Below are 72,089 nucleotides of genomic sequence, written 5' to 3'. Positions count from 1 at the left end.
GAGTAACTCGTTCTTATATAATTAACTTGTATAATTTTGTAATTTAACTTAAACACTATTATACGCATTCAACGTACTGAATTGTCAAAAAGAACTTAGGATTTTAAGTATGATTATAATATTTAATATAAATAAGCAGGTACTTTTATATTTTTTTTATATTACATAAAACTAACTTAATTTTCAATTATTAATATAACTATTGATTTTTCATTAAATTGTATCATATATTGGTAAAACGTTTAAAAAATTTTTATTTTTATTTTCAAACCAATGAAATTGTACACTTTAGATATTGCTTTGTTAATAATAAACTGTAAGTCATGCTTATCTTTTATTTATTCCACGCATTGATTTCAAAAATTGATATTGACATTAATTTAGGTAATATTGTACATATTATAACTAGTATAAGCGACCTAATGTTTTTTGCAATTCAATTAAATACAAACAACATACGTTTAATAAGCACAAATAAAATTTTTAATGTATATTATCGTGTTATGATATTTTAAAATATATATTAATATCAATATAATATGAGTTGCTTAGACATACACACTAGAAGTAACTCGATTTGCGTATCGATTATAAATCGAAAATCGATGTGGTCGATGAATTATTATTACCTATAAGATTTAAAATTTTTAGTAAGAAAATTTAAGCACGTATTATGTATACTAGGAAATTAGGTAATAGGTATAGCTATCTATATCGTGTATTATTATTTTTTGTATTTGCAGAAGAAAGAAAATAGTATTTTACATATTATACGAGACGAACGAAGTGATATCTGTCGGCGATAAACGATAATGTATTGTATGCGTAAAAACGCATATATTATGATCTCCACTGTGGCATATAAAGAATTTCACAGTTGAATTCGATTTTACGACCCGCGCCATCGCGGCCGGTCACCACTGTCCAATTATGAATCAAAAACGGGCTCGCGTGCACATACACACACGCATATATGTCTATGTATAGTATAGACCATATTATTATTATTATCATCATCCGCCTCACATAACATAAATGTTCACATATTTATATTACGCATAATATGCATGTGTTTATCTCTCCGCGTTAAGTGTAATAACTTTTAATGTACGACGAAAATACAAAGAATGAATGAACGCACATTTCGACGACGGTTGGATCGACCGACAACCGGTTCGACCACCTTTTCTCGTTCAAAATATGTTTCAGATATTACAATTAACACTCTTCTAAAGCGTCTTCGGCAGCCGTTTAAATTCGATATCGAATGTCGCGCTGCGCTATAAATGATAATATATATGTACTTTGTCTCGTTGCAAAATGCGACGAACCGCACGTACTTGTGGTGTGATTTGTCGTTAAAAAATGTGTCTAAGAGAGTCAAAGGGGGAAGAATGCTCGAGCGGGATTTATTCTCACCAAAAGTTTTTTATTTGGCCGCCAAAAATATAATTTCACAATACCTACAATAACAGCACAGATCAATACCGATAACGGCTGTATTGGAGCTCATGAAAACGCAAAATGTCATAACTATAACGTCTATATAAACTGGATCGGTGCTATCTCTCCTATCCCACTTATTTTGGTACACTTCAACGATTGCCTACTCAATACTAAAAAAATTATAGAATATATTTTATTCGAATGTTAAGACTGATATAAGTTTTATACTATTATATTTACACTATAAGTATATACCTCATAGGTCCCGTGCAGAGATTAGCATCTTATATTATAGGTATTGGTATACCTAATGAATGGAACGAAACACGTTAATGCGGTAGATTACGCGCTACTGTTTTGTAGCAGTCGTGTCCGAGTTGAACATTTATTGTGGTTGTGGATTTTTATTTTCTATTTTTATAGTAGCCGATATTAATGACGTTAAAAAACTGTTTTAGATTGGTGCATAGATATTGACATTTTCATACACTTTACTCCGATGTCTGCACGAAACGCGTATATATTATTATATAGCTTTCTCTGTATGGGCCCATTAAACCATTTTATCGTCGAGTGTATTCATGTTAGACCTATAGCTATATATGATAAAAGTATTTGTGCTTAAACTTTAAAGACCAAAAAAATATAAACTTATTAGTTTTATTTACCTATTCATTCTAAGATTTATTTAGTAATGAAAACTATAGTAAATTTATATACATTTAGGTACCCATATGTATGTCTGTTTTAAATAAATTATACCTATTAAATAATAACGTTATTTTTCTCTACATATTTATCAATCTATCAATATTTTATTTATATATTATTATTTACATTATATTATATTTTATGAGATTTTGGTGATCTGCGGTGGTATGGCCATCACCGTGTAGGTCCTATATGTTTGACAAAATTTAAATTGAACTTGTTCAAAATTCGATTTTTGAAAATAGTTTTCTGATCTATGTAACATGAACCTCGTGACTATTAGTCGGTCTTGACGGCACTTAATCTATTTAAATTTAGTGAAAAGAAAGATATGATTATAATATCATGCTTTTAAAATGGCTTAATTTCTGGTTTGACTGATTTATCTAAGCGATGGTTCACTGTATAGGATTTCGGAAATAACCCGATTACTGAAAATCTACTCAACTTAGTTTTTTTTATCTAAAAGACCATCCGTCAATAAGAGGTATGTACCAAATAGTCCACAAATAAGTAATAAGCCTCTGTTATAGATTTGTTCGTATTAATCACAGTAGTATTAGTCTATTTTAAATTTATAATTTTTTTTTTAAATTCATCTCGTATGTTTTTTTTAAAAAACGTGAGTGAGAGAGAGAGATTATAAATACAAGTCGATTTGCGTTTCTACAATAGCGACCGCACAAAATATAGCGCGGTACATACCTGCCACGATACAATGTAACGTGTTAATATTGTTTTATACACAGAATCCGCGGGGGTCCGGTGTGCAATGGTATATTATATTATTATGTTTATTTTGTCCGTTTGTTTTACATTACGGAGTCACTAAACTGAATGCTAATACACTTATTAATGTAACGTAACTACGTGCACCTATACGGTAATGGTGTCTGAACGGAAAAATAATACAACGGCAAGTCGTACCTATACCACCGTATATATATATATATATATATACACATCTATTATTACCTATAATAAATTATTTAAACGTATACACGCGCGGACTCTGCGGCAATTTGTTTTCGTTTTTATGGACACGCGCGCGCGTTATCCCGCGGCCGATCAAAATGTAGCGCCGCTCGTGATATGTATACGACAGACGTGAGTACACTTGCTTGGTAAACCCCGCGAGTAAATAATTGATACGCCCCGCAGCTGGACTGTCGAAAAAACTCGGACGGATATATAATAGTATTACGAGTCCCGGCGAATATATACGTATATGCGTATATAATGTATATCGTGTAATATATTATAATATACACGTCTCGTGACTACGGGACGTCGTCGTGCCACCCCACCACCCGCCCCTGCGCCATTTGCGGGTTTTATGCCCCTCGCGCTATCGTCGTTTATTGTGTGTTATTAGGTTTTTCACTTTTTTTATTTTCGTGTATTTCTTCGTATCAAAAATTCGTCTGTCCAACATCCAATACGCCAGTCGTTACATCATAGTCCATAATAGCGCATTCGTATACGCGATTAACGTCGACCGCATGCGCACATACTGACCATATACATATATTATCATAATATGTGTAAAACAAAGATGTTTTCAACCGTATTGTACAGTTGTTGTAATATACGACGTAGAAATACCCGTACACGTATATATCATACGAATAGGTAGGTACACGTTTAGTTTTAAAATATCCGATAAAATTCAATATTTATCTGTGCGCGTTGAACGTCTGAGTTATTGTTAACATTTTTTTTTCACGTGATACTGTTTGGATGCAAACGAACAGAATATTTTTTATGTTTTATTTTTTCATAAAACAACTAAAGGCTAATACCGTGTTTTCACGTTTTATGTTTTAATCGTCATGTAGTAACTATATAAATATTATTCGTAAATTGAATATACACCGCTAACAACATGATATCCAATTCGTTTTTTATCGATCACTGACAAATATTGAATAACATTACGATTTATATGTTTCATTATAAAATGTAAGTGCACACGATAATTGCCGTTATTCGATCGTTTCGTTTCAATTATACCAACGTAATTTGGCAATGACTTTAAAAGTTCAATTTATTCGAATTATTAAGTAATAACTTTGAATAATTCAAAATTATAGTCATTCAATTTTTGTGTTTATTTAGTTTTTATTTATAAACGTGATAACAACAGCAGTGATAAATCACCGCAACCGTCGTTAATATCCGATGAGTGCTTAACCATGAATAGATATATTTTTTTTTATGGTTAACTTGTGGTAAAAGGAGTGAATCGTCCAAAATTAAAAACAATTGTTTTTCTTTAAATGTTTTAATTCTAATAAAAATCAATAAATTACGTGAATAAATTCATAAATTTTTCTCAAAAAAGAAAATCCTGCAAATTCTTTCTATTATTTAATAGTTTATTAAATTGTTTTGTAAAAATAATTGTATTGTAATAGAATAATTAAGTTTTATTAAGTTTAATGATTTGTATTTTTATTATACAAATCAACACGACGAAGTTCCAAAACAGCTCTTTTGCAAGAAAAAATATCAAGAATTTAATAACAATGTTAATAAATGATATCATATTAAACAAAAGTGCCAAAGTGAGATGATAAAAAATGATAAATTACGCAAATTACAATTTGAGCATTTATCTTGTGAAAAGGTATTCCCTTGATGAATATATTTTTCATATTTTTCCTAGTGTAAGGTATACATTTCATAAAAGACTTTAAAATGTTCACGGTAATTTACTTAAGTGTGCTACGGTACACAAAATCCCGAATTTACTTATACAGCTGCTAAATAAATAGACGTGTGATAGTATGCGTTGTGCTATACGATAATACTCTATAGGAACACATCTGATTTGTATAGGCACTATTATTATAATCGACGTGAGTCTGTCGATTTATTATCGGACAAACGCGAAATCGTAAATAATCCGTGTGGCTATATACATAATACACGAGTATAGGTAGATACGCTCGCCGATGAGATGTATTGCGCGGTAGTTACGAATAGTTTAACCACCCGCCGATTTATATATTGATATATACATAATATGCATAATAATATAATAAAATTACGCGCGTATAATATACGTACATATTTTTAAAAAAGCTATTCATATTATTATTATACGAAACGTCCAATACCAATAATAACTATATACTGTAACATCACAATTTGTACTAAAAAACACCAGGGGGTGGAACATATATAATTATTATATTATTCAGCGTCCACGTTATATATATATATATTCGATATCGGTAATCTGAGTATCCGACACTAACCTAATACCGTAAACGCGTATATTTTACTATAATATATTTCTTATTATATTATAATATTATTATGGTCAACAGTTTTTCTCGATTATCATAGTTAGACTGGATATTATTGCTATATGTATAGGATTTTTTAATCGACTGTACGACTACGTCACAGTAACACGATCATTATATTTTACTCTGTTAATTTAAGATATCTTATTATAATACAATTACCAGGCTACATTATAAGTATGTACCTAATGTAGGTATATAATTACGCGAGTATAGCATGATCGATACGAAGAAGTTTGTTTTCTTTTTAGTATTCAAACTCAGTTAATCGATATAAATAAATTATCGTTTGGATGAAATACCTATATTTCAATAAAAATGCTTATTGAAAATTTATTTGTATCAATAGTATACATTAGTTTCCAATGGACTTATTTTGAGATCCAAGTATAATATGAGTTCATTAATCAGATGAGTTCTTAAGGCGAAAGGTCCAAGAACAAAAATGTATATATATGCAATGCAATAAAAAAAAATTAACTTGGCTATGAATTAATAAATATTAATTATAAAGTGTTTAATTTATTTATGTATTTTAAGTATATTGTAATATATAAAGAAAAAATTATGAAAATGGATAGTAATAAAAATAGAATACTTATAGATATTTATTTTTCATACGTTTTGTTTTATATCAACTTAAAATTAATTATATGAAAAAATATTTTCAAAATCAATACTTTATGAAGTGAAGGGTTGACGAATAGTTGGAATTATAAAAATTTTGAAAATTGATTAAAAAATATGGAAATATATCATCAAAAATACACACCAACTCCTTTAACCAGTAAAGTGGGTATAATAGACGAATTTCTCCTGTGTTAGTATTTGTGTAAATCGAGACCATCTTGTTTAAATTCAAAAGACAAATAAAGTAATTATTAATACTAATATATTAAACAGTGATAGTCGATAATGAGTGAAACCAACAATTATAATATAATATTATATTCTTTATCTAATTTGATTTGATATTGTAAAAAGAACAAAACTATATTATTACTTATAATTTGTAATATATCGTTGATAATATGTTTGTAAACAGTCAAAGCATTATTTAATAGAAACGTAGTTTGAAATATATTACTTTGTGATGATTAAAATACGTTGTTTGCAACGTAAAACAAAATTAATAAATATTAATGGATTGTATATAATGAATTATTGTAAAATTATACGATTTAGATAATAAGAAATAATGATGCAGTCGTGGTGTTAATATATTAAAGAGTACTAATAAAATAATATCTGTTTAGTGCATTGGTATTTTATCACAGTATTGGAATTCAATATAATATTCCATACGAATAAATCATATGTTGTGTTTGTTTGTTTTAGACTGAATCGTTGCAGTGTCGAGGATGCTCAGATCCAATTACGGATAGGTTTTTATTGAAGGTTTCTGACAAAATTTGGCACGTGTCCTGTTTAAGATGCTGTGTGTGCAATTTGGTATTAGAAGATGAACCGTCATGTTTTATCAAAGATGATTCAATTTATTGCCGACAGGACTATGCCAGGTAAATCATTTTAAAGAGTTTTACACAATTTAATAAGTACCTATACGAAACAAAGGATTTTGAAATATAATGTAAAAATAATATTATGGGTTCTATGTTTGATCACTGTTGAGAGTATATAATATAATAATAATAAATCATATTGTTTGATAAATACCGTACATTTGTACTTACGTCCTATAGATATATGTGTCCTTCAAATTAGGATTAAGTTGAAAAAAGTCAAATTGATTTAACGTTTACGTAAATTCATTTTAAACTTTAAACATTTAGAAGAAGAAATTAGACATTTTTGTAAATGTAGGCATTTAATATTTAGTGCTATACCTGCGTATGCGCTACAATATCGAGTAGTTCAGTAGGTTAGGTAAAGTACAGTGAATATAATTTATTATTAAAATACAACTATCGAGGTATTGTATTTTTTTCAAGAATAATATATTAAAATATCACTTACTGCAGTTCCTAATACATTAGCACGTGAATCGCATATTTTTTTTCACAATCATCTGAGCTATACGTATAAATTAACATTTTAAACTTCATTTGAAAAACTGTACTTGCACACAGTAAACACTGAACACACATATTTTACCGCATATAAGCGAAATTATATGTTATTATTTTCCTATGCTCATTTACTGTTCATATTTAACAAAGAGTGTAACTCCTCCTCTGCCGGGAACCGAATGCATAATTTCCCTAATGCAATGTAAACCCGGCCATAATTCATTAATGAGCACAATTAGAGGTCTGAAACTGGTGAACAATTCAAATAATAATAATAATATAAAAAAAAAAAAAACTTCTGCAATTATTTATTTATTGAAATCAACACCGGTGTGGCCAAACGATCGGTCACACTACGCCTTATTGTCACTCGGAGACATGACGAAAAAAAAGGTACAAAAAATATATTATATTAAATAAAAGTGTTTATTGGTGTGTTTTGATGTACCTATTGTAAAGCGATTTCGAGAGGTCGTGGCGCGAGAATATTATATGGGAGCCGCGTGTTTATCATTAACGCCTCTTTACAAACAATTATTATTGGCCAAAGTGTGAAGAAGGTGTCCAATATACGTCTCTTGTACACACCGTTGACATTATTGTTTATTTAAAAATTTATGACCCCCGTAGAAGTGCCCGAATTTTCAACCTGACTCGGGTAAATATACCTGTATGCGTACTGTGCATACTGGTTTAAAATAAAAAAATAAAAAATGTTTTTATTTTATTTTCTCTGCCCGCCCGGTGATTTATAGAGGGCCCCGCGAGAAGACAGAAGCGGCCGGTCGTATAAATCATAAAATTAGACGTGTTTCGAAGATACCCGTTGAAGACACCGTGGCACAATGCCTCGCACCTGTTAATGTGACACTGTGACTTCTGTAGGCCAAGATGATTTTTTTTTTTTTTACATTCCGCCGCCACCCCCACGCGTAGTTGTGTGGCATGTATATAGTCTTGTAGGTATATTATTTAACCGAAACTAATATCGCAAGGGCTTTATACATGGTGTCGCCTATTTGTCTCTAGATTTTGTATGGTGTTTTATTATTATTTTATATTTTCTTTTTTCGAGGGGCAGAGAAGGATGAGTATTTTTCATTAAAAAAGAAAAACATAAAACAAACAAAACAATAACCTTATAGTACAAAATCCTGACTCGAAATACGAATAGTAAAATATTATTTAAAGATTCTCAATGATTATTAATGGTACACTTACGTGTAACACAATTTATAATTAATTATATATAATTTTAAACGTGCGTGTGCGTTAATATACAGACAAATTTATACTTTATGCGGAGGAATATTATAAAAGACTTTTATGGTCTTAAAACACTGCAGTGACAATATTAAAAGTTAAAATTACGTTTATATCTCGTGAGTATAATAATATGTATTTTTTGTGTATTGTATTATATCGTGCGCTCGTAATATGATTAGTATGTCTCATAAAATATCGTTAAAGAATGGCTTGAAAATGTCCGTCCTATCCATTAAAACGGCTTACGATGATTTTCTATAGCCTATAATATCCTATATTACCATTGTACAGTATAATATAATATAATAATATGTTGTATAAGTTATTAACAAATTAACTATTTACAACGTCTTCCGCTACCTACATGAAACTTAAGCTGACTGCCAATATTGTCACAATATCGGCGTCTACCCACGCGCTCGGATTTTAAAACTGATATTTAAAAAAAAAACAAACAAAACAAAAACATTAAAAAAAAAAAAAAAAAACCCAGAAGAACTTGAAAACTCGCTCGTTATATACGCGTATATATATAAAAAAAAACTACACGGGGCCCAATTAAACGGCACGTACCGTCCAATAAATCTGCCAGTCGATATGGCGTACGACAACGGAATTAATTTCTACCTACGCCAGTGGTGGTCTTCTGCAGTAGGTTTGTCTTTTACTTTATTATTATTACACGGTTGTTATAGTGTTTTAACGAAAAATCGAGAATAAGGTAATCTAATATATAATATAATAAAGCGTCAGTGTATCGTCAAACGTTATCTACACATACAATTGGGCATAACTTATAAGGTATGATATATCATATAATATTCATATAAGCTATTAAAAACGCTATAAATTATTATATTTAAAATAGGTATTAAAATACTATTAATATTGATTTGTCTACAATAGCTTTTGAGAATCGAGATTTATTTAGGTTATTTGTATACAAAAATTGTTATTTAGTGATTATACATATATATAGATTTAATATTATATTCATAATTAACAGATCTAAAATATAAGTTAGTAAGTATATGTAAAAATAGTTGCACCGTATTTTTCAAAATTTAATATATATTTAATAATTATAAAATAAGAAGATAAGAATTCAATATTTTCTTTGAATACTTTTTATTAAACGTACTTGGAATACAAAAACAAATTTAAATACTTAACAGTTCATAAGTATATGGACAGTATAGGTATCTATATAGTGTATACTAACCGTGGACAATTTGGGTTGAAATATATTCAAACCGGGACTGTAAAAAATCCAAAAAGACCAATTTATATATTTAAAATATACAGCATAAATATCGTTATTGTACGTAGATTTATGTATGTGATAATAATATCGTAGCTATATTAATAATTTCAATAAGCTAAAATTATTACATAATATGTTATTGTTGTTGGTAAATTCTTATTCGAACGTTCATCATTGTCGTACACTCGACGAAAAGCTTGTAATTCGTTTTGTTGTACATATATTGTATTTGTATTTATCTTATCGCGGTTGGTTAGCCAAGATAAAAAAAATATTAATACATAATAAATTCCTTTCTGTTATTTTAACCAATGTTAAAAAAAATGTATATATATTATATATACATTATAATAATATATTTAAAAATATATAATTAACTTGGATCTTTTAATAATATTTAAAATATAGAATTTGTTCTGGAATGGTATTTAGAATAATAATCGCATTAGCATATATGATTTATAGTATTTATACACGCGTTTTAAAAATTATTCAATAATTTTAATATCACCAGTCATTGCTGACATACTTAGTACATACGACGTGCGTGTAATTGTATAGTTATTGATTTTTAAGCATAATATTATAAGAAATATATTAGTAATAACAGCTAGTATTGCTCTGGATATGGGGATAATTTCGATTTTTTTTTACGAAGCGCTAGCTAGACATCACGATATTGTAACTTACGTAGCGAAAAAGTCATTTTTCTGGGGGGTAGTCTTGGTCGCGGATAAAAAATCGGTTTCGATAATTCTTCGGTGTTGATGACCTCAAACAAGTAACGTTCCGGGGTCAAACCTCCGCGTGTTTCGATCAATACGAATTATTACATTAATAATAATAATGATGGTGAAAAAAAAAATAAAAATAAAAAAAAATTGATCGTAATATTGGTCGATGGCCGCAAGGTCGAGTGGTTCACACTTGTACAGTACGTAAAAAACACATCGCGGTCGGTGTCCCTGGAGAGGAGAGGAGATGACAAATGATTCCTCAAACGTCCGATCGTACAATAAAGAAAACAAAATAGAAAAAAAAAAAAAAAACAAAATAAAATAAAAAATATACCGAGAACATGCCTACTCATCCGGAGTGTTTATATTATTTGTACAAAGGTTACACACACGCGAGGCATATATATTTTATTGTGATACGCGCGAGAGAAATCAAAACCCACTACGCACACACGCGCGCGCGCACACGCACGCACGCACCCCACCGCCGCATAAGATACACATTATTATTGTTATGTGGAAGGGTTATATTATTATTATTATTATTATTATGTGCGTATAGGTATAGCGCAATGTGTCGGTAGTTGGTGATATATACCGGGCGCGCGACTATTAAGATTGATTTATCCGGACCGTTTTTTTACTGTCACTATTGTACGTATGGGTACGTTTGCCCGCTGCAAACGCGTAAACGTTTCTTTACATATATTATAATATTATACGCACGTATTGTTGAAACGTTTTCTGTATTTATTATCGACCCGATAAAGTCTCTAAACTCAAAGTCGCCCGTGTCGATGACATCACATCATCGCACGTTACCGCCACACGATGATATTCCTATAAGGTACCACATAACACGGTCATCCGAGGTACTGTCGAGTAGATAACCGCGGTACTCACGCCAACTTCGCGATCTCGTCGAATGGAGTACGTCAACATATCTTATTTGTTAGGTTAGGCTAGATAAACTACGTTAATATTATACGCCTAATACAAAATATTGTTTTAATGTCAAATATTCGTATAGTATAATATACGTACAGCGTGTCTTGTCGATTAAAACCAACAGCGTAGAATTTTTATTGAAAACGTATAAAAAAATCATAGGTGCAACAAACTATTTTGTTCGAAAACGTTTTGCTCTAAATACACGATATTTTTTTTCATTAATAGTATGTCACAAGAACCTTGTTCGAGTTACATCGGTGATGTCTAACCTCCAACATAAAGAGTAAACCTTATCGAATTCTTAAAACGTGCATGATACATACACAGTATATTTACTCTAAAACTTATTCAATGGCACAACATATTAATTAAAAAAATACCCATAGTTGTACTGGTATAATCAATAAAGCTTACACGCTCACTACGGTTAGGAATTCGCTTTATAAATAAAAAGTTCTGTAACGCTTACCCAGAACAAGACTATTCAATTATTAATGATTGATTCTAACGTGTGAAAATTAAAAAAATAAATTACTCATTTTGTTTTAAATAAATTATATAGTCTTCACACAGTGAACATAATATAATAATCCAGTTTAAAACCGGTTTAACAGCTATATTATGGTAAATTGCTATCCAAATTTTTATTTGAAAATGTTAATCTATTATATTATATATAAATAATATATATTTATCTAAACTTTTTATATTATACACAAGTGATACTTGGTAGCTGTAACGTACATATATTTATTTTTAAACGGCACATTATCATTTATTTTATTTATTATTTTTTAAATACACTGTAATGATTACAATTTATTTCTAATATTAAACTGTAATAGATGACTTTTATTTCAAATTTTCCATTTTATTTTATTTATTTTTTTCATTTAATTTTCAAGTTTTATTCACATATATTTAAATTACTTTATAATGAATAATTATTTCAATGTACAAAATCAAGTTTTTTTTATTATTGTTCTTTAACTTGGGCGACATGGGCCATTAGCTTTATACTTAATAATACATGACATTTTTTTTTTTTTGATTAATTGACGGAGAAATGGAATTGGAATTCATGTGATAAGAATTACCTATATGTATTTAATGTTGTTATCAAAAAATTTAAGTCAAAAATGATTAATTGCATAAAATTATTTTTAACAAGATTTTTATGATACAAATGATAATGTGCATACATAAATTTAATTTTATATTATTGATTTTCATAGACATATATGCAGATAAATGTATTACATACAATTAATAGCATTAAAAAATAACTCGAAAGTATTCTTATACATTTTAAACTAAAATAACATATGAAATTGTTTTCATTTATTTTTAAACATTTCTAATGGTTAAAATATTTACTATTTTTCCAACTGGAGAAAAAGTCAAAATGGATCAGCCGTCAGTTATTTCGATTATTTGTAATTATTAACTTATTATTTTATGTAAAGATTGTTTTATATAAAATTACTTATTATTATAGAATGATAATTTATTATGTACATTAGTCCATTGTAATGGTTTTTTATAGTTTTCATTTATAGTAATATTTTTTTCTTAGTTTTAATCACGTTGTCGTCGTACTGTATATCATTCTCGGACTGTCGTTTTATTATTTCCGTAAACCCGAAACCAACACGAACAGGTGTTATGTGGAACGTTATTTGTATCTACTATGGCACACTCAACTGCGGTCGCGGTACATACATATAATATCTACATATTACCTATGTTTATCGGTGAAAATCGGGAAACATTTGATCTAAATAATATAATTATAATAATATATATTCACTTTATTTTATTTTTTTCGTAACGTTCGTACAACGCGTTTTGTAATCGTTATATTATGTTCAGTCGAGCAACTACCGAACCAATGGAATACTCAATTCGTATGCCGTTGTATATGACAAATATAAACATAATAATATATACATTTTATACACATATATATATCGCCCCTGAGCGAGCAGCGAACTTTGAATACATTCGTTCCGGGCAAAACGTCGCAAGCCGACGACGGACGGACGGTGGACGTGTGACAAATCATTATGTTAAGTCCGGTTGTATTTTTTTATTTTTTTTTTTGAATTTTTCATAAGTCTCCGGAGCACGCGTGTTGTATAGACTTGACCTTCTTACACGGTGTTTTTTTCTTCGTATTTTTAATATTCCTTTAAAATAATAATAATGATAATAATAATAGTAATAGTAATAATAATAATCGTATGTATGACGGTGTGCGTGATTTTTTACAAAATGTACATTACCATGCGCCGACCGGCAAACACACAAAACAAAACTTCTCATTTATTCCGCCGGTCCCCGTTACTAATGGGCCTAAAACTATAATCTGTCCACAACAAAACAAAAAAAATAAAATAAAAAAAGTACGTTCTTTATATTTCGTCTTGAATAATGTATATACGCGTGTCTTTTGAAAAACGTTTATATTATGCCGCTCGCCCGTACTGCTGCACGCTTGCAGGCAAATGCCGGATACCGCTCGTTGGCGTTCGTGTGATAAAACAATAATATATAATATAATAACACGTAGGTTATAGGTACCTACATACCTAATAATATTAACGTTTTAATATGTATGTGTGTGTGTATGTGTGTATGCAATGTTTGATGTTTACATCGGGTGACCAGTGACCACGCTTGGTATATAATTTATATATATATATATTTTTTTTTTTTTGAAAGAGTAGCACACCGCCTATAATTATGGATAAAATTTTAAAAAAACTTTTAATTTTTTTTTAACATGTTCACGAGGCTATGCCATATTTTATTTCGAATATCAAAAATCGCGTCTTGAAGGTGACGTTCGTTTTCTAATCGGCCGTCAAATAAGTCATTGCAGCATATCCTCGTCTATTTTATGCACTTTCGTAAGAATGTTCTCTTTTAACTTGATTTCTTGTCTTTTAGGCGAGATTTTCGATAGATGCCTAAAATAAATAACATAATATGTTTACACGTTGTTTACACAAAATGGTTTTCAAAATGACCCTTATTACTCATGTGTATTACTTATTAAAAATGTAAACATCTAATGTGATAAAAATGTTCATAATAACGCCGTGGAAACTTCTGTTTCAAATAATTATACAGTGAGAAACTTATGAGGAACTGACATAAAAATTAATGATAGATATACAATATTTAAAATTACAAACAATTTGTTTGTAAAGATTAAATAATAACAATAAGTATTATAAAGAAACCATAAGTACTTAAAACACTTTTCATTATTTTTTTTTATCGAAAACAACGCCAATATAACGTTTTACTATTATAATATTATTATTACCTATAATATTATATAGGAAGTCACTGAGGTCACGGCGATAGTAATTATCAAATAATCAAATATTATATATGTTAAATATAATATATTATATATTATTTATATTATTGGCAATTTGTTGCACTTGGACAAAACAACGGTCTTATATATTATTAGTTAAATATAATGAATAATGATAGTTAATTCATACCTAATATGTACTACAAACATTTCCTTTAATTATTCTGTCATTTTTTAAATATATTAGATTTTTTGTGTATTCCCGTGTAGTTTAAATGACGAAAATTCTATTTTTATTTATAGAATATAAAATTGACTTTATATTATAAATATATCTTTATTATCGTTCATAATAAATCATAAAATATCCAATTGTGCGGCATCGAAAAATAATCAAACTATGATTATTGACGGTGAACACGTAATGTAAGTTTTAACAATAAAAATATAATAAATTAACAGAAAATTATGCTACAAAAAATAATTACAACAGCTACAGGTTACGTTTTTAGATACAATGACCTATATGCATATGTTATTAAATACTCAGTTTTCATTAATATTCTAGCACGTACTGCGAGTTTCTAAGTCTTTTTTGTTATTACTTGAACGATGTTTTGATTTTTTCCGGACAGCTCACCAAATCCGTTGACAATTTCATGAAGGTGAATTTACTGAAACATAATATACGAATTATACGAACCTCAATTGTTTAACCTTTATTATGATTTGTACGCGACATTTAGAATTTGATGTAGAATCAATGATAAATAATATAACTTGCATTCTATTGTATTGTAAACGAGTTAAGACAATAAAGCCAATAAAGGTGTAGTGAATTAAAATAATAATTATATTATTAAAAGAAAAAATTATTATTATTGTTAATAGATTTTATTACTACTGACGAAAATCGTAATGTAATTTATTTTGAACAGGCGCAAATCGTATTTGATCTGAGTCGTAATATTATACAATAAAAACAATACGTTCAAAGTATTTAGAAAACGTACACCTATTGTATAATGTATACCCGATAAAGACGTTAAATAAATAATTTTAATAGTGAAATAATAATTTAATCTAATCTACCCATTGGAATCAATAATGAATTTATTATTCTTCAAATCCGTGTGAATGTATATTATAATATGATCATTGATCATAATAATATTATGTTATTGTAATAAGATAGAATAATACCTCTATTTTTTAGTGACATGTGTATGTCGTTTACACTCTACACATGGAGTTTGTAAACACAAATATAATAATGACGTTATTATAATAAGCACGGCGTGATTCATGATCGAACTATGTTTGGCGTTTGCATTGAATTAATGGAGAAAGATTTAAATGTCTATAGGTACACGTTTAAGTACCCCCGACGAGCATACTCGTACATATTATATGCAGCACCGGCTGACACGGTCGCGCGTAAGGATGGCCGTTTATTTTTTTCTCTTTCGTGTTATTATTACGTATCTAAACAAACAGGGGGGTTTATTTTGATAAAATTTTCCCACAGCCACTATGTTATGATTATTATTATCACCGTCAAACTTTTTTGAATAAATAATAAAACGCGTCTCTTGAAAATATCAATCCGGACAGTCCTGCCTAGAGCGTTTCTCCACAACTCATTCAGTCATTTTATTAGATCACATATGCATATAGGTACATATATAATTATTTATTATAATATGCTGGTACATATTGTGCACAATCATAAATTTTGTTATCATACGTGCGTTATCAAAATATTTGAACTGGACTGAATGATAATAATAATAATACAATATATACTGTTAAATCGTATATAAAATTGACATTAAGTCGTTTAGGATTAGAAATATATTTAATATATATGTATTATGAAAAAGGATTTATGTTAAAAAAAAAAAAACATTAGTTATACATGTTATTACATTGTAATCTCGTATCTAATAAAATACAATTTTAAACATTTGCTTTTTAAGCCTTTGAAGGGGAAAATTTTTAAATAAAATGAAAACAACCTCTGCATTTAGGTTTATTAAAATTAAATTAACTTCCTGTATAGTGATAAAGTATACAGAGATTACATTTTTATTTATATTTTTTTATGCATACACGTCGCGTGTTCATTATAACGTAGTATAATATATATTATACATTTAATATTTTAATGATATTATTACTATGGCGATAAGGGGTGACGGAACTTACTCATTTTGAACACTACTAAACAATCGAGTTGTCATTATAAATAAAAGTATTGTTGCATAGGTACTATGTAGTATTTATTTAATTTTATTTGATAGCAGACGTTTAAATTTAAAACATCACATAATAGACACCGAGTTTAATTTGCGTTGCGCAGGGAGTATAGGGGTTGTGAAATTGAGTGCCTCTTCTTTTTTTTTTTAAATTAATTTCATATAATTTCGTGTACCCTTTTAGTATGATTCGTACATAATATTATGTTATATATATATATAAACATTCTTTGACTGCGTTTTAAACGTTGTGTAAAAATAGTTAAAGAATGGTGTGTCATTCAACTATTCATTCAATATATTAGATAAAACGAATTTTTTTCACAAAAATATTTTGTTACAGATCGCGTGATCAAAAGTAGACACCTAAATAGCAATTGTAGAATATATTGAAAAGTCAAAAGTTTATTTAATACAACGTATATTATCACGTGTGAATGTAAAGGGTAAAAACGACAACGTCGATGTGAAATGTTAGCAGATTGCGTGCAGCACATTAAACTGTCTAAGAAGACAATAATCGAACAATAATGAGGAGAGTTTGCGAAATCCCTCTCAATACATACGCGCGTATATATTTTGTGATTGAATTTGCAGACTCGTCGCGGAACACGATTCTCGTGCACTCCCGTCTCTCCGCAGTGTATACGGTCGCAAAGTTTCGATAAAATAATAATAATAATAATAATAATAATATCCTAACAATAATATAACAAGACGTATATACTCGTACACTGTCAATCAATACACAGGCCACGTCCCGCCGAGGTATGGAATAATATTATATTATTATAATATGTGTCTCGTCCGCGCGAGCGTTATACACACAAAAGCTCCCGTCAACGGAAAAGTTTCGATATTATTATTTATGTTTTGTTGTTGTTTTAAAGAACGGACCTGTTCGAGACGACGAGATGAAAAGAATAATTCCGGTCACGATTCTACAGTTCTCTCTCAGTCTCTCATTCTCTCTTTCTCCTTCTCTCGTTCGGCGTTTGTCGTTTATATATTTGTTATTCGCACGTCGTAATGCCATTATATACGCAGATCCGCGGCGGACGAGCGACGGCCTCGGAGCGTGGATCGCGTAATATAATAATCTGCAGCAGTGTATATATACGCGGGTACACCCGGCGACGACTTTTTCGTTTGTCGTCGATACGAATATTATATTAAGTTTTAAAGGAGGACGGCGGGGTCGGGATATACATGCGTAAGCATAATAATAATATATTTTATATAGTTTGGGTATTATTCAGCCGGTACATCGCGTATTATATCAACGTGTGCGCTTGTATATATAAAGTAATAATAATATAATGCACAGAGAACTTGCGTTGGTAATGACATTATCCACCACCGTCGTAGAGTTGTACTTGCACACGTGTGTAATATTATATTAAGTATAATCAACCATGGTTCCGGTGCAATATAATAATACTTGCCAACGTGTATGGCAAAATTTGGTTAAATTAAACTACTATAGATAGAACATTTCAATTTTTTCTTTGTCGAGACACTGATCAAAATATGTTTGTATAATATTTACATTTGAAATTTTTCTAATTATTTTTACACTTTAAAACCTTCTTAAAAACGTGTAATAGATATACCCGCATTAACAAAATATAGTTTTGAGAAATTTTTACAATGAATTTTTTTCAATAATTTTTAGTATTTGTAAATCCTTTTTTTTTTAATTTTTAGTGTAAAAATAACCTTACCTGTTATTTGTATTATAATGTTATATATTTTAGAATTTTTCTGTATGGCTGAGTTATATACCAACTATTGAGATAAGTCAATGCTTATCGGTTAATCTGATTATGCTACATAAATAATACAATGGCTCCAAACGCTTCAGTAATTCGCTACAGAAGAAACGATAAAAAATTATTTTTTTCACTTTATGATCGATTTTGTACTTTGTTTTCGGTAATTCGAGTTGTGTATACAAATGTTTAAAATTGAAATTAGGGATTTGATACAGTTTGTTAATAAATTATGCTGAACTTGGAAATAATAATAAAAAAAATACATTTTATGCGATTAGGTTACGTGAAAGTTATGCAGAAAAACGAATGGAGAATTTTACAATTTTACGATTTTGATAAAAAAGGAACTTTTACCACAATAATTTCTTCGACCTAACAAGTTAACCGAGAAATTCGGCGAATATGTTATAACTTAAATAGTTTAAAATTATAATTTTTTGGAAAATCCTAACTGAATCATGTATAAGTACACATCATTATGTATTATTTGAATCATAACGTTTATATTAAGTAACCCGAAAAAATATGATCTACGTTTTCATAATATAAATTCACACATAGTTGTACACACATACAAACGAGCTCTGTGCGTTTTTACGTCGTCTTATATTATTTATCCCTTGTAAATCGGGTGGTTTTTGTTGAGGTGGTTGAAGGGGAGGACGAAGGGATGAAGGACGACCAAGTCAGGGGGGGGGGGGTAGTCTTTGCCAGAGCTGATTGGACGGCCAATTGGATTAACCGCCTTTGCACGCCCGCACACGCGCTCAACCGGATGAAACTTTCCTACTACGGTTCTATACCCTCATATACACGCCCGGTCTTTTTTTTCATCCGTACCAAATTCTCCCCCCTCTCGCTTTCCGTCGATCTCTCTCATTTTTTTTCTTTGCAATCGCAAGGTTTGTTTCCTTCTGTTATTTGCATAATACAAGAATAATATAAACATTCCCAGAACCTAAAAAAAAATAAATAAAACTCTTATTTTTTTCCTCTAAAAAACTTTACTCAAAAAGATTTCTTCTTTAACTATATACATAATATAAGCGTCATACTACGACTACTTTATTGTTTCTATTTATCGAGATTATGCATTGTATTTATTGCATTTAATTAGTAATATGTACTACAATAATATATTTGGTATAAAATATAATGTTTTAATTTTCCAGGTGGAAAAATGAAATAAATATTGGTTTCAGATATTATATAATATAACGTGATAGTTTAAAAATCAACAAACTTTAGACTGTTATAAAAAAAAAAACCAAAACTATAGATAGGTTTTAGTAGGACTAGGACATACTCAGTTTAAAAAAATGTTTTTAATGGGTTCTAAACACTGCATTATTCACGAATGTCGATCCTGAATTTACAATTTTTGTTAATCGCACAAATTAATACATTAATAAATTATTATTTATGATTGAATTCATTTTTATGAATTACTTAATTACTATCTTAGTATATCATCACTAGCCACGACGATCTCAATATTACACAGTATGACAAACAAATTGTTGTTACTTTTTATTTTCCATATTATATATGTGTGATAAAAACTATTATTATAATAACGTATACTCTTAATAGGAATAATATTTTAAAAACGATGAAAAAATATACAACTTGTTTTTCAGCCGAATAAGTTTTTTTTCATTTAAATCCTAGTATAATATAACGTTTATTGTCACTCACCTTTTCCGGTCACGCCCAACGCTAAACTCCAAGGATGACATTTTTGTCAAATACAATTCGGAATAGTTAAAAAAAAAATACATTTTATACAAGATATAATAATATTATGGCTTGAAAAATAATTGATTGATTGACAAAAGGTATACTTAACTCTAGTAATTACCATTTATGACACATGATATCCTAGACTATCCTAGAATATGATACATTACAAATACAATAGTAAATTGGGCATGGGTTCATATAATATTCGATCTAGAAAACCACAACCCGATAACCACGGTAACATCCTATATATTATGGCTATATAATATACTATCTGTTATTATTAATTTATTATGACTGGGATTTAAATACACTTTGCATATTATTTTATGAAAGTTAGATTAAGTTATGAGATACTCGTGTTTATAACTAACATATACGTTTCATGTAGTTTTTAATAAATTCGATTTTTTTAATATTAGATTTTTATTCGAAAAAATAACTTTGTAACGTGCTAACAAGGGTTTTTATCCGATTAAAAATTATTGTTTTATAATCATAATTTATCAAACGCATTTATATGATATAAAAATCTAGAGCACCAGTGGCAACAAAAATTAAACAAGCATAATTCTTTATTTGAAAATATGCAGTCCTGCGAAACTTTTTTTTAGATTTCATAAAATATATTTCTTGATTCAAAACTTGTTCAAAATAAAAAAACTTTAAAGAGCGTTTTATAGGTGCATTACTTTGAGTTTTTAGAGCGTAAAAGGATTTTTTTTTTTAGGTTATTACATTCTCACCCCTAATTATTGATATGCGACGCATTTGATGCATTCACACCAGGACCGTAGCTGTGGCCTTTATGACATTTGCGAAATGTTTGTTCGGTTAAATAGGTAAATTCAACGAATAATATAGACGTGTATACTGTATATATATTTAACGAACGGATTATGGCCTTTGTGCAATTAACTACATCGGTACAGTTGACGCGGAAACATCAAATTATGTATATATATATATACATGTATTGGCACGTATTGTGTGCATATAATATTATGTATGTATACGGTTCAAAGCGCGGCACGTCGACGTTGGCCATAGATGGATGTCGATTTATGCGATTAATGATTACGCGTATATTATATTATGTGTTCTGCGGGAAACTACGAGTACAACGCGATTGTCCGTGCTGGGGTGAACATTTGAAGGGCTGCGATGAAAATGTAGCGTGTCCGTGATGAGTTAGGTTATAAGTCTAGTCTGTACATATTATATTACAAATACGAGCATAATATAATCACAATATCGTGCTTTAATCGATTTTCAACTAGGTCTTGATATAATATTATATCATAAATGTATTACAAATTACAATAATAGTGCGGGCGAGCGTGTAATCTCTGAGAAGCGAATCGATACAAGGTTTCAAACTTGACTCGCTTCTATTGCCTGACTTGCATATTTTGCGCAGTGTTGGGAACTTAACCTAGGTCAAAATATACTGTAACAAAATACATTTTGAAGTAATTTGATGATAAATTAAGTAATTACATTTTATTGTAAGCAATTTAGTTATACGTCATTTAAGTTACTTTTTTTTGTAGTAAAATTATTAAATTAAGAACCAATCGATATTATGTCGTAAATATATCATGTAAGTACGATTTTTTTACGGTAAAATAAAGCTATTTGATAAAATATATTTATTTTTAGTAAGTGATTTGGTCATTTAAAAAATAAATTGTTGTTTAAAATAAATTTAAAAAATATATAACACAATGTATTAAGCATAATTATTGTGTTTACATATACTTACGTTTTATATAATTTTATTTTTGATTATAATTATTTGATTAATGTATCGATATCATAATAATTAAGCTCCAGTGATAATTTGAAAGTAAAAAATAAAAAGTAACTTACATTGTATAACTGCGATATTTTGTTAGTTCGAAATTAATGTAACAACCAAATAAAAAGAGGTAACCTAATTAAAAATTTTAAAAGGTAATTCGTAATGTAGTTTAAATATCAAAAACGAAAATAAATAAAGTTGCCGACACTATGTTATGATTGTAATACAAGTGCAGCGAATATTGCAGCAGATATGCACTGTTGCTAATTCAAATTGCAGTAAACAATAAAATACATAATTATTATATTTAAACGAAAATTACGTTCCTATATAGTGCAACTTCAGGTTATAATTTTTTCGTCTTTGTGTACCAGGAGTTTCGGCACTGTGTGTTCAAAGTGTTCGAAAGGCATTTCCGCTTCGCATTGGGTGCGAAAGGCTAGGGATCACGTTTACCATTTGGCGTGTTTCCGGTGCGACGCCTGCGACCGTCAATTGAACACAGGAGAAGAGTTTGCTCTGCACGAAGGTCGTGTTCTATGCAAACCTCATTATTTGGACATCGTGGACGGCGGTACTACAAGCTCGTCAGGTACGCACCTACTCTATTATATTGTCATATTATTGTTAAAACGAAAACAACAAATATGCTTTACAGTGATTTTTTTCACCGTTTTGCTTCTATTAGACTCATAATAATACAATACATACTCGTATATTATATATTACCTATATGACCAAATCGTTATAGTGATGGATAAAATCAAATCCGTTGTGATCTTTTCGGTATCCGGATCAATTTCCATTTAATATTACGTTGAATTAATAACAAGAGTAACGGACTTTATACACATGAAATGTTTTTGTACAATATATTAATTATACATAATTAAAGGCAGATTCGATCAAAAGCTATAAATTTCAAACACAAGCATTCGTTTTGGGTACTATACTTATTAGCATCCTATTTTCAAAATTGAATCTAGGTTTAAATTGAGTCGATTTGAGTGTATAATATAGGAAATTATAGTTGGTATACCAAATTTGATTTTATTAGTTAAGTAACTATTCTCGTAAACTTGAAACTCTGTGGTTTAGTTTTAAGGATAATGAATTTAAGAAGAAAATCACATTATAAAATGTCATGATACATTTGTATGATAATATTATTATTGCTAAGTAAATAATACAATTTTTATTTTTCTATGTTTTTTTTTAATGTCAATTTATTTCTATTTTTATTTAAATTATAAAACAAATACGCACCATAATATTGATTTCATATTGTTATAAATAATAAATAATAAGTAATAATTATTATTTTTATTTGTTAAAATATTTACATCAATAAGCATGCATAATAATAAATAATGATGATTAAGTAATATAATATGTTTATCGCATATGGACGTATCATAACATTTCCTGAAAAGATATTTTAAAAAGTATTTTAAATGGCTAAAAAATGTCGTTATTGACTTAGAAAAATAATCATTGTCATTATTGATTAGTAATTCACTGAAATGACTAAATATCAAAATTGCCGCTAACATATACATTAAACATAATATTACACATACGAATACGTCTATTTGCCCTTTGATTTCGGTCCAATTAAAGATGTCCTGATGACGGTTGTGTTCTCTCGAGATCCGACCGACCCCTCAGTGACCCCGAATGTGCATTTAATTAGGTCAATCTCGTAGTTGTATGTGTATGTGTGCGTGTATCTGCGTAAGGGTTCGCGAGCGGATGGGGTGGCCCCATTGTTTATCCGTCAACCGTGAAATCGCCGCGCCAAATCGAATTTACCCGCGATAATCAAATATTATATAGTTCCGACGATAAAAAAAAAAGGTATATATATGTATACAGCCATACGGGAGGAAAAACACCACCCCGTGCGTTTACTCACGCCTCGGCCGCCCACAATGATGTCATCGCCGCTTTTGCAAAAGAAGTCTATGTACGGCGTTTTTCTGATTCAATTCGCACCGAACACCGCTTCCGTCTTTATAAATACAGTGCTGAAATCACTAAGAGATCTATATAAAAATATAGAGCACGCGCAACGTATAATACGTATACCGTGCAGCCATCCCCGAAATTACGATAATATTATAGTAAACGCGTTAACATTCGCCAATGTCGATTGGCTGCACAACATACTATATCGTTCTCGTTGCACTGCGGCGTATGTAAAGGTTGCAATTCCACGACGTGTTCCTGTCATGTATACATTTTGAAATATACTTACCTAGGTATTAAGCGATTCTCTTAAAAATAAACACGTATTTTTTGGAAAAATATTAATGTTTTTTTATTAAAATATTTTTTTTAAGATGAATAATCTTAAGTGTTTCTCAAAAATGGACTATTTTTCGTGTACATATTTTAAAAGTACGATGTATGTTAATATTTTCTTTTAAGTTGTAAAGCTATGGAGGTATACAAGTCCAAGCTACCGGATCACGCACTCTCTGTCTCTATATATATATTATTATACATAATATCGACCAGCAATCACGAGTGTAAAATACCAGCACTCGCGTGATAACTATTAACGTATAAATCTGCTTTTACTCTATCTCCTTTATAATATAATATGATAGTCTAATCGCGGTAATTATAGCTGTTTTTTTATTTAAATTATTTGTACCGGTATTTTATACGCGCATATATTCGGTACTTGAATACGAATATACCTCACCACAAAAACATTGAAAATCCGCAATTATTATTACTCCTCAAGTTCAATCTAAATGTTTGATTTGAAAAAAAAACTATATAATCTTACAATTCACAATTTATTATATTTTTAATTTTTACGTGGACATTGGACATAATGAAATATATTAGAAATAGTTATATATACACTTCTATAATATAAATATACTATATTATCCATATTTATGTGTTAGTTCCAAAATATATAAATCGATTATATCGACATGTTTTAGTTGAAATTTCAATAATATCTGCAATTCACGACCGAGTGCGTGTCTGTTTTATTAAATAAATTGTATAGACATATAATTTTGCGCACGTTTGGCTATTCAAATCACAGTCACGAAGGTTGAATATAATGACTGTATAAAGCACCTCGAACATCCGGCTGAATCGCGTTCATAAGGGTCAAGTCCTCCTCTGTAATTACGATACATATATCCTTCAATCACAGGGGCAAATACTGGCAATGGTTGAAATGATCTTCTGCCTTTGGTCCCGAACAACCAAAATTCGAGCATTACATTAAATATATGCGGTGTAATATTGTCGTAAAATTAATTATATATATCAAATACCAATACCATTTTTAAATATAGTGCAACAGATATTTAATATATGTAACAGAATTATAATTAAAATAGTTTATGGCCGAGTTGAGCTCAAAGAGACGTGAGCTAGTTAAATTACCCCGCAAATTTGACGGTAAATGTAAATTTACCTAAATTGTATAAATTGTTTTTTATCGATTAATCTGTTTACCATTGTTAGAATCGGGTAATTTCATTTGAAATGTTCTTACAAGATTAATTAGTATAATAAATTTATATACCTATACTAATGTATTATTCTGGTAGTCTTTAAGTTTGAATAATAAACACACTTACATATGTACCGGTTGTATTTAGTCTTTTATACATTTTGAAAAGATAAACGTCACTGTATTAAAAATAAAAACAAATAATATAGTTATTTATTTACACGATTTAAATTTTAGAATATATTTTATTATTACACATTTATATTATTTTATATTGTTACCATTAATGGTGTGGATTATAAATTATAATGATGACATGAACCATTTCTGGAATAAATTGAATAGGTAAAATTACACAAAAAATTATTAAAAATGTATCAGTTTACCGCCAAATTTTACGTAAATTTACTAACGATTTGTTACTGGTAAATTCCATATATCTAAACTAGTAGATATATATACTTTGAGTAGTGTCTGTGGCGGAGTAACTGGAGTGTTAGTTGTCTGATGTTTTTTTAATAAGTAATTGTTAGAAATTTAAATAAATACGACTGATAGTCTATATACTTGATATGCATAATACGTCAAAAATAATATTAATCATTTTTTTCCAGAGGGTGGAGATTCTGAAAGTTATCACAGCAAGAATAAAGCGAAACGAGTGCGAACAACATTTACCGAAGAACAACTGCAGGTGTTACAAGCTAATTTTCAGTTGGATTCTAATCCCGATGGGCAAGATCTGGAAAGGATAGCGCAAATTACTGGATTGAGCAAAAGAGTTACTCAAGTGTGGTTTCAAAATTCTAGAGCGAGACAGAAAAAGCATTTGCACACCGGAAAAGTGAAAAGCGCTCCATCCGGATTACGTATGTATTTCAGAATAAGCATTTTAAAATTCAAATATTTATCATACTTAACGGTTATTGATGACATTATAATACTCGACTAGTTCAAAATAATCCATTGAATCAAAAGGCCCCACTTTAATATAAAATAATAATTCTCAAAAATCAAATGTAAACAATAATATATTATAATATATATGTTTATTCAGTAGTAATCACATTTAATATTTTTTAAACGTATACGTCCGTATCTAGAAGTGAATACTTCGACTTTTATGACAGCGTCAGTACGTTTTAGCTATCTTGATATAAGAAAGGGAGCCAATTTTATTTTATATTTTCGATCCTACAATTGTTTCTTTGAAAACCAGAATAACCAATAAATATTATTTTCCTTAAAACGTCCAAATATTTATATTGTTTATTGTACACATAAATTTTATAATTATTAATAATTATACTCATTAAACGTATGGCAACGTATTTTTTTTGCAACTACTTTGGGTGAATTCCACTGGAGCTAAAAGGTAAAAACGATAATGTTTTAGGGCCAACTCCACTAGCTATCGCCCTCATGGTTACATCAATTCGGATTAGGCTATTTAATTAAGATGTACATATGTACTCGTACAATGCGTTTAGACCACGATGAAAAAACATTGTTGTTTTCGTTTTACAGTTCACCATCAACAAAACGGTTCCGAAAATCATTTCAACCGGCACATAAATCTACACCTCACGTATTCGTTTCAACAGCCTCCGTCGTCGAACCATTCGCACCAGAGAGGATCTCCTATTTACATACCCCAAAATCCAGGTAAACAAAAAACAGTCGATTTTCAACCGGATCGCTGTAACAAAAATTTAATACTGGTGCGTTCAATATTTTTTGTAATTTTGTATTAATTGTCGTGTTCGTTTTAGCCTCAGAAACATCGTCCCTAGATGATCTGTCTCAAGACTCTATAATGATGTGTTCAGTGGGCAGGAATAGTGATCCGGTATGAGACGAAGACCGTGGTGGGACCAACAACCATCCACCACGTTGACGGTGTCCAAAATAATAGTTATTATTATGAGAAATGATAAAAAATAAATTGTCTTAAATTATTTTTACTGTGATAAAACCATAATTAATTAATTAATTAATTAATTCATGTTTAATAATTATTGGATGGAAGCCCGTTGCATTTTTATCCGTTTGCGTTTCATATTAAAATCTCTAAATGGACAACTTAATAAATCTCGTCCCATGTACAAACATTTAATTATCATATACTATTATACAGCACAATGTAGTGTTCCGCTTCTATCGGCCCACGACTTATGTTAATAATTCCCATAGTTACCATTAGTTAAGTTCGTCAATATAGGGAATAACGCTATTTAGCGCCTTCTAGCACTGTACTTCACAGCCATATTCGCATTTCTTCGCCGGTTCATATTTATGTTATTTTTTTTTTTTTAAATATTTTTCAAACACCGTTAAATTATATTATTACAATTAGTAATAGACTATGATATTTTTCTACCGCTGCAAAGCTATAAATCCTCATTTTTATACAAAATGTGTTTCTCATTTATCATTTGGCTTGCAGGCAAAACGTTTTATATGATGTCTACCCCGTGTTTTTCGTTAAAAAAATATGACTATCTACTGCTTTTGATAGATTTTGTAATATATTACAAATAGATGCAGATAGGACATATGATTGTATGTTTGAGCAAACACTTCCGCGAAAAAACTGCTTCTTCTTCCGTCCGTTACAGTTATGATGCGTTCCTATTAAAAGCAAATTTTACTTTTTTTTCAAAAACCACCGAAAATATTTTATTGTTATCTAAATGAACTTAAATAATTTTATTAATTTTAAGTAACTTTTTATTATAATCATAATAATAGTATCTCACATATTATTATAGTTTTATTGCTTTATCGCATATCACATAATTATGTTATCATAATAATAGTAACACGGAAACCTTAAATTGTAATCTTTTATGATAGACCATAGTGTTTGTATATTTTATTAAATATATCTTATTTGATTAAATCGTGTATGATCAGATGATGCTTGAAATTTGTTATTATTATTATCTATATTACTATTATTATTTTTATTATTATTATAATCATTATAATTGTGAAAATTTGATTTTGTAAAAAATGTACATTTGTAAATTGCAATTTATATATTATATATTGTAAATACGTATATTGGTCTGGCCCAAATAGTATTCTGCTACCGTAGACGAATATATCTGATTTGTACCATCCCCTTCCCCTCACAATATAATGAGTACTATCTACCAATTTCGTTTATACAAATGTATGTACAATGTACATATATATATATATTATGTATCTGTGTGTAAGTAAGAATTATTTAGAAATAATATTTAAATAAAGTTTACTAAAATATATATATTTATGTACTATTTTTCTCACCTATACATTAGTCCTGTACCAATTTAATATAATAATCAATCATATTTACGAAAAATATTGAAACAAAAATAGGTATTATAAAGAATTATAATTGTAAACATCACTACTTATAATTATATTTAATACGTTTTATATACACTGCTGAGCGCAGACTTCAGGTTTACCATAATTTATATCAGAGGTATCCAAACATTTAACATTTCAAACTGTGAGTTGTGATAATATTTTTGGTAGGTCGCATTTAAGTTTGAAATATATATATATATATTCTAATAATAGTAATATATTTAATATAGAATAAACATATATAATACAAATATTTGATACTTTGATAGATTATTATAAAATATATATTCAGTAAAAATTAAATGAATACCTGCGAGTATAAAATAAATATTATAATATTATATACAATATTTTTTGTATAACTATATTTTAAATTCATTACTTTAGATTGTCTGAATTTAGTGGTATAATCAATTCACGACAATTACGATTTATGAGTGTAATACCACGACGCTGGCGGACTAAAAGTTATCACGAAGATAACGGATTTACAACAAAACAAAAAAATACCATATTAGGTAGTTTGTGATGGGACACTAAAATTTAAAATTTTTGCGAAATAGGACCACCATGAACATTTGGGCGATCCTATAGTAAATGTATAATTACTAAAATTACAGCTTACTTTCACACATTTTTTTCAACTTGTTTGTGCATAGATTATTTCTCGTGTAACTTAATGACGAACTTGGATCGCATAAAGTATGTATTTGCACTTTATAAATTGTTTAGTCTGAAAAATGGATAGGTTCCATACAGTGTTTATGGCCTGCATAAAAATATGTATAATAAAATCGAAATGAGGCTACTGACAGAAATCCAATAGGTTAATTTGAGACTGTAACAAATTGTTTTAGAATACAATTATTATACGTTTTTGCACATTTTAAATTTTAAATTTATAATCATTATCTCTACCATCATATTTATCTGTACACCGTGGTAAAAATGTCATTACACAGCACGGCGTGTTAGTTATGCAATTTAGATGCACTTACAATGTCATGGTAGTCATCACATCTATCGTGTTCGTATTTTCTGTATGCAAGTATTATATCTGTGGTACATTGGCACACATACGAGGGAGCGCCCCCGGTTTATTTTGAACTAAAAATATTGTTTAAAATGTAATTTTGTATTTATGTGAGTTTGTATTGGTAATGCACTAATGCCACGGACGTATATATTATATATATATATATCAATATATGTTCAGTATTGGGTATTTGGGTTTGCGATGTTAATATGTTACTTATTTATAACGCATTTCGATTTTTGAAACGGGACTTAAATATTATAAGCCGCCGGCGTGTCAATATTTAATTCATAACTTTTTTTTACAGTTTAGTTATTCCTAATTAAATGTTAATTAGATATATCCCACTTCACATTTTGGTCAACAAAAAAAGTCTTTTAGTACTTTAGTAGTAGGAACTTCATATAAAAGTTTATACTTATAATTTTATTTGATATCCAATTATGTCTGGTGTGTATGACCGTATAGGGGGCGTGGGGGTGAAGCCACCCACGGGCCACGGGTCAATTTAAGGTAAAACATTTTAGCACTCCCTGGTTTAAGACTGAATTTGCGTCTATATGATGTGCAAGTATGTGAAATGTAAGCATTTCGACCAAAATCAAGTACAATTGCTTTAAGTTATTGTGTATATAACTTTTAACTAGCATGTAAACTACCAGGACATTAGTTCTATAAGTAAATTTATTATGTTATATTAATTAAAATTAAAAGTTGTTCTCTATTTGTATCCATAAATACAATAATTATGATAATTTCCTTTAGTAAATTTATTGAATATAACAATAGGTTACCGGTTTTTTTATCGTACCGCGTTAAATGCTGATTAGAAAATAGTTTACCGTAATAACAATTAGTAAATCCAGTTAAAAATATTTATCAAAAATTACAACAGTAGGTAATTGATCAAAATATGTTTAATTAATGAAAAAATTAAATAATATTTATATTGAATTTAGAAGAGGTAGTATATACAACAATAAAATGTGCATATATAGGTATACCAATATACAATACATTTTTGAAGAATAAATTAATTTTATATCTTTTTTTAGTATTTATTAAAGTACTAATATAATTTTTACTTTAATCCACATCAAAACTAAAACAAGTTCTGGAACAACTTAACACAATATACAATACTATACAGGGTGTAACAGATAGATTTGACCAAAAAAAAAAAAAAATTATGCTACTTAAACGTAGTATGACAAAAATTGTTAATATTATATGACAAGTAAATAATTTAAGGAATATACTTATGTTAGAAAATTCTCAAAAATCATATTTTTACAAAAGTTATTACGTTCTAAATTAATTTAATCAAAAAATATCGATATTTTAAAAAAAATTCTAAAAAATAAACTACTTGACTTAGCACTTAGATAGGTAAATATTTTGCCATCAAATTGTTCTTATAATCAGATTCATAAATTGGCTATTTTAAATTTATTCAAAAAAATTTTAATTTCATTTTTAGTATTGAAAAATAAACATAAAAATAATTAAAGTATACATTTGACGCTAGGGTCTCTGAATGATAAAAAAAAAAAAAAAAAAAATGAAATATTAATTACAGCAAGTTATTCCAAAAGTCGGTTCTATCTGTCACACCCTGTATTATATTATGTAAAATAGTTAATACCAAAATATTGATACAAATAAATAATAAATAATATTTATATATATTATATTATTATTATAATAATTGTATTTTTTTAATTAAAATATAAATGCCAATACATATTATGTGCTACTATCTAGCGGATAATTTAAGGACCCTGGCCCAACTATATTATCATACACATGATATAATTATATCATAATCATACATTAATATATTTAATATTTGTGTTACAAATTTGGAAATAAATTGTGATGTTTCAAGAACTAACTACTGAACGTATAAATGGACTTGAGTAATGACTAAAAGAAGGTATCAATATTATTGCTATATAGCTATAGTTTATTAGGCTTTGTTAATTGTTATAAACAGTCAAGGGATTGTGTACATTATCTACACTGTTTTTGTCAACGGGTACTAAGTTTACAAGTGTTTCTAATTCTTAATTTGTTTTTCATTGTATATTTCAATAATATAGATCGAATGGGTTATTTAAGTCACACTCGTCTACTTTTACATATTGTATACAATTGTCTAGGTTGCACTGTTCGGGAAACAGCGCATTTAATATTTACTATTTAGTTATTACTGGCTCTAAGGAATTTAAAAAAATTAATTGTGAAATTAAATGTTAATTAGTAAGCCTGTCGTGTTAGTAATAAAATATGTAGTGATTCATTTAGTAATACAAATGCACTATGATAAACATCAACACTTCATATTCACATTGCTAAAGATTAAAGAGCATCGGATAATGATCATGCCTATTACGTAAAATAAATTTTATTTTTAGAAATATTTATATGGATCCTTTATTTATTATTTACAAAAAGGAAAAGAAAATTCTAAATATTATAATTCCGTCATTTTACTGGCAATTTCATTAATAAATATCACTGTTTACATATCCCTATTACCGATACATTATTGTTATGTACATGTCTTATGTTTGTACGATTTCTTGTGTATAGGTGAGCCTAATAAGTAATAAGTATACGCAACAAACCGGAACTTTATAATAAATATACATATCAAATATTTCATTAAATAATTTAGTAATTTTAATTCTAGTCTGGATTGTTCTACCATTTTTTATGTTGATCGCAAGAATGAAGTAGGTATAAATAAGACATTTTTATATTAATCCATTATTTTGAACACTAAACCATTATTAATCATTTTAAATATTTTAATAGTGGTATGAACACCAAGCCACGCAAGACCATGCTCAGGTGTTCTCAATCGAACTTGATAATCTCATAATTTTATTGACTGTCATAATTTTTCCGCCAATATGTAATACATGAATACTGCGTAATATATAATATATTCATATCTACTTTTAAAATAATACCTTAAAGTCGCTTAAACCGATTATCGAATAATCGTTCTATACGTTTTTTAATTTATTATATCAATCTTTCAAATACGCCAGTCTGTAGCTTTACAAATCGCTCTACTTATTTCATTGAATCTATATTGCGTCATTCATATTTTATCGTGTTAGTTGACAGGAAATAGCGAAAACATTAATTTTATTATATACCTATATATTGTGTGTAATTCATTAGCCCGATGCCTTGATATTATTCTATTTTTATCATAACCCTGGAAATCCACACATATCCAAGCACGACGGTCTATGCCTTCATAGTAACTTTTTGGAAATCCAAAATATAATATTATTTATTGTGGTTTAACAGCGATAATAAAATTGAGATTGAGACCTTTTGTTATAACTTCAGTCGATAGCGTACCGCAGATAAGAGAACAATCCATCGAACGTTTAAATTACGCGTGATTCCCGTTCATACAAAGCGAAGGTGAAAGGGTTTTTCGACGAGTTATTATTAAACGGTCGACCTTTGGGAATGTACTGTAAACAGTAAACACGATGTGGGCCAAGGACCGTGACCCGTGTATACACTTTCCGATACCTTCAGAACAAGAGTTCCAACGGCTTTTAAGTGTAGAATTCAAACTTATCATTTCAGACGTAGAAGATTAACGCGACAAAGGACGACTGCTTTAGTGTTTTCTCTCTTAATCGCGTTGCACGCGCGTACTGTGTCTCTCTCGAGCCACGGTATTTTGAGCGAACTTCCTAGATATTTCCCGTCGCTTCATCGGCATCACTGACGGACGCTGTGATAACGGGGACAGCTGATAAATTGTTATTGTTCGAGAACGTTCGCGTTTTATTAATAATAATAAAAAAAAAAAAAAACTAGGTAAGATATTCCAATTCTCGTCGTTACTTTTTAGTATTGTTTTGCAATATTTTCCTTTCTATCCTACAGAAATATTCATGTCAAAAATACAGATGCAATTTTAAATAGTTCATAATCAATTATATTCGACAATTGTTTTGTAAACCACCAGTAAGACAACATTCGAATTTCGGCGTCCACTGCGCTGTCCACGGTTTCAAATCTACTCGCAAGGTTTGATAGACTCAATACATTCCATTAATTATCCATCGATAGTAAAGAACTTTTATTTTTGCTCCCGATATAATTGTATTTTTACTATGTCCTACGACTTCTCGTTCTTTTCTACAACGTTGCTGATCGACTTGCATAGGTTGTGAACAATTTGATCGTTCTCAATATTATGTACCAAACCGAGCGCCAACTTATTCCGATCAAGTTCAGACACAAAGAGGAACGGGTCCCAGAGTCCCTGTTCTGCCTGTGTCTGAAGTATGTGGCACGGAACTTGGACACGCTGTGTACGGAGATGCCTAATGGTTATACACTGCACGATGGATTAGCTCTTCCAAGTGAGATATGTGAACCATTCATCGAGACTTATCAGAGCAATGGTGGCGAGATTTTCGACCATTTTGCTCATTTGTTCAAAGACGTTACTAAGACGAACCTAAGATCAGTACACATAAGTAACTCGAGTATTACAGATGATGGCCTTGAATACCTGTTGTGTCATGACCTATATGAACTTACACTCACTAATTGTCAGAATCTCACGCACAAAACGTACATGAACATATTCAAACATGCCTCCAACCTTCGTTCATTGACCATTGGTCCAAATGTACAAATAACTCCTTATAATAAGTTGTCAAACTCTTCACTATCTCTGGATGATCTCCCTTCAAGAATCTACAAGAAAGCACCCAACCTTAGACATTTTGTATTGCGAGCAATTGCAGAATCACCATTTTCCACTGACAACATATTTCTGGGTGTCATGCTCGACAAGCTTGTACAGCTGAGAGTCTTAGACCTCTCATATTGCTTAGGTGTTGGCAGTCTGCGTTATTTGTGTAAGCTCACCAACTTACATACATTGATACTTTTCGATGTGCCTCATTTACAAAACAATGATGCAATACTCAACATTTGCTCCCTACAAACATTGGTGTGAGTACCTTCTACATTGTAATTTAAAAAAAAGTAAATATTATTATATTATTTACAAATGTCAAATTGTGTATCCAGTGTTTTAGATATATCCCAAACTGAGACTTTCCCTGAGCAAGGTATTTACAAAGATGAAAACAAAATTTTAGCACTAATTGTTAAATGTCTACCAAATCTTATGTCTTTAGACATATCTGGTACAAATTTAGCTGGAAAAGGTAAGTTGAGTATTTAATCTTTTTAATTGCAATATATTTATTATCTATGTATTATCATTATAGGTACTGCAGAACATTCTATGTGCGAGTCATTGAGTGGCAGGAAGTCAGACATTCCTGGTTTAGAGTATCGAGTAGACAATCCTTTAGAATTTTTAGGTTTATATCATACTCAGCACAATGCTTGCAGGCGGCACGATATTCCTGCCAAAATTGTAATACATTAAAACTAAATAAATTCATTAAATTTCTATCAAGTAAATATAATTATGTTTTTTTTTTATTTATTTATATAGATTAGTGGTGATGCTAACGAAGAACAAATCTTTAATGCTGCTGCTTCATGTATGGACAAACCAAAACTACTTCAAAACATTTTAAATGATCTTTACCACTTGTTGAGGTATGACCAGTGTACTCAAATTGATCAAGCTCTTGACATAGTATTGGAAGCTCTTACCAGATATGTAAAAGAGAAATTAATTCAAATTTCTGGGAGGTAAGTATTCATTAATTTAGATTTTATAAAGAATATATTTTTATTTATGTAATAATTTTTTAGTGCAACACTATTTTACATTGTGAAAAATAAAGATCGGCCATTACTATTAAATGATATAACAGTTAAACGACGAATTATTACAACACTATTAACTGGAATGGACTATCACAACTACGATGAAACAATGATGCGGAATGGATGTTTGACTTTATGCCAATTGAGAATACCTCAAGATGTGGTAAATTAAAATTTTCTTTAAAAGTTATAATTATTAAAAACCAATGAAGTCACTCTGTTATTTTGGTTTACTAAAATAATAAATAATAAATTGTTGTGTTTAAAAAATGGTTCTGAGTAGAAACTTATATCATCAATTATTTCTAAATAATACTTATATCACTATTAGTGATTTATTTTTCTATTTGTAATAATACTAACATATTGAACTAAAAAACTTTGATCCCATAAAAAGAAAATGTTGATGTCTTTTGATGTTTATTAATTGTTATAGGTATAAATAACTTAAAAGGAACCTTATAATAAATGTTTGAGCTTTTCAAAAATTTCTTTTATAAGAATCTAAAAAAAAAAGACTAGATAAAGCATAGATAAAACAAAATTATTTAAAAATGTAAATGACGTCTAGAAAAAAGCAATAAATAAAAATTAAACTATAAAATTTGATTTTGATTTTCAAATTATTTTGATTTTTTTTTATAATATATTTACGTATTTTTATGAATTTTGGTTGAAATGTGAAAAGAGCTGTATGTTTTCTTTCACACTAGACAAATATTTTGTAAAATGTATTTTATACATAAATTCCAATAATTAAGCTTCAATTAACTTAAAATATAATTTCTCAAATAGCAATATATGCAATGTTAGTTTAAACATAATGTTAATAATTTTATATTATTATTTCGTATATCTTTTTTGATTGAATAAAAATATAATCGTTTAGGTGTATAAAGTATGAACATCCTGGCCATAATTATAATTTATTCTTACTTGAAGATAACCTAACCTTGAATTTTGATTTTGAAATAAAAAGAAATATACAATGACTCATTTTGGCATGTATTCAAATTGATAACCCTTATGTTTTTTTTAACATTATTTTCTCAATTCTGAACTATATTTCGAAATTTTTAACTTTTTAGTTACCTTTTCATGGATGTTTTTACAAAGGACTATTTTTTAATGGTTTTTATGTCGTATGGTAGAACATTTTTATGACTGATAATCAAAAATGTGTAATGGTTTTGAAGTAAATATAGTTTATTTATATTATTTTGAATGAAAAGTTACCTTAAATACATTTATACTTACTAAAGATAATTAATAAATTTGAGTTAAACATAGTACATAATATGATACAATTTGGAACTATGTCCTTAACACAAAAGATTTTGTTTTTTTTTTTTTTGTGGTTATTTCTAATCTACAATTTAATAAAATAAAAAGTAAATGTTTTGATTAATTTAATTAGTATGACTATAAAATAAGTGACATATATAAGGAGAAAGTGTTAACTCAAAATAGACATAATACTCGTGCTTGGATTTAATACAATGTTTGAAGCAGCAGTTAAAGATTATTTTTATTTTATTAGGTACATTAGGCATGTCAAATACGCAGCCCGTGCGTACAGATTTTTAGAGAATTTTGTATTTGGTATACATTTTTTTCATTAAATTTTTATGTGCCCGCATAGTAAACTCAGTATATTTGGTCCACTTGATATTTTTAGTTGCCATGCCTGAGGTATATTAATATTACATAAATATAATGAAGAAATTTCCTTGTGTTCTATAAATCTGCAATAGTTGTGACTTAAAGGCATTCAAAACATCAATTTGGCTCTAGTACAATATTTGTACAATTAAAAAAAAAATTCATAGATTTTTAACATACTTCACATATTTCATCTCAGATATGCAATAACCTTTACACTTAAAAAAATGTATTTAGACAATTTAAAATTACTCAGTTTTTATTTTTTTTAATATTTTGTTAAAATATAAAACATAAAAATAATAATGTTTCGTATAAGTAAATATGTTATTTATATATATATATAGTAATCCAGTTACAAGCAACTGTATATGAAGATGTTCAGTAACTTGAGGTATAATAAATTAGTCACAAAATTCTTTTAAATGTTTACATTTAAAATATTTCAGTGTTTTTTTGATTGAAAATATTTCTATGTCCAAATAACAAAATTCTGATATAGAAGTGATAAAGGTACTCATCGTCATACTCCTATAGTTTATGCGTTTGGGTTTTTAATAAGATATTACATCTGCATGTGTCCGTCTTACAAATGTAAAACATAGTAAAATACTGTTTTTCGCAGGAAAGAACTAAGAGAGTTACAGTCATAATTAAGAAACAAAATTTTAACTACATATAAAAAAGAACTAGCTGTTATCAAAAAAATAAAAATGATAATGTTCTCAACTAAATTGTATATCAATTTGGAGTCTTAATTGTCACTACAACCTGAGTGGTTCTATCCCACACAAAACAGTTTTTGCTTATGTTTTATATTTGTAAGACTGAGACAACTCATGCGAGTGTAGTGTCCTTTTAGAACTACCACATAGGTAGTTATGTGCACCTAACGAATAGAATTCTGTAGCATATATTGAAGAATACATGACATACCATGGTTATGCATAATATTTTTGTCCCTTCTTTTATTAAAAGAATGTCAGGGCAATATTATTTATCCTGATGTTAAATTTATAAATTTGAGCATCTCTTATTCCTTGAGCTTAAAATGAAAAAATCACCATAACTGTTGGCTTTGGACAGATGAATTTATTATAGTGTCAGGTCTTAAAGTCTCCTACGCTAGTCTATTAGGATTACCTAAGATTTTATCATTTAATTATGCTTGTCAATTTCTGTTAAAATACTTAAAAGCAATGATTTGTTACCTAATGTTATGTGATAAATGCTCATTGCACATGTTCTTCCTTATTGTGAAATTCATTATATTTAGAACTTGATTTTCAACTTTAAACGTTCCCAACTTTTAGGGGTCATGTTAAATTTATACATACACTACTGTTTGTCCTTGTCAATAGCTATTTTTCCTTCTGATTTTTTGAAATCTGTAACAATAAGAATATTATGTTGTAATTTTTCTGTATTGGGTAAATATTTATAAAAACCGGGATAACAACTAAGAATTAAATATATTATTTAAATTTATGTACTGACATTTTAATAATGAATATAACATATACTTCAGCTATAATTTATTTTAGTAAATATTTCTACACTTAAATAAATACAAATAAAAAACTAAATAAATGGTGTAAATATTATTCACAATAAATTATTATTGACAACTATATATTTTAAATAATAAGTTATAAAATAAATTATAAACTTGATTTTCAGATGTTTGAGTTTAAACGTTTAGTACAAATGTTACTACACATTGTATCTACTAGTGACCATGAAGGGTTTGTCCAGAGAATTGGTATTTATTTATTAAATTCAGTTGCATGTCAAGTGAACAATAAGCAAAAAAATGAACTTGGAGATGCTGGTGCAATTAAGGTAATTAAAAATAAATTTATAACATGTTATTGTGTTCATAATTTAAAGATAAATTTTTATAGAAAATGATGGCAATAATCAAAGATAGACTTCATCGAAGAGTTTGTGATGATGTTCTTGAAGTTGCTTGGTCAACAATGTGGAATGTAACAGATGAAGCACCAAAGAATTGTAAAAGGTTTTTAGATGGAAATGGAATGAAATACTTCCTTGGATGCTTGACTGTAAGTATCATAATAATAAGAATAACCTACTGTAATTATTAAATGGCATCTACTTACAGACTTTTCCGGATAAAAATGAATTGATGCGTAACATGATGGGCTTATTAGGCAATGTCGCTGAAGTGAGTGAGCTGCGATCTAGACTTATGCAAGGACATTTTATCAAAGTGTTTTCTGACCTTCTATTTTCAACACAAGACGGAATTGAGGTAACCATATAAATAATTCCTTATAAACAGAATGATTAAACTTTTTTTTTCATACAGGTTAGTTATAATGCTGCAGGGGTAATTGCACATTTGGCATCAGATGGTCATAGATCTTGGATTATAAAAACACCATCAAGATATAAAGTATTAGATCGTATGACTAAGGCCATACAAAATTGGAACTTGGATGCTGATCGAAATATTAATTATCGTTCCTTTGAGCCAATATTACAGCTTGCACAAGTTCGGCATACACCTCAGTGTGCTCATTGGGCAGCATGGGCTTTAGCAAACCTCACTAAAGTGTACCGTAAGTATATTATAGTTTTACTAAATTGTTTAAATATTTCAAAAAAACAGTTATATTATATATACTTGATATTTGTCAATTTAATGAAAATGGTTTAGTTGTTTGGTTTTTTTTTGCAATTGTTATAAATAATTTACCATTGATTCTAAATTATATATTACAACTGACAACTGAGTATCATAATGTATAATAAATTAATAATTCTAATCATTTTTCTATTTTAGCTGAAAAATACTGTTCGATTGTGATAGCTGAAGGTGGTTTGAGAATCATGAGTGAACTACTTGAAGAACATAGTCTACTTCAAGATAATCAGCCCCCCGGTGTTATACATAGTCTAGCTCAAACAGTCATTAACCAATGTCTGATGTATATGAAGAACACTGTAGAAGAATCATCACAGTGAAAAATGTATGAGAATATTTTCTTTCTGCGTACCGCCCAATACCTATAAGTTCTACCAAAATTGAATGTTTAATTTATACACTCAAACCTTAATATTTTTGAGAGATGTAATTTTAACTGTATTGTATTATTTCTCATATAAAATGTTTAGAGTATACAATTAATTTAGTTGACATTTCAAAAATAAAAAAAAATATAGAACCAAAAACTAACTAAATTGGTAAAATTTAATTTATTTTTTTTAGTACTTATGTTATTATTATTATTATTATTATTTAGAAATGGTAATGATAATATTAATATGTGTGAATGATATTTAAGATAGATACTATGTTGAATGTTAAATGTTTAATGTATATAATATATATCTATGTGTTATATTTATATACATATATACTATATGGATATATCATAATTATTATTTAAGACGCACTGTCCTTTATATATTATACATCATATAGTCTAACCAATCTTTGAAAATTGTTTTTATTATTATTATTATTATTATTATTATTACTTTTGTGTATTTAATTATTTTGTTTTTATATTATTTAAATGATTGTGATCACTACTAAAATATCATAAATTATTTGCATTTTATAATAAAAAGTTAACACGCTATACCATTGTAATATTTTCCAAAACGAATTGATTCTCATTAAGTTAATAAAATTAAAGTGAAAACTATTTTCAATTTGTATGTAGTAAAACAAAAATTATGAATACGTTGGGTGCATTATCGTGTTTGTCATTATACGTTCCTGTCTTCACATATATATTATATATTAACTACACATATTCTACCTAAACCTTAAAAATTGTATAACTATATGACTGTTAAGTAATTATTTAACTTGAAAAATATTAGAATAAAAGTTATTGACTTAGGACAAACACGGTGTAGTACGTTATATTTACATACTACACTTTTTTTAATAATAGTAAAAACTTAATTGAATTTAATAGAATGTTAAAAACACTATATTGTAGCATTTTATTTTTGATCTATTATTACTTTTAAATATTTTAATGTGCATGTAAAATGAAGAATTAATTGTATCTTATTAGAAAACAAAAAAAAATATATCTCAGAATTCGTTTTGGAATATAAAAAAATATTAATTGATTATATTTTGCTAGATCCATTTTGCATTTATAGTACAAACTTTAAATATAATCCATTTCTATTCTTTTAAATAATGTTTTTAAATGGTAGGGTTTCAGCTTGCTAAAAATATTCCTGTTTTCACAATTTAGTTTTGTTATATATAATATATATTATATATTATTATTTTTAATATATTATTAGTTATTTACATATTCACATATGAAATAGGTTTTGAAGGATGTATTCATTAAGTATATACATTATACAAATTATTATTATGTGCGGAACTTTTAAAATAAGTGTAGCCTGGTCTTAGATCATACAAATTCACATCCTATACCACTACTATACATATTAGTTACTTTGGTAATCAATTTATTTTGGCTCTTATTATAAATAAATTTAAAACTATTGCTAATAAAATTTTTAACAAAATTGTTACATTCCAACTCAGCTTAATAATTACTTTTTGTGTTTTACCTTTACTATATTTTGTCTGAACAATTTTATTGATATATTTTTATCTAAGTACTCCATTTAACCTACTTAGTTATGTATGTTTAATACGTAACTAGAAGTTATGTTTTTATTAAGTTTGTTTTGTTTTTACTCTTTATGTCTTTTTTTGGTTAGGTACAACTGGTACAAGCTCAATGCTTATATTGTAATATGCCTTGATGGCCTCACCAGACATTGACTACCACTTAAAAATGTTATGTATGTGACAGTTATTGTGTTTAAATGGAGATGTATAACTATATAAGAGGTCTTAATAATTATATTTGGATATTGGTATAAGGCTTATAATATGGCTATAAAGTAAATTAGGTATTTGAATCAATTGAAATCAATTGTTAGAAGGTTGAAATGTATTAAAATATTTGAAAATTTGAGGTACCGACCTCCTAACCAGATATAAATATTACTATATTACTATCATAATTAACATTTAATGTTATTATTACATAAATAAGCTACATATAATTATTATAATGAATTCATTAAATATCTAGATCACATTATTTTTACTTCACAATTAAAAATAAATTGTATGTTAATGTTATATTTATTATTATTTAGGTTATAAACATTAAATACAAACATCTTTTAATCTAAGAAGATAAATATATTTTAGATCATCTATGTATGATGACAAATTATTAAGCAGTAGGTACTAATTTAACCACTCTCCTACTCAGTAGTCAGTGTAGTTTCTTTTTTATTTGAATCGGTAAGATTGCACTGTTTTGTATTTATAAATACAAAATATATACATAATACCCACATATTAAATTATTTCTATTTAATTATAATTAAAACTGTGATTATCGGTTGTTAAGACTGTAGACTTAAAAGATTTGATATTTTTAAAAATGTATTTGATCAATCATTTGTATTGCTGAAACATTAAAAAAAAAAAAAAAATTGTATAAATAAATGAAATTCATCTTTAATTTATTATTTTTAATGTATACTTATAATTTTTTTATAACTATACCCTTAAATTGTATTGTATTTTAATTTTTTAGATACATAAATATCTACTTAATTATTAATATTACTAACAAAATACCTACCTATCTATTTTATAGTTGTTTAATATAAAAATATAATGTGACTGAATGTTTGCTAAATAAGTACAATAAGCAATAACATTTACATTAAAATTTAAAAGCATCCCAACAGATACTTTTGTGCTTAACTACTTTAGATAGGCGCCTACCTATTTACAGTGTTAACGGTGTTTAAAAATATTGTATCTTATAAAAAAAATTTAATTTTTAACGTTTAAATGTATTATGTTTAATATATTGCCATATTGGTACATATATTATTGTAATTCTTATTTACTGTAGATTGTACAATTATTAGTCTTCATGTGTTCAGTTAAAACATAAAACTAAAGTAGATTTTATTAGATTGTTGCTTACCTATACATATATTATTACCAAATTTAATTACGTATTATAGTGTATAAAGTAAATAAAAAAATAAAATATGAATCCAAAGCCTTTTAAAGAATAATTTGTACCTATCTAAATTACAGATATAATTTAAGTAAAATAAAAATCGAAATATTCCGTTTCCTTAAGTAATATAGGTAATAATATAGGAATTAGGTAGGAACCTACATTATTTAATTCATTTGGCACATTCCAGATCATAGTTCAGTAAGTTTGTGCAATAGTTAAAGCCAATCTATAAAAGTTGAAAACAATATCTATTTCCGGTTTCGTCTAAAGTCCATAAACAATAATAGGTACCTATTATACACAATTATAATTTTTTATCTTTTATAAAAATAATTAACTCAATATTAAAATAAGTTACCATTAAACATATTTTTGAGTAATATAATATATTATGTTGGTTACTGATTTAATGAGTAGATATTTTCGGAAATACAAGTATAGTACTCTGGTGTATACGATTTTATGAATGAATTTTGAAATATACGTACCTTTTTATAGTTAAATTTTAGTCGGTATCGTACCTCTCTCTTCGGATTTTGAACAAACCCACTCTAACAAATTACAATTAAAAATTAATAATTATTAAATGCATAGATCTATGCATTTATATGATATTTTTTTTGACTTAAAACAAAGTTATATTCGTATATTACTTATACCATTGATTATAAATACTACTAGTATTTATAATCAATGACTATACTTATATAGAATATGATATAAGGCATAAGGAGACTAAAGGAGTAAAATCGCCATCCATTCTAAGAATTTTGTTTATTTTCACCACTGCAGTGATTAGACAGCCGGAAGGTCAGTGTCAGGAGCGGTTTGAAGAATACTAGGAGCGACTGTTCCTGCCCCGAAAATGAGGAAAAAATGTTTTAAATTGAACAGGTTTAATCATAATCCGTAACAGAAGATTGATCATTCAAATAAAAAATAATTGTATCTGTATCATAAATTGTAAAAGTTAATGAAAATTTTAAGAAGAACCTAAAAATATTACATTGGTCTTAGTAAATTTAGTTGGTGGGTGGATGGGTGGGCGAGTTGTTTGTTTTGAAACTTGCTCCTTGAGTTTTGAAAATTCAAGCAGCCACTGGTCGTTGTTAAATGAGAAAATGTTCAGCAGATGCAGTATACAAGTCAGAAAGTGACTGTTTTGAGGACTACATCAGACCAGATTTTCCAAACATAGAAATTGAAGTTGATATATATACTTTTTTCTAGTAATTATTACGTATCATTAAAAATAATTCATACCTTATTCGATGTTTTGACCGTTTTATATACCTAAGTGTAACGAACATCTACTGAAAAATGGAGGAATTTAAGGCAGTTATTATAAACTTCTTAAATGATTTAATAAATGCAAGATTGCCAAAATTGATTTTGTTTATTTAATTGCGATTTTAATTTTACAAAAATAATCTTGAATTCCCACTTGAAACGTTCACTATAACTATCAATATAAATTCTACAATTATGACTGACTTGCAATATTTTTAAAATAAATTTTACTATTTTAACTCTAAAAATATATACATTTTTTAAGCGAGTTAATAAAATAATAACTATTAATATATTTTCCGAAAATTTATTTATTGGTATAACTATTAACTAATATTGGTCATTGAATAAGACAAGCAGATTTAGGTTACATCATTAATATTTTACTACTTTCAAAAGGTAAACAAGTTAAATTATTTGTTAAAAAATTAAAATAGTGCCTATTCAATTTAATGATTTAATATAACACTTTTACGATACTTGTATTAAAAAAAAAACAAGGTTTTATAAGCAAAATCTTTTAAAAAACTACCACCTTAAATAATTTGTACCAAATTAAATTGTAATTTTAATATTTAAAACGGTTAATTATACAAAGCCATAATTGATGCTGCAGCGGTAGGCATGAACTATTTAGGTAAATCGCGCATTCAATAAACCAAATTGTTTTCCAAAATTTTAGCTGCTTCAGTTCTTCGATTATTTAATTTATTAATAAAACTAGGATACCTTTTATATATTTTTTAATGGCATGTAAAATGATGCAGCCTGGAATTTAAAACCAAAAATGATTTTTTAAATGAATTGTTTTCTTCGTGAAACGTATAGGTATAACGTATCTAAATTTATATTATAGCCTGTATAGGTAGATCTAATTTATTTCTCGGATTAAGTCGTCATATTTAATTATTATATCATTTATATCACGTTATTTAAAAATTAACAGTCAAAGACCAAAGTTAAAATGATTATAATGGCGAGTGACCATTATTATTATGTTATTAAGCAAATTATTATACTTTGTATTATACTGGAGCCATAAAGAAAAATGTATCAATTCTAATTGATTTAAAACCAAAACCGAATATGACAATTATAAATTATATTCTTTCAACTGTATTATACAAAGATATAACACGAGTATTATGACTTATGGCATATTATACAATGTCCGGGCGGCAGCGTTGGTATTTAGTGGATGTATATAAAATTATAATATAGTTATATACTTATATACCTAGGTACCCACAATATATATTATAGTATGGAATGCACATATTTATATATATATTGTTATAGGTAGATTAGGTAGATATTACTACATGTAGACATTATTATATACCCTTACATGGCATGTAGTATGTGTACCTACCTATGTACGTATGTTTGGCGTTTACATTTCGAAAACACGGCCGTCTCCCGGTGGATTGCGAACACGATATTTTACATATTAAAAATTATAACAAGGTACGATTCGCCACCGTCACTGATATCATCGTGATGCGTATTTTAGCTGGTATAATATATCTACACGTCGGCGTCAGCTACACTGCAGTGCGATGTCAATGATGTCATCATCATTATAATAATATTTAATAAATCGTAGTAAATCGCTAATCGAGAACAAGAGTACATAAGTAGGAAAAAACGGAGACGGTGCCAGAGAGAAAGAGAGAGAGAGAGAGAGAGAGTGAGAGAGAAACGATTTGAACACAACAATATAATGTATTATTATATCAAATAATAAGTCGCCCGTAGTCGTACATTGAGCGCACGCACACACGTTATACACACACACACACACACACATACACAAATTCGTATACAGGGTGTATTCAGTGGATTTTTGACAGTTATACACCGGAATCATGTCGTATATTCAATACACACCCTGTATACGCGTGTACGTTATACACTATTATATACGCACATACACATGTGGTGTACAAAGACGTATTTAATAATATGTATATATAGGTACTTATCGCGTGCGTGTGCGCGCGCTCATGTAATTCGTGTTTATTGCTATTCCCGTCGGTCGGTCGGTCGGTCGGTCCATTTAAAAGTGTATTCTTGACGTGTGTCCCCTTTGCCGATCCGCGCGGGTCAGTTTGATAGCATTTGCCGCGCGCACGCAACGCATTTCACGCCACGACGCGCACCCGGAACGGATTCGAGGCGATATTCAATCGGCCATCACGGCGCTTTAGTATATATTGTCGTATTGAAATAACGTTGTATACACCATACGATAATATAATACGTTTCGCGTCACGTCGGTCGGCTACATATACCGTACGAATAGGTACACGAAAAGTATAATATTATATTATATTAAACAATTACCCCGCGCCGCAGATTCTCGTTGCCCGGTTCTCTTTTCATCTTCTCGGAGAGGTGAGACTCGGCTCGTCTTCGGCGCGCGATAGGCGTTTTCATTTCTTGACATTTTTTAATTTTTTTTTTTTTTTCACAATCCGCCACGCACCGTCCGAGACCCGTTGTACCATTTAACATAGCATTATACGTTTTATCATTCAGTATTGGTGTATTATAGTGCGCTTACCGAAAGTCGAAAAGTCGTTTACGCCGATCCGCCGCCGTCTTCCGACCACAGTGGACCGCGGACGAGGACTGAAACGCCGTCGCCGCCGCCGCCGCCGCTGTCTCTTGGTCGTAACGTAGTCGTCGTCGGATGATGTTTAGTAAGCACACAAATCATTTTTTACACCTATTGTTATTGCTGTATTATACTACACTGCTGTTGCCACGATGAGTGAGAAATCGGCCACAGGTGAACAAAGCGAAAAAAATCCCTTTTTGTGGAGAACGCGCGTGTGTGATGACCGAACTGCTTACAGTACGTACGTATATTATGTCGGACGAACGGACGCGGCAAAAGTGTGCCCAAGGCCGCGACGCGTCGTTTCCGTCGACTGGCTAAACTACGGTCCGCCGCTTTTGTTCGCGCGGGTTGGCAAAGACGCATAAAATAAAATATGCTCCCGTCAAGGAAGTTGTACCTCCGCCGCCAACGTAAAGTTTTCCCCTCGTGTATGACACGATATTACGATATATCGTCCCGCGTGTTTTATTTATAATAATAATGAAATCATAGTCGTCGGAATCGATAAATATCATATTGTGTTCAAAAATTATATCGCTTACATGAATACAGCCACGCCACAGGACATGCCCGACTGTGTGAGATATATTATATGGTATAATTAAATCATCTAATTTCTAAATTCACCTGTTCTGTGGTATAGGTACGTATAGTGTATACATATACTTCACCGAGCTAGTCGGTTGGGATGGCTACGATATGACGTTTGAATATTATAAAAGTGTAATTCGCAGAACGCGAATCGTGGCATCGATATCCCTATGCATTGGTTGTTATCTCTTTGCACCTACTGAGAAGTTTTTATAACTGAAGATTTTTATAACGAAACATCGGTAATGGATATGTACTATTTTTTTTATTCTAAAGGGTATTTAGAGAATGTAGTTGAAGTTTAGATTAACTTTCACCCACTGCAACAAATCGATTTTTAACGTTCCTATGTAATAGGCATACTACTTACATGTTATACATGTTATGACACTTATAAGCGTTATAACGAATAATGATTAGGATAATATTGGATAGTTTTACTATTATTATTTTCTAAAAAATATGACATCACACTTTATATAAGCATAATATTTTGCAACCCATCAATTAACAAGGATCCTTTAAAAAACGAAGAGTCGAAGACAAATACGCTTTACGATTATTCCTTCAAAGTTTCACGAGCTTCATCACTTATACCTATATCATCCTCCTTGTTGATTTACTGTTTCTGTAGAAAAATTAAATCTAAAATGTGCATCCGTTAAATCAAAATATCAAATTTTGAAAATTCAAATTATACAATGCATTACTGCAATACTTTAGGTAATTAGGTTTTATTATAATACTAGTATTCAATGAATTACAGTATTCAATCATTTTTGGAATGAAATTAACGAACTAATGAATAGATAATGTTTTTTTTTCCATAAATAATGACAAGTAATTTTATATTGGATAATATTCATGTTTTATTGTTTAGTTGTTTATTTGTAATTTGTAAACAAATATATCAATCACAGCCGATATTGGTACCTATATACTACATTTTTGTGTTAAATAATGTTAAAATCAACAACATGTGTCTAACATTATCAAAATTTAACAAGTTTTTCATTGTAGTAGTGTAAGGTACAATCAATGTCTAATGTCCAATTGCGTTTTATCTAGAAATATAGAGATGACTAAATAACTGTAATATTCAGTACCTTCGATTTTTAATATACCTAATATGTTTTATATAAATTACTTATACTCGTATACTAAAGAAAAGCCATTCGAAGATAATAGGCTTCAACACATATTATAATATATCTAGTTATAGAAATATATTATTTGTTTATGGGATTATGAGACCAACTATTATTGTATATAGATAATGATAATAAAATATGGTGCTTTCTGTGCATTAATACTGTAAAAAAAATGTAAATTAAATAATAATACATTTTTCAAAATGATTTTCCCAAACTAATAAAATATGAAGAATTCAAAGATTTTTTAAGAGAAGTGTTGCTTATAAAAAAATATTAGTAAATGTTTGTAAATAAAAAGTAAAAAAAAAAATTTTATTTTTCAGTTAATGTTTTATTTAATATGATACATATTTTGTTTTGATAACGATCATATTCTACGAGTATGTAATATTATAGCTAAATAAAATTAAAATATTTGCTACCAACAAAGTCTGAATAAAAATTTAAAAAAAATTGTAATGTTCTACTTATTATTTACTTCTTAATTCTTTATGTAAATCAAATTCATTATAGTAGCATGCATAATATCATCTTGATTAATTAAAATAAAATAATTTTATTGAATTATAATTTTTATTAGAGTCTTACGTTGGCATATTATGTAATAAGAAACAGGTTGTCAATTATTGTCATTACATTATTAGTAACTATAGTAATTATTGTATCTAAAACAATATATTCTAAAAAAGCAATTAAATAAATAAATGTATAAGTTGATTGTATTAATCAAAAATAAAACAGCCATCATAAACACACGATGCCACTACCAATAAAATACATAAAAATATGTCATAAATATAAAAAAATAAAAAATACCCTAAATTGGAAAAGTAAATATCATTTAGGTAAATATTTGGGTGTTTACATAAAATAAATTTCTTACCTGTCGCAGATTATGTAGTCATAGTCTATCATTATGTTAGTCTTTTATATTCTCATGAGCATTGATTTATTTTTAACTGATTATCCATTTACTCTACAGATGAACGTGCCACTGATTTATTATATTATATCATAAAATTATTTATTATATTTGAATTCTCCAGTAGGTATTTTTATCACCATAACTCGTTTGAAACCATTACATAATTATTTAATACTACTACTTGAGGGTACGTATATTTAAATCTTTAAATTTTTGTTTAAATATTCGTATTGTAGAATTGACAAAACATATAATTTTCATATGACCCATTAGAATCATGCCTTAAACCGTATAATATGCTTAAAATTTCACTACGTTCGTATTTAAGTTTTCAGATCTGATTTGTTTATAAAATATTATAATTAAATACAGCTAGTCATGAAGGCAGTCAATTTTTAGAATAAAATGTTACCTACCTAGTACCTACACTGTATACGCTATTACAATAATCAATATCCTTCTTTTCGTGATTATTATACTAAATTAACGTATTTTCATAATTACCTAAATAGTTTATGCGATTAAGCATACCATAGTCCCTACTATTTAAGATTACACGTCTAGCACCACAATATGCATAACATAACATTAAATAAAATTGTAGAGATATTTGTTGATTTTACAAATCGTCTTAGTGTCTAATCTTATGTTCACCTTGCTGAAATTTGGCTAGTCAAAGTATGATACTATGATGGCTAGTAAAATAAATCTAGCAATGATCATAAAGCATTTATTTTTTTTTTTATCGATTTCGCCAACATTATTATATTACCTAAGTATTCTTATTTCTATAAAATAAGTATTTTAGAAAAGTTTAATCACGATTAATGCGGGTTAACGACAGAAAAAAACGTAAATATGAGAATCTAACACGACTAAGTCCAACGTAGAGAGAATACAAATATTATATTCTTAGAAATCGATATAGGTAGGCGTCGTGTAAAAATAAAATGCAAATTATTAGGTGTGTAATTTGACCTAGAATTGCGTTTGAAACATGTTATACCAATATAATATTTTTTTTTTAAAACAATTGCTTTATTACAGCAATATTATTATCATTACAATTACCGAATATCTACACGATTACGCCAACAAATATGGGATGTCTGTCGTGGTGTTATAAAAATAATTATAATTATTGTTTTTCTAACTTATTAGGTAAACTTGTCGATGATACCTAGGATTTCTTTATACCATTTAAAAAAAATCATATTATATAAATATATAAAATATCTGAAATTGTATAAAATAGCTATAATAGCTCAACTATTTTTAATTGAAAAAAATCATGCGTATTATTAGATCTCATTATTTTAATTATGATAATAGTTATCGAATATATACATACGATTTTATCGTTTTAATTAATATCGTTTATTCTTCAAATGTATACATTATAATGAACAATAAAATAATACATTTTAGTATATCATTACGTAAACATTTATTAAAATATGAGATTTTTAATCGCTTACTACTGTATACTATGTTTACGGAATTTTTGAATTGACATTTAAATGTATTTTATTTTAGGTATTAATTGTGCACACATCGAATGTCATTAATTGATGATAATTAATAGAGTATTAATGTTACACTGCAGATGTGGCGGCGGTAGCGTTAAAATATGGCCGGACTGTACAATTTACGGCTATCGAAGACCATTTTAAAATAATATAAAAATAAAATTAGTTAATTTTAAATTTTATTATTTTACAGTCATTTAATTTATTTCGATCAATATGTTTTAACAAATTTAAAAATGTTATACATTTATATTTCTATAGTCTTAACATTAATTTTCTTCTATATACTTACTCGTGTCATTATGTGTATATTGTCTTTAATCGACAAACAAAATAATAACTAAAACGCGATTAGAAAAAAATCCAAAATTATAATTTGTATGTTATACTACAGTTTACTTATGACTTGACGAGACAGACGATGAAATTGTACTCGGTGGCTTCCGACACACTTCTCTTTTTGACTGTCAATGGGTAGGAAAAATATCCTGACAGGTGCCGCAGTCGGTCTTCATATTATTAATATACCTATATATTGTATTCTATTAGCGATTTCCCGATGGAATTAAATGAATGGCGTTGCAATATGAATAATAATATAATATTATAATTTATAACATTATATTATTGTTATCTATATTTAATGACTCGCGGATAAGAGAGCATCGTGAAGAACAACAGCTCTTTCGCAGCGCTTTCCACGAACTGTAAACATTTAAAAATGTTCATTGTATCAAAATGATATACTTCAACGTCCTATACACTAAACACCAGTTCATAACATTAATGACGCCGAGTTTATATTTCTACTTTGAATGGATTTAAAGATGTGAAATATAATATAACATTTGTATTCGATCGAAAATGTCCGTTTTATTAATCGCAACGCAATTATAGTGTATTTCATTATGTATTTATATAGGTATTATACAATTTACGACACTTCAGTATGACCTGCGTGAAATTTTTTTTCGCGATCGTCATTTCTGCCATTGACTGCAGCTGTTGTACACAGTGCACACGCAAAATGGATGCGATTATAAGTTTAGTACTTTACCGCTGAATAATATCCACAAATCTCCACACATACACCACCGCCTTTACCCTCGATTATCACGCCCGCGTTCACTGGCAGTCCGAGCACGTAATTGGTCTTATTGAGACGTCTGCATATTATTATAGAGCTAGTCGAGCTAGGCATTGCCTTGAAATACCTTATTGCGTTGAACACAATAAATATCGTCGTTTATTAAAATTTACAAAAAATAATGGCGCAGGAGTACCGTAGTCGTCGCGAATATTTTGTGTGCATAGCGACTTAACTGCAGCTGCCGGGCATGCTATGCGCTACCGCTGAAATCGCTCGAACAAGAACTTCATTCGTTCAATTATAAAATTTCGGTGGGAAACGACAGATTTCGCAAAGTTTTCGTCTTATCCGAGGCGGTTAGAGTTGTGAAAGTTCTATGTATACCGCACTCTGTTATAATATTACGTTATGCTACGTATGCGTATACCCGCTATATCTATATGTAAATCATTTAATATGATCATATTATATAAATGTTATTTACGTTATCCGTTTATTGTTGAATATATTGATTGGCGATTACATAATATTACTATTATAATACACAACTGCCTATGTATGTGTATATTATAATATTATAATAGAAATATTAATTATATAAATCAGCGATTCTCAGATCGATTGTCGAGACCTATCGGACGACCTGTAAGTTCCGTCGACCCATAATATTTGTACACACACACACACACACACACACACCACTGCTCATCGAAGTATAATATATCAGGTATATATATATGTGTTATTATGCGCCTATATAGGTACTTAATGTACGAACGTGTAGTCGAAAAACGTATGCTAAACACGTGTTCGGCAAGAAAACACCGCGTTCTCAATAATGATTTTATGTATTTGTACACAAATACTTTATTATAATAATACATATCATACGGATCGCTATGCGTAACTTCGTCATATATTTAGTACATTATTACACACATAGGTACATAATTATTATTGTAACAATAAATGTATATAGCATTTTTTTTTTTTTTTTTTTTGAAGTCTGGTATACGGGTACTAGGCATACCGTTATATTAGTGAGTAGGCTGCGTATATGCGTTAGGTCAGCGAGCGCAATGACGCGACGACCAATTTTATATTATTATTTTATTGTTTAATTGTATCGTTACAACGCTGATGTTATACACATAAACGACAAGTGCTCTTTACATTACAAATTAAAGTTAAATTGTGTCCATTTATGTGTATGCGCTATTTGCTATCATAGCAGTAGCAGTGTGCAGTACGTATATACCTATATATTATGTAGGTATATTATTGTAAACGACATGTTTTATTCTTAAATAAAAAATTGTACAACAATCATCATTTTTTTTCTATATATTTTAAATATTACGACGATTTAATTGAAGTTAATTATTACTTTATTTTTAACTGAGCTATTAAACACGTAATGTATATTTATCTTATTCGAAACTATATGATGTATATTATATAGTAATTTGTCTTAATTGTTTGAGAATAATTTTCATTAATTGGCAGTTTTTAACTAATGTGTTTATAAATTTGTGTTGGCTCATGAATAATTTCCACGATGAACTGTATATCTATTTAATGATTTTGAAAAATTAGCATAATATGTCAAAAGATTTTTTTTTTAAATTAAATATTAAATTATTAATGACATATATTTGAGATGCACTCTGTATAACGTAACTGTATACTGTAATATTAGAGTTGTTTGTGTTTAAATTCAAAACATTTATTTAAAAGATATATACTATGTAGTACATATGCATGATGTATTATTGAGCTACTCATTTAAACGATTCAAACGAAATATTTAATTACTAATATCATACAATACAACTATTTTAAAGAATAAACATAATTATTAATACATAACAATTTACATTATATAGCGTATTACAACTTATAATATTTCAAGTTTTAAGGACATGAACAAACACTGACGCGTGTGTTACATAGGCATATTACGATATTAATATTAAATATATATTTATTAATATTTTTCGTATATTATATACGTTACACACTTTTATTGATAATAAATAATATTATTAATAATGACGCATGTTACTGTAAAATTATGATGTCGATCTCGGGGAGGGGAATATTGTAATTTTACGAGTAAATGTTCACTAATTTTTGGACTTATAGGACCATGGGTCAATTTAAGTAATAATACAAGATAAATATAAAAATACAACAAATTATATAGTAATCTGTTTATATTTTAATGATTAAAGTATTTCATGTTATTGGCAATCTAGTTCTTGTGAATATAAGCAGGTATAGATTTTTAATAATATAATAAGCTATCACGGTCAACACTTACTATCTTGGTACCGGAGGACTTTGGTCTGAGAGAATTAGAAAAATATCAAAAACATACACAAATGATAATGAATATAATGGGATGAACGTATTGTTACATATTGTAACATTAAAATTCGGTTAATTTTTAGTTGAAAAATAAAATAAAAACATTTAATAAAACGGAAAAACTATAAACCACGTGGATATTTTTTCCATTTTTGCTTTAATTAATTATAATATAATTTAAGATTTAACTGTTAATTTTAACTAAATAATATTTTACAACATACTGGTGACGATATATTGAGTAATTCGATTTTGCCGATACAATATAATATTCTATAGATAATATATATTTTTTTTCATTCTACGTTTTTATATCATGTTTGGAATGGAAATATTATTTCATATTCTATTCAATGAAAAACAATAAATTGTGTATACACATGAGGTCTGCAATTTTTATCATACGTACCTTTTTATCGACATGATTGCGCACTTGTATACGTATACAGGGTGATTTTTTTAATAGTAAACAATCTTAACAATCATTATCACAAATAATATTAATTTTTTAAAATATATTATTAGTTATTACCTATACAATATACATACATTATTTTTTTGGTTTCGAAACCAATTTTCTAGAGTTTTCACTTTTTAAAATTGTAATACACATAATTTTAATTTCATATTCCAAAGCAGATTATTTTTGTATTAATCTTAATGCATAAAAAAAATTTTAAACGAGTAGTTAATTAGTTGTAAGTTGCAATTTCTTATAAGTTATGAGTGATTAAAGTTTGATGAACGGATTAGTGTGTTAGACTTTTTAGGTGTACCTACCCGTTTCGAACCTATTTTTACCATTACATTCCACTCAGCCTATATAACATTAAATGCTTATAACTAATTAAATACTTGTTCAGAATTGAAATTGTTTAGGAATACCAAAATTTTTTAAAAAAATACTACTTTTGTGTAATTAAAAATACACGTTGTAATTTAAAATATAGGTAGTAAAATTATTCAAAGAATGATGCTTCTTTGTATATTTAAAAATACTCATTAAAAAACAATTGAAAACATTTTAATATTTTTTTGAAATAACGAGTGAATTACATTAAAGAAAATCAGTGTAATAAATTATAATATCAATGAATAATATACCAATGTGGCTGTGTTATTTTACCCAGGATTTCAATTTAATACCTAACTTAATTTCTGTAAATTATTAATATCTAATAATATATATAAATATCATATTATCTTATAGTATGTGCACGTAATGCGATATCATAATAATATTTATCACATTCAGACCATTCAACTGACATTTAACGTTGACATTGTATATTATATTTTATTACCGGTAAAAGAAAACAGAATACTGTTATCAATGGCGGAATTATAGCAATTATCCGGACACAGTATAAACAGGGTGTTTCGAAAAACGTAATGACTCCCATTTTTTTTAAAATTTAAAAAATGAATTTATAAAAATAAGTTTATGGAAATTTTAAGTATAATTTTTTTTCGGTTTAAAATATATGATATTATTATTATATACAAAAATATAAAATAGATATAATATCAAATCCAATAGTTGTTTAATATATTTGTACTTGTGTACCATTTTTTTTATAAATTTTTATATTGATAGATTAATATAAATTAATAAAATTACCATGGCTATCATATCTTTCAAACTCATTATCATGGACTTATTGACCCTTAGTACACGAAGTTAAATAACTGAAATGTTACTTGTACGAATTTTGACTTTGATACATAACAATTTTCAGAAAAATGATCGGTTAAATAATTTAGTGTTTAAAAGGGGAATCGTCATTTGAAAATTAATAGTTTGTACCTCCATATAAAATACTACTTATTTGAATAGTACAAAAACTCTAAAATTTAAATATATGGTCGTATAAGTCGTATATTTGAAAATTTTAAAAATCATATTTTAAATAATTACATTACAGAAGAAAACTAGTAGGTGATGTGAATTTTTGATGTATCACTCTGTATATTTGTATATTAAAATGCTGCACGCGTTAATAATATTATTATTATCTCTATTAGTCGTGTTGATGATGTGCAGGTACTTAGATGTATAATATGTTGTTTGAAATTCAAATTAATCACTGGGCATTCTTATCATTATTATTATTTTCTAAGCCGCATGATTAAAATATTTTTCGATTTTAAATCATCGTATAGGGTTTGTGTATATGTATATATAATAGGTACATAATACAGTCAGGAAAAGGTCATCTTATGTATGGCTTACGGGTAGTGCCATCTCATTATTATTCTGTTTCGTGACCACTGCCACAATAGATACTTACATACTGCAGAAACTATATAAATTATCAGTAAGTAAGTATGAAACAAAACTTGTGTAAAAAAAAATTTTTCATTCATTTTATGTAGTGAAATATTGTCTTTATTTTTAAATATTAACAGTACATATACTAAAATTATAATTCTTTTTTTATACACATTTCGATTATTTTAACAGCAAACACTAATTATTTTAACAAGAATATCAACTAAGCAATTGACAAAACATAACAAGTATATTTATAAGCAAATAACAATCTTAACATTCTTCACTTTATAATTCTCAATTTATATCAACCAAAAGTTTGCCGGTTAATGACTAATGCGAATCTACAATTGCAGTCTGAAGCAGAATAATTTTATACATTTTTTTTTTATTATATCAATTGACAATTGATTTGATTTTTTACTATTATTAGATAAAGCCATTTAAAACGTTGATATTTAAATATGAGTATCACGTATATAGTGAAATGGCAAAAGTGGTATGCTTCTACAGTCTATACTATTATTATCTTAACTTGAGCTGTTTATAAAAAGAAAAACTATTATTTTAGTTATATACTAGTATTATTACGATCGGTACATCAAAATTTTTAGAACATATTTAAGATTAGTAATTAAAATTATAGTGGCTGTTTAAAAATTAAAATAAGGTAAAGTGGAAGTTGTTTTTATTATTATCATTATTCAGTACTTACTGTGATATAATATTATGTATAAATGTATACGAAATAAGAATATTTATGTATATTTTTAGTGAACTAAACTAAACTTGACCGTCTCATGTGGATCTTTATTGTTTTAAGATTAATCGACCAACATAATATTGTCCATCTATGAATGATTAAATATCAATTTTTTGATTAAATAATTAAAATTATTTACTGTCAATATATTCATCAGCTAATACTATATATAATTATATAAGGACAGATAAAATACATATTATGATTATTTTTTCGCTAATATATATCGTATAATTCTTAATATAATTTACAAATAAATTGTCTTTATTATAATGCTAATAAATATTTTTTTACATCACACGAGCAATGCATAAACACTATTTTTAAATCGGAGAACCAAAAATATATAAATAATAATAATAAATATAAGGGATAAGAAAAGTTCAACCTCATGTTTAGTTTCAAGCCGTTCTTTCGTTGCATTTTAAACGCATTTTATGTACAAAAAATTCTAATATGTCATTGATAGACACCCTCGATCATCCTCGATGCAGTGGTTCATAAGAAGTATATCACAATGTAATGGTAAATATATGGTCTTTATATGGGAATATATTATATTATATATGCATAAGATATATCTGCATAAATTATGTTATGTACAACATATGCGATGATAGTCGTGTAGGATTTGGTTGTAAAACGTTATTGGTGAAATAATTGGGGTCAATAAAATATTAACGTCATGAGGTTAGGTTAATTGTATCGGAACTATTTAAATTGTACAATGGCATTTTTCGTTAACGCAATAATTATTATTACTCATCAATAAATTAAATGATCGTTCGAATCTCTATGGTGTTAAATAGCCGCAAGTGAAGCGAAATCATCTACAAATATCTACAACACTCTACATCATATGTACCATCAGAACACAATAAGTATAATATATCAACTTAAATAACTTAGTTTTGAGATGATCGCGTTTTATCGATATTAAAATGTATGCTTATAACACAAAAATTATAATATATACAACATCCATTATTAGAATTTTGGTTTTAACTTAGCATAATATTCTACGAAAATACGTGTGTTGTCAAAAAACGTAACTTTTATGTAAATGATCGTATTTAATTTAAAATAAACGGTTTAATTTTTATTTTATTTACAATAAATTATGATCTTCCAATTTTGTATAATATAATATAATTCGAATATGCGTGCGTTTGCAAGTCGCTATCGATTTTCATTTGTGTACTTTGTACAACATTATTATAGATCGTTTATCCGTCCATCGAAAATTTGCACGGCTTAGGGCACACATAGGTATTTTAGTTAATATAAAAATAATATCGTGTATAGTGAGAAGTACAATTGAATCTATTGTCCGAAATTAAAATTATTTTGATTGTTTTTGTTTTTATTATGTTACAACTGCAGAATCGGAAAACATATATCTACGCATTATGTACGTTATCAAAACGTTGACGTCTGGACCGAATGAACGACGCAGCTGTGTATCGTATTATTAAAATAACCATTGTTATAACAGTTGGTGGCTAATGGATCGATAACAATTTCTTGAATTTCTTGGGAACGGCAAAAAAAATAATAATTATAAGATAATATTTTCTTATAATAATATGCCGATAGCCTGTGCGTTATTGACGGGGTAAAAAAAATATAAATCGTTACAACGAAAACCACATATAGTTATGTACATGGTCATTTTTTATTAAAACGATGTACTTATTTTTATTAAATGTATTAATGCGTTAATGTACTAATAATGTAGTAAAATTTCCATGTAAGTTAATATCGACCACAGTTTAGCTGATGATAATCAGCAGCTGCGAAATGATCGCTACAGCCCCAGTCCGATCATCTAAGCACAAAACACCTGTAAAAGATGTGAATCATGGATATTATATTGGTACAGGGTGTTTTATCAAGCACATCATCCCCCTTTTATCTTTAGTAATACATTAATACAGATATTGAAAGTTTGATTTTTCGAATTTTTAAATATATTTAAAGACTGATTTTTTAAATTATTTAGTTTATAATACAACTTAAATAAAAAAGGTCTTGTCATGATACAAACTTTTGTTTTTTAAATGACAATCTTCTTTTTAAACAATAAATTATTTAGCAAACAATTGTTTTGAAAATATTTAGTTATTGAAATCAAAATTCATGTGAGTAGTTTTTGAGTTATTTAACTTTGTGTGATGAGGTATGATCCTCATGGTCTATGATAATGTGTTTGATAGATAAAAATAAGGGGCTGCATTGATTTGAATCAATATTATTTTATAAATATTTATATCACTCTGTATTCAAAGTGGCTGTATAGAAATTGTAAAGACAGTAGAAAATGAGACGTCGGTGTTCCGTCAAAAAATCACACCCCATATGTCATAACAATATAACACAGAAGAATCGCAGCATTATCGAATTATAATGTAATTGAAATATTATAACGCAAGGCTCATGTGTATTGTATTGGCTTACGTCATTATCGTTTACGCATAGCCGCTATGATGGTGTAATTGAATGGGTCTCTCGGGTTACGGTTAGGGTTGGGTGAGAATAATTAGATTATGGTAATAGTATATTAAATTTATCGAAATCTTTAGACAAAAAATGTTGCAGTTCAATCACATCGGACTTGCGACCATCGTCGTTTGTCGAAGATTTTAATTTTCATAATGTATAATACGCAATATAATATATATATATATATGTAAATATTTTTACATAATATCATTCTATACTATGAAAATACTTATGTGACAATAGTTATATTTTTTAAAATCTTAAATTACATTTTTGGATAAGTCATATTAGGTACGAAATATTACAAGCGATTTTCATTTTAAGTACTTCGTGACTAACTTCTTTTTTTTGAACGTGCGCCTAAACTAACCTACAAATAATTATGAAAAAAAAAATCGTTTTTCTTTCGCAACGCATAATTACAATATTATGATATTATTACAATCATTATAATTACGTTTATTCATGCGCAATTTTTGAAAAAAAATCGTTAAACGAAATGTCCACTTTCGGTGTCGAACGCCGCGATTCGAAGTTAACGCGTACGGAAAAAAATTGATCGCGGAGGGGACGACCATATCTCTCCCCCCATCGCACTTTAACACATACACACACACACACACACACACACAAACACACACACACAAACACGCGCAGACAGAGAGCACTGTGTACTACAACTATACGAGCGCGCTGCATCGGACATGATGATTGTCGATTATACTATTATAATATTAGGCTGCACATGATCGCATAGTATAGTTGCCGCGCGCGTAACGACCGAGTTGCGACGACGGCGTCGAGTGTGTGTGCTGTACATATATATATATATATATATATATATATGTGTGTGTGTGTGTGTGTGTGTGTGTGCGTGTGTTATATTATAGCGGCGTACATTGCATTATTTGACCCCCACCCTTCCGCCCCCCGACACGTCCGCCGAGTGTCAAATCGATCAATAAAAATTTAAATCGTAAAAAAATTCTTCTCTCGACCGCCACTACCGTTTCCATATCATTACATCGTACACATATTATACACACATACTACGTTATTATATTTATTATTAACAGTGGCGCGGCCCCCCGGTCGTTGTTGCAGGGATGCAGGGAACGGTATAATTATTGTTTGTAGCTGCTTCAGCATCAATCCGCCGCCAGCCGTCACGCCGCGCGCCTAAAACGAGCGCAAACCGCACACGGTAACAATAATCGACGACCATTGTCAACATTTACATTTGCGTCCACGGGACAGAACGGTCGTTGTCCCGGCGGAACCCGCACCGGAACCACATACCAAACCCGTGAGCATATCGACACCGCGATCATGAACTGGTCGCGTCTGTGTTTCCTGACGGCCGTGTCCACGTTCGTCATGTCCGGCGTTTGCGGCTCTTACATACTGGAAGACACGCCGCTCCACTGCTCGGTGCGCCGGAGCATATCGCCGTGCACGTGCAGCTACTTCACCGGCATGGTCCGGCCCAAGATCATGGTCATCTGCCAGAAGATGGTGTCGTTCGAGAGCGTCATCGGCGCGCTCCAGAACAAATTCGACGCGGTGTTCGACTACGTGCTCAACATCGAGTACTCGGAACTCCACGACCTGGACACGAGGCGGTTCAACGAGCTGGGCTTCCCGATAGTCGACCTCAAGCTCACCAAAAACAATCTCAGGTGGGTGTCTTTATATAGTATTGTGTTAAGATACGGTTATACCTCGTTATCGTACTGCGCATAGTTTTGACTTGTTTAAAGGGACGTGGAAAGGCCACCTGCCCCCGAGCGCAAATTTTCGAAACCGTATACAGTATTATTTATATTTTAAATCATTAGGATGTATAAAAAATATTTGTTTCATACTAGAATAATATACTGTATTGGCAGTAGAATTACACATTCCGTAAATGGTAATCGACCACTGGACGAAACACCCGCACTGCGGCTCAAAATCTCTTAATCCGGCATTGACCGTATTTGATGTACTCTGCTACTGCTGTGTTATCCGGACTAGATGATTCGACTGAAATAATTTAAAAACACGAGAGATTGCGTCGAATCCTCCAGACACGCCCTGTATGCGCGTATTTCCGGCATGGTTACGTGTTAGCTATTTCTGATAGCATCAAAGACTGCAAATTCTTTTTAACATTTTTAAGATAGTTGGTAGCATTTTTGACGAACACGATATTTGACCTTTAGATAAATTATATTATTGCATAGGCACATCAAGCTATTATCAATTTCAGTAAATAAACTTTTTTGAGATAATCATATTAACATTTTGTCGTTTTATAATATAAGTAAAGTAATAATGAATAGTTGATGAGAGATTAACAATTTGCATTATGCCCATCAAGACTTTGTATGCTGATAACTCTAAACAAAAACTATTTTCACTTGTCATAAGAAAATTTTACTTAATTATTACAGACAGTTTGTAGATCTGTGATAATGTACAATCTAATTATTTCAGATAACAAAAATGTATGCAAACGCTTTATAGTGTTCTAATAACAGACATAAAATTTTATTTTAAAATTTGGTATTTTTTTAATACAAGTGTCTTAAAGTCATCAATAAAATATTTTTACGTACAGTTATTACTTTTCTAAATGCATTTATTTTCAGACTTTTAAATTTTGTGTTTTTCAAAATCGTCTGATGCGTTATATAGAACTTTTTAAAAATGAAAAACTAAAGATAAGATCACAATCGTTAAAATTTTTATAAATTTCGAAAAAATCATGAAACCATGTTTACTCGGTGTTAACAGGTGGTTACACACGGAACAGTGTTTAAGATTTCGATTTTAATGCAAATGTGAAATATAAGGATACAAATTATGATCTGTGAAATAAAATGTGATCGTATAAACGTTTGAGCAATGATATACATAGAATAAAAATATAAAATAATCTGATAGCGATAGGTAATTTGACTTTTAAAATATAAATTCAATAAACTAGACTCCATATTTGTACCAAAACTTTAGAGTTAAAGTAAATCAAAAATACTATAAATTATACTACAACTATTTTGGCTTTCTTATTCACGTGTCAATAATTTTTCAAAATCACGTTACAAATATTTAATGTGAAAAAACGAATGACGAGTACAAAAACTAAAATGAAACGCTCTGGACTTTTTTTATAATTATTATATTGTATTGTAAAACAATATTTCACGAGCCTTTTTGTATTTGATTTTTTCGCATTAATAGCAGATACCAACTACATACTTAAGGTCATAAAGTAAATAAAAATTAGTTTATTCATAGATTTTTGCGAAGAACCTCTCTTTGATCAATCATAAAACGTTTGTAAATTTAAACGAATAAACATTTTATTATTTCGGTTTTCGTCACTGTTCGAATATTATTGACGAACAAATTGTTACATAATATTGTATAATATAAATTGTTTGTCTGTTTATTACATTCAATTTTTAATTCATGAACATTTTATTATAATATTACTAATATTAATATGTATATAGGTAAATGTACGACGTGTTAGGGTATTCGCCATGACGATCGGATTATTCATTATCTATTATTGTTTCGTAAAAACAATAACATCTGCACTGCTTCAATACGGCAATACACGACATGTAACTTTATATAATTATTACAATATTTACGATTACGTTTTTTTGAGATAAATATTGTTCCGGCAAACCCAATAGACGTGAGCATTGCGTAAATTTAATAGTTAGACATAATATAGGTAGGTATATAATATTATTATCATAGTTATCATACAGACCGTATAGTTATACGTAATACTCATGTTTATATTGTATTCCGAGGTTGTGTATTTTTTAAATAAAAATTAAGTTATGATATTTACAACGGCATTGAGGTGATGGACACGTCGAGTAGATATGGTATTGGAAGTGTCGACGCCCCCTCCTCCCCAATGAAGTTTAGTAAATATTGTACAGTTTGTCCCTTTAAAATTTAAGTTTCACTTTAAGGCTTAAACGGTTAAACAACGAATTTTATCTACACAAAAAGCTAAAGAGACACGACGAGAAGAATTATATTATTCAAAACCCTATTACGTTGGCGTTAGACGATCTAAATTGACTCGTCACGATTATTATGCCATTGTTGTCGACGATAGAATAATAACTATATTATTACCTACAACCTACTTTATTAGATTATTATCGTAAAATTACACGGGTACCTAATAATTATTACGGATGACTTTGTTCCACCTTGTAGCACGCTACCGGACGAGGCTTTCATTGGCATGAACAGGATACGGATCTTGTACTTGTCGGACAACAGACTTTGTGCAGTTCCTACTCAGATATTCAAGCACATGCCCAGTATCGAGGTGTTGGACTTGGCCAGGAATTCCATACACAGCGTTGCGTCCGGAGACTTTCAAGTACGTTACAACTTATATATTACATTGTCGTGTATACGCATTACGCGGTTTACTGTAAATAGAAATTATTTGATTAATTTTTGTATGATATATTAGTTATGTTATATTTTATTATTGTAATAATATAGTTTTATAAATTGTGTAGACATATTTTCCGGGCAGGCTAAGCTCGATTGTAGAAAAGCACGTGTATCAAACAGGAAGTAGCGCAAGCTGCAATCCTTCACCCTGCTGAGATTAAATGCAATCGCTTGTCTACAGACTTGCGATAAAAACATTATGAATGTGAAATAATAATTTTCGTTATTGTACCATTGAATTAATATAGTAAAAAACAAGAAAACAAATACTGTAGTATTATTTGTTATAATAATTCGAAACGTTGGTCATCATAAATCTTGCGTAACTAATATTCTCAATGACATTCGCGTGTATATGTTATATATTATACTTTACGCGGAAAAATCGGAAAAAATACCTATCAATGATGTAGCCAAGGGGGGGGGGCTAAAGGGGCTATAATCCCCCCATTGGCTGTGTTTTTATATTGTTTTGAAATATTTAAATTATGGAAACTATATGGAAATTGTCTTACAAATTTTAATTATTTAAAATTAACATTAACGGAAAAACAATGTTAATTTATTATCAGTATTTTTGTTTTGTTGTTGTTTTTCATTTTCAATGACTCAAGTTAAAAGTATTTAGCCGCCCTTCTCCTCAAAAAAAATTCCAGGCTATGCCACTGATACATATACAGGAAAAGTGGGAATTTTTACGGGAGAAAATTGTGTTTTTTACAAAATCCATTTTGTTGTTACTAAGAAACAACTGTAGATAAATTACATTTTTAATATATTTTTTAGCACTATTTTATACATTATATAAATTTTAAAATCATTCGTAATTTTTTTTTTTTTTATTTCTATACAGTATGTTGATTAAACAATTTACGCTATGTCCAATACCTTGAAAATAATATACAGGATACTATGTGTTATTTTTAAAGTATTTAGTAATAAGATAAAATACATAGACTAAATTTTTTTATAAGCTTTTGAAGTTCAAATTTTAACATAAATTGTTAATAGTACCAAAATGTACTAATTATTTTTAATTTAAAATAATTTACATTTTAAAAACTAAAGCTTAAGAAATGAAAATTTATACATATTTATCTACAAAATATTTACATAATTTTTTGATTTTTAAACGCTTATATAAAAATTAATAGTGACGTACATTTTAGATATTATTTAGTTGGGGTATAAACAATTTATGGAGAATCTTATTATTGTATTAAATTTTCAAGCATTTTTACTTAAATACAAAAATATTATCACAAATAAATCGAAAATAAACTTGAATACCTATACAATTACTGGAATTTTTTTATTGTTTGCCCAAAGTACCTGACTAGAGTCAATTTGCTACCAGAAAAATTGAAAATAGAATTAATTTTACTGCTTCAAAAGGTGATGACAGAAAAATATACATCATAATATTGTACAACCGATGCATTATAATCCAATATAATATCGCTCTGATGATAATCTAAAATGTATTGAAAAACTTTTTTTTTTAAAGTTAATCTTAGCAATTAAGATCACTAATCTCTTATTATTGTGTAACTATTAATAATTAATAAACATATTAGAATACTTTGATGTGATCGGTTTTTTTTAATTGATTTTTAGAGTTTGTCGTTAATGAACACATTCGTAATGGCCACGAACAATTTGACCGACATAACGAACGGATCTTTTCCCACGACGTTGAGAAAAGTCCAATTGGCTGCTAACAACCTGACGGAATTAAACGGAAATTTGAGGTAAATTACGTTGCAGCAGTAATTTCAAAGTTTGAATGCGCCGAGCGCTCTCGAAAATTATATAGGTACCTACGTATATAATATATGCATATATATATTAATATATACAGCTAATGTGTGTAGCGCTGTTGTTTTGTTCATCTATCGCGTCAATAATAATATGTTTTAACGGTATCGTGGGCAAAGTCCGTTTGATATAATATTATACATTATAATACGGTAGTAATACATGTTATGAATAACACGTATAAACCCATATTTTAGTATACGATAAAACAAATTAAAAATCATATTTTGTTAGTTATATACTTATATTATCTATTATATTCGTAAAGTGTAGATGCACCCTATTTATAAGGTTCTTATATATTGTAAGTAATATAATCAGTTATTCTCAAAAGTTTAGAGCTTATATGCATATCGCGTGTTTGTTATGTTTAATATTTTACCCAATCGTATATAATACCTATTAATTTATATTTTATTAGAAATCAAAAAGAACTGGAATGGCTGTACTTATCAAATAACCGGATAAAAAATCTCGACGGAGAATTGCCAATCGACAACGACAAACTCATAGTGTTGGACGTATCTAAGAACAGGTTAACTCATTTGCCACCAGAACTCAACTGTCTGAAGGCGCTGAGGTATTTTTACTGCACATATAATCAGTTGACCGGATTGAACAAAACGCTGTCCAAGTCGAGAAAATTGGTTTGGCTTGAGCTCACCGGTAACAAGATACAAGAGGTATGTGTGTGTAGCTTATGAACAAATATTGGAATAAATTATGTGGAAAGGGAGAAGTTTGTTTTTATCAAAAAGAGGATTGGGAAAATATAATTCCTTCATTTTATTTTATGAATATTACACAAGGATACTTTATTATGTTTTATAATGTTATCTGTTATTAAATTGTAAATAGCTTTTCATGCGAAACGATACAATTTTGATTGTATTTAAGTATAACTATCTCTTACAATATTTTTTTAATAACTGTATCTAGTTTTCGCCTACGCAAAAAACATATTCTGTGGATCAGCAAACATTTGATGAATATAATATCTCGAAATTTATTTTACCATATTTTAATGTTTGCAGTTGGCGTCCGACGAATTTGAAGAAGCATCGATGATCGAAGTTTTAGAACTTAGCAACAACTGCATAAAACACCTGAACAAATCGTTATTGCCACTCACTCAACTATCGGAAATAAATTTGTCCAACAATAAACTCGCCGAATTTTCGCTGACCGAAATCAAGGGATTAAAGGAACTCAAGTTGGTCGATTTGTCGCACAATACGATTTCCAAACTGAGTGGCCATTCTGACGTAATATACAATATAATACGTACATAGTTAACGCGACTATGCGCAACATGTGCAGTAAAATTTAGGAATAATAAACTATAATAATATAATACTTGGTTTTTCTATTTGTCTCTAGATTATAAGTGAACCAGTGACTGGAATCGAGCACTTGAAGTTGGACCATAACGAGTTGGATTCGCTCGGTGGATCATTGATAGGTATCAAAACACTTGTCAAACTCAATATCAGTCATAACAAATTTACTGATATATCGCCGTACGATCTGACAGGATTAAATTTAAAAATTCTAGATGTATCCCATAACCTGTTACACATACTCCCAGACTCGTCTCAGGTAATAATTCGATAGACAATATAAACCGCATACAATAACAATGTAGTTACGATACATATAGGTGTGCTATAATTATCTTGTATACGTTCAATGATTTTTATTATCATCTCGTAGATTCATTTGCCGGCTCTCGAGACGTTAGTAGCTTCGTACAACGTTTTGACCGGTTTATCAAAAGACTTCCAAGGATATCCTGTACTTTGTCATGCCGATCTCGAGTTTAACAGTATACAGACCATTCAGGAAGAGCTAGTCGAAATGACCCAATGCAAATTGCACGGAGTAAACAGCACGTTAAGAATATACTTGGAAGGTATGACGGAAGTGATTCGCTATGTTCGATAAAATATTGTTGTCAATATAATATAGGAGCTTATTGATTCCGAACTGTGAATAGATATACCGGGTGAACACACATTATCTCGAAAATGATTAAACATTTTTAAAAAAAAATACCTAAATAGATATTTTTACATGCATGTTTGTATATTCAAATATCAAAACTCTAGTTAGTTATAATTATTTAAAGTTGGTATGAGCAAAGTGAAGTCACTACACTAATCCGATTATCAAATTTTTAATATTTATGATTAGGAACCCAATTTAAATGCTTAACAAAACAAGAAAAATACGATATAATGCACTCATAAAATAAATTTTTTTTAAAAATGTACTAAAAAAATGCTCTTAAAATTATTTTTAACATTGAAAAAAATTGTTTAATTATATAAATTTTTATTCTTAGGTAGGTATTAACTATTCATATTATTTTCATCATCTTATAGTTCTCCTATTATCTTTTTACTCTGAAAATTATTTCAAAAAAATAAATATACAATTTAGATAGATAGGTACATTCGTTATATTTTTACTTTGTGTTTCTAATAGCACTGTAAAATCAGATGCTGCTTAAATTTTATCAATTCTTTTATAAAAATGACTTAAAAACATAAAAAATATACTAAAAATGACAAAAAATAATGCTCTAAAAAGCAAAAAATAATGCAAAATAAAAGTTACATTTTAATTCATTGATGTATAAAATTAACTTTATGCTTGGAAAGCAATGTTTTCGGACATTCAGAAAAAAATGCAATTACATTTAAATTCGTTCCCTACTTATTACATTAATCAGATGCCGGTTTGAAATTCATATTTTATACACATTGAAATCCAAAATAAAATATTTTGTAAAATAATATTGAATTCAAAAACGTAGGTATATCGTATTTAAAAAGTAAAAACTTCAATTATAAGGATAAAAAAATAGTTAGAGAGTAATGAGAATACAAAAAAAAAAATCTTAGTATTTCATCGTAATAAATTTAAAAAAAAATTGTCTACTTTATGTATTGTTTATTTTATAATTTCTTAAGATAGTGTGTGTTTACTCTGTCAATACTAATCGTATTTAGTTCATAATTTAAATGAAATTCACGTCAACAGGCAACCCGGTGCTATGTGACGACAACACGAAGACCATAACGAAGGCGATGGAGTTGAAATACAACGCAGAAGTCAGTGGCACCGCCAAGTGCATTCCCGTCACAAACGACATAAAAATATCTAACCTGACCGAGATCGACCAATCCCCAATTACCGTGATCGTGACCTGACGATGACCATCGTCAACAATACGCGTATTATATCTTTGAATTAATATTATATATGTTTCCGTGTTAATATTATAATTTTTATTTATATATTTATATATATATATATATATACAATTTCTATATTAATTGTTTTTACTTCTCTGTTGATTATACTATTTGATTTTAATACTTTTTCTCGTCGCCCGTCGGACTTGCAATACTATATAATATGTGAATAATACGTGCTCCGCACTGTCGTCACAAACCTTAGAACGCCTATAGGTATATATATATATATATTATGATTAATATAGATATTTTTGTAAACGAAGCGTAACGTATATATTATATGCTCTGTTCACACAGCTATCTAGTCTAGCTTGTACCGCGATTTTATAATAATATTTGTATGATATATTATTATAACGATAATAGTCGTAATAATAACAATATTGTATATTATTATAGTATTATTATTATCATTATTATCGTCGTCTAGATCGTAATAATTATTATACTGTTAACGAATATACATATATATGTTGTAACGTGGAAAGGGCTTGGATCGTATATAGTAGGTATATAATATAGTGCGTGTTATTATTATTATTATTATTATTATTATTATTATTTTTCACTTTTTTGTTCGTATGATTGTGTCACTCCGTTTGGAATTTAATATAAAAAAAAAAAAAAAATTGAAAAAAAATGTTAGTGACCATAAAACAATGCACGGTGTTATTATTACATACAATATGACAATAATATGTTGATGCAAAATCAAAATTTTCCGTTATAACCTTAAATATTACAACTACCTATTGTTTTATATAAATGTATGTGATGGCTAATATTTTTCATTTTAATGTTTATAATTGTTTTTTTCTGTTTACATAAACTAATAAAATAAAGTTAAACTTTCACTGTTCAGTTTTATTATTTCTTCTTGTGTATTCGTTTATGTACGTTTTCGAAACGAAAGTTTTTGTTTTGTATCTCTATTATAATAAAGCTTGTATTAAGGGAGAAAATGTATTTAGAGCGCGTCTCTACTGTCAAAATAATTCTTCCACTTCGCTACTCAAACTTAACGAGGGACAAGGGTTTCGTTTCCGTCTTTGCTTCGAGGAAAAATAAGTTTTTTCTGCAGGACAATGGAAACTTATGGTACCTCTTAAATAAAGAAAGAGGGTGACCGAAAAAAAAAAATCTACTTCCTACGAGATTTACTAAGGGTACAACCCGCGGGCATTATATAGTCATTTGAAGGGTGAAAATAATGGTTGAACGTTTATTTCAGTTTTAAAACTACATTCACGTTCAAGAATAACAAAAAAATATTTTACGATACCTTTAGGTACCTATATTGTTGTTTATAACTTAATTTTAAAAATGTGGTTAAATTTTATATTTAAAAAAAAAAATCATAGTT

The 72,089-nt window shown here is 28.6% G+C and overlaps 3 protein-coding genes and 1 long non-coding RNA gene across 8 annotated transcripts in view; 3 read left to right on the top strand and 1 right to left on the bottom strand.

Annotated features, from left to right (window-relative positions):
• LOC113550679 (LIM/homeobox protein Awh) overlaps positions 1–28,938 on the top strand; it is a 78,289-nt gene extending 49,351 nt beyond the window's left edge. For all 3 annotated transcript variants that reach the window (XM_026952672.1, XM_026952673.1, XM_026952671.1), the window contains 5 exons: positions 6,810–6,991; positions 23,005–23,222; positions 26,732–26,986; positions 27,645–27,782; positions 27,890–28,938. In XM_026952672.1, coding sequence (XP_026808473.1) covers positions 6,810–6,991; positions 23,005–23,222; positions 26,732–26,986; positions 27,645–27,782; positions 27,890–27,972 — 876 coding nt within the window. In that variant the 3' untranslated portion in view covers positions 27,973–28,938. The remainder of the gene's footprint in view (positions 1–6,809; positions 6,992–23,004; positions 23,223–26,731; positions 26,987–27,644; positions 27,783–27,889) is intronic.
• Positions 28,939–34,753: 5,815 nt separating this feature from the next.
• On the top strand, positions 34,754–40,971 carry LOC113550678 (protein zer-1 homolog). Its single transcript, XM_026952670.1, has 10 exons — positions 34,754–35,523; positions 35,602–35,741; positions 35,805–35,956; positions 36,038–36,240; positions 36,304–36,481; positions 39,661–39,822; positions 39,885–40,046; positions 40,106–40,255; positions 40,313–40,565; positions 40,790–40,971. The coding sequence occupies exons 1-10, from the start codon at positions 34,754–34,756 to the stop codon at positions 40,969–40,971; spliced, it is 2,352 nt and encodes a 783-aa protein (XP_026808471.1).
• LOC113550680 lies at positions 38,313–46,881 on the bottom strand. Its single transcript, XR_003405039.1, has 3 exons — positions 46,714–46,881; positions 44,540–44,602; positions 38,313–39,368 (listed from the first exon to the last, which is right to left on the bottom strand). It is a non-coding gene; the product is annotated as an uncharacterized LOC113550680 (long non-coding RNA).
• Positions 46,882–47,373: 492 nt separating this feature from the next.
• On the top strand, positions 47,374–70,804 carry LOC113561266 (leucine-rich repeat-containing G-protein coupled receptor 4-like). 3 transcript variants are annotated; one of them, XM_026967586.2, is made up of 10 exons: positions 47,374–47,646; positions 47,899–48,046; positions 62,268–62,842; positions 65,397–65,565; positions 67,263–67,396; positions 67,885–68,146; positions 68,498–68,728; positions 68,844–69,062; positions 69,177–69,375; positions 70,509–70,678. In XM_026967586.2, the coding sequence occupies exons 3-10, from the start codon at positions 62,493–62,495 to the stop codon at positions 70,676–70,678; spliced, it is 1,734 nt and encodes a 577-aa protein (XP_026823387.1). In that variant the 5' UTR covers positions 47,374–47,646; positions 47,899–48,046; positions 62,268–62,492. The 3 variants fall into 3 exon arrangements, with proteins under 3 accessions (XP_026823387.1, XP_026823386.1, XP_026823388.1); XM_026967585.2 differs by having other exon boundaries at positions 47,374–48,046; XM_026967587.2 differs by lacking the exons at positions 47,374–47,646; positions 47,899–48,046 and having other exon boundaries at positions 62,493–62,842; positions 70,509–70,804.
• Positions 70,805–72,089: the final 1,285 nt, after the last annotated feature.

Source organism: Rhopalosiphum maidis, chromosome 1, assembly GCF_003676215.2.
Source record: "Rhopalosiphum maidis isolate BTI-1 chromosome 1, ASM367621v3, whole genome shotgun sequence".
NCBI lineage: Eukaryota > Metazoa > Arthropoda > Insecta > Hemiptera > Aphididae > Rhopalosiphum > Rhopalosiphum maidis.
This window is presented reverse-complemented; position numbering and strand designations above follow the sequence as displayed.

Coding starts and splice junctions, on each gene's coding strand:
- LOC113550678 (XM_026952670.1), top strand. CDS start 34,754: ATGTACCAAACCGAGCGCCAACTTATTCCGATCAAGTTCAGACACAAA. Junction 36,482..39,660: donor TGAGAATACCTCAAGATGTG/GTAAATTAAAAT, acceptor CTTGATTTTCAG/ATGTTTGAGTTTAAACGTTT. Junction 40,256..40,312: donor CAACACAAGACGGAATTGAG/GTAACCATATAA, acceptor TTTTTCATACAG/GTTAGTTATAATGCTGCAGG.
- LOC113561266 (XM_026967587.2), top strand. CDS start 62,493: ATGAACTGGTCGCGTCTGTGTTTCCTGACGGCCGTGTCCACGTTCGTC. Junction 62,843..65,396: donor CTCACCAAAAACAATCTCAG/GTGGGTGTCTTT, acceptor TCCACCTTGTAG/CACGCTACCGGACGAGGCTT. Junction 69,063..69,176: donor TACTCCCAGACTCGTCTCAG/GTAATAATTCGA, acceptor ATCATCTCGTAG/ATTCATTTGCCGGCTCTCGA.